This window comes from Vulpes vulpes, chromosome 1, assembly GCF_048418805.1.
Source record: "Vulpes vulpes isolate BD-2025 chromosome 1, VulVul3, whole genome shotgun sequence".
In the NCBI taxonomy this organism is placed as follows: domain Eukaryota; kingdom Metazoa; phylum Chordata; class Mammalia; order Carnivora; family Canidae; genus Vulpes; species Vulpes vulpes.
This window is the reverse complement of record NC_132780.1, coordinates 19980725-20050106: the sequence shown is the minus strand read 5'-3', so window position 1 is coordinate 20050106 and position 69382 is coordinate 19980725. Positions and strand designations below refer to the sequence as shown.

Below are 69382 nucleotides of genomic sequence, written 5' to 3'. Positions count from 1 at the left end.
TGAGAGGGTGCTGTGGAAGCTGACGTGTGCAAGCATGCCTCTGCTGGGTTTAAGTGACAAAGCAGTTGGAGGAGGGCCTCCAGATTATTACCCATGCTGGAAAGAAAAATAGATATATATGCGGAAAACTGTGGAGCACTTTGTAACAATAGCACAGATGCTGCTTTATTTCATCAAAGGTGTTCGTTAGGAAATTCCAACCTGGAGAAATTACAGAGTACTGCGTGTCAGTGTACGTACCATGGGTGTGTTAGGGGATGTGTGTGTGTGCACTTGTGTGCTTGCATATGTGTGTGCACGTGTGTGTGTGTGTGTGTGTGTGTGTTTGTGTGTGGCAGAGCAGGATGCAGTGCAGTTCAGCAGAAAAAAATAAAATGTCATTGTCCCTCAGTGATTTGGTCTCACTCAGGAGCTGCCCTCACTAAAGCAGGGAACACACACACATACACACACACACACACACACTTACACTCACACACACAGTCCCTCCCAATCATTGCAAATACTCCCATATCATATCTTTTGCCCACCTCCATGCTTGTTCCCTGGATGGTGTCCCAGGTGGAGGGAGCAGATGCTCTGCATCCTCCTGCTGATCTCTGGATCTGAGCTGACTGGGGTCTGTGGGGTTTGCTGGAGGCCCAGCTGATGTCTATGCCCAGGGGTCACAGGGTCCAGCCTTTCTCTGCTCCCTAGGGACCTGGGGACCCTTCTGGTCATCTCAATGTCCCTTTTATCCCAGGGGTTCAGTGGATGTGTGTGGACACCTGCTTCTGCCCCATGTGGCCCACAGGGGATCTCTCCTCTCACCATGAGGGGCTCACCAGGGCCTCCTGGAGTTCACCCCCCTACGCACATCTCAGGGGAATTGGAGGCAGTCCCAGGGCAAGACACATCCTCCCTCCCTGCCTGGGACCCTGACCCACCAGGAATGCTAAATGTGGCTCACCCTCCAGGCCACGGAGCATGAGGCACATCCATCCTGTGGGACAGTCCCTACCCCAATGTCCCTGAGTCTTGACCCACATGTCGTAGCTGGAGGGTCAAGAAGGAAAGACTAGCCCACAGCTTCTAGCAGAAAGGCTCTCTCCTCCTCTTCCTACCAAGCCCCCAAGATGGAAGAGCCTTGAGCTTCATTTTGCTTTTATTTTCCAGTTTCCCCTAAACTGTGTCTGCTCCCCACTGTGGTCTCACTGCCTGGACTCATGGAACTCCTTTCCACCAGAGCAGATGCCTGACATGGTCAGCCGTTCTTCCTCTGGCAGGAGTAGACTACTCAGGAGTCCTCTGTCTTCCAACACCAGGCTCTCTACCCTTACCTTGCTAAGAATCTGCCTCAGTGCCCATCTGCCAGAGTCGAGTCTCTCATGTTCTGTCACCCTCTCTGATATTTCCCATTTGTTTTCCTTCCTTTCCCCAATAATCCCTTTCACTATTTTTTATATTCCCCATATGAATGAAACCATATGATGTTTGTCCTTCTTCCATTGACTTACTTCACTCAGCATAATGCCCTCCGGTTCTATCCAAAGCAAATTGTGGGTATTCATCATTTCTAATCACTGAGTAATACTCCATTGTATATATAGACCACCACATCTTCTTTATCCATTCATCTTTTGATGAACATCAAGGTTCCTTCCACAGTTTGGCTATTGTGGACATTGCTGCTATAAACATTGGGGTGCAAGTTATCCGGCGTTTCACTGCATCTGTATCTTTGGGGTAAATCTCCAGTAGTGCAATTTCTGGGTCATAGGGTAGCTCTATTTTTAACTCTGAGGAACCTCCACACAGTTTTCCAGAGTGGCTGTACCAGTTCACATTCCCACCAACAGTGCAAGAGGGTTCCCCTTTCTCCACATCCCCTCCAACATTTGTTGTTTCCTGTCTTGTTAATTTTCACCATTTTCATTGTGGTTTTGATTTGTATTTCCCCGATGGTAATTGATGTGGAACATTTTCTCATATGCTTGTTGGCCATGTCTATGTCTTCTTTGGTGAAATTTCTGTTCATGTCTTTTGCCCATTTCATGATTGGATTGTTTGTTTCTTTGCTGTTGAGTTTCATAAGTTCTCTATAGATCTTGGATACTAGCCCTTTATCTGTTATGTCATTTGCAAATATCTTCTCCCATTCCATAGTTTGTCTTTTAGGTTTGTTGATTGTTTCTTTTGCTGTGCAGAATCTTTTCAACTTGAAGAAGTCCCAAGAGTTCATTTTTGGTTTTGTTTCCCTTGCCTTCATGGATGTATCTTGCAAGAAGTTGCTGTGGCCAAGTTCAACAAGGGTGTTGCCTGTGTTCTCCTCTAGCATTTAGGGGGACACTTGATGGGATGAACACAGGGTGTTATACTATATGTTGGCAAATCAAACTCCAATAAAAAAGTATACAGAAAAATTAAAAGGAATCTGGCTCAGGTCAGAGTTGAACAAGCCAGATTTTAAGGGGGAAACAACCATTCTGACGGTGATGGTTATTTTTAGGGGTCAACCCAACTGGGCTAAGGCATGTCCAGAGAGCTGGGAAAATATAACTCGTGAGTCAGTCTGTGAGCAGGTTTCTGAAAGATGAGCATTTGATTCAGTCCCTGAGTGAGGAGATCCACCCTCCCCATTTGGGGGGGTATCCTCCATCCCCTGAGGGTCCAGATAGAACAGAAAGGGGAAGGAGGGCATGAAAGACACAAAAATATAAAGATAAGCTCAGAATACTCGAAAATATTTCATAAACTGAAATTTTAAAAAGGATATTGTCATTAACTTTTTTTTATTTTTTCACTTTTCCTGAAATATGTAATGTTATGAGCGCTATTTACAATGGTAGAATGCTATTAGCACAGGAGTTTGTTTAAACAACCATTAGGCCAAATTCTCTTTAATTCTCAAAAACACAGTGTTAACAATGGCTTAGGAAGTTATTTTCAAAATAACACCCCTATTTTAAAAATACACTTTAACTTACTATGACACCTGATAATGTGTCATCTATTTAAATTACAAGTACCATTATTGAACAACAGATAACAACAAATTGGCATTTTAAAATTTCACTGTTATGTCAATAATACTTTTTTAAGTTAATACCTTTGACATAGGTTTTAGTTGTTTGCAATCTGTTACTTTCTTTGTTTTATTATGTTTATTATGTTTATTATTACTAGTTTGTTAAAAAATATATGTAATCTATCAATTCTTGTGCCATTTAGTTTTTGTTATATTTCATAGTATGTTAAGGATTGACTCAGTTGACTTCGTCTTTGTTTATAGTACAGTTATTTAACTAGTCATACAAAAAGAAGCTCAATTTGAAGATCAATAGCTTAATTTAAATATATAAATATATATAAATATATATAAATATATATAAATATATAAATATATATATATATAAAATATATATATATATAAATATATATATAAATATATATATATATATAAATATATATATAAATATATAAATATATAAATATATATAAATATATATAAATATATATAAATATATATAAATATATTTTTATATTTATATATATATTTTAAAATATATATAAATATATTTTTAATAAAAAATATATGTAATCTATCAATTCTTGTGCCATTTAGTTTTTGTTATATTTCATAGTATGTTAAGGATTGACTCAGTTGACTTCGTCTTTGTTTATAGTACAGTTATTTAACTAGTCATACAAAAAGAAGCTCAATTTGAAGATCAATAGCTTAATTTTGAATCACCTTGCGAGAATCAAAGCAGACTTAGGTCCCAACCAAGAATCCAAAACTTGACTGTTCAGAGAAGATATCCATTATTCTTCAGAAGTCAATTAACATGACTACAGAGTCAATTAACATGACTACAACTCTAGAAATATATCAAAGTAATATCACAAAACCTTTAAAAAGTATGAAAATAGCTATAGTCATGATACTTGAAAGACATGCAGAGAACTAATGAAAATTGATTAAATCACAGAATTGGTACAAATGAATATTACTCGGCCATTAGAAATGACAAATACCCACCATTTGCTTCAACGTGGATGGAACTGGAGGGTATTATGCTGAGTGAAGTAAGTCAATCAGAGAAGGACAAACATTATATGGTCTCATTCATTTGGGGAATATAAAAATTAGTGAAAGGGAATAAAGGGAAAGGAAAGAATATGAGTGGGAAATATCAGTGAGGGTGACAAAACATGAGAGACACCTAACTCTGGGAAATGAACAAGGGGTAGTGGAAGGGGAGGTGGGAGGGGGGTTGGGGTGACTGGGTGATGGGCACTGAGGGGGGCACTTGGCGAGATGAGCACTGGGTGTTATGCTATATGTTGGCAAATTGAACTCCAATAAAAAATTTTTTAAAAAGGGAAGCAAATCTGGCATTAGGCATATAAACTGTGAGCTAATTTAAAGGAAAATTACAGTTACTATTTTATGGTCATATAAATATAAAGGGCTACTTATACATCATTCAAATTGAGGCTTATAAACAAAAGCCAATTTTGTAAATTGCTGTAAAATGTATATTTTACCTAAAAGGTAGATATAACTCTGCATTTCCCAAGTCTTCAGAATGAATAATAATTCCAAAAAGTTCAAAATTTGAATTTCTTCAAACATGAGGGTTGGTACTATGGGCTATTTAAATACATATAAGTCCTATGAATAAAATGCCACATAAAGCTTTGTAACTGGGGGGATCCCTGGATAGCTCAGTGGTTTAGCACCTGCCTTTGGCCCGGGGTGTGATCCTGGAATCCCAGGATCAAGTCCCACATCAGGCTTTCTGCATGGAACCTGTTTCTCCCTCTGCCTGTGTCTCTGCCTCTCTATGTGTGTGTCTCTCATGAATAAATAAATAAAATCTTAAAAAAAAAAGAAAGAAAAGAAAATCTTTAAAAATTTTAAAAAAAGCTTTGTAACTGGTAATGTAACAGATGGCCTACTGTAGGTACCCATTCTGTGATTTTTTTAAAATTTAAATTCAGTTTGCCAACATATAATATAACGCCCAGTGCTCATCCTATCAAGTGCCCTTCTTAGTGCTCATCACCCAGTTGCCCCATCCCCCCACCCACTTCCCCTGTCATTAACATTTTAAATATTCAAGGTAAACAGCTAAAGAAAGCAGTATGTGTTTTCTAAGCAGGAAAATTGTACAGATAAGCATTTCTGAGGACAAAAAAATGATAAATATTTTTCTGTGTTTAGTTTCAAATGTAGGGAGAGAAGAAACTGTACATCCACATCATGTTTTTTTGTAAAGTTTCCAAAGACACATTCTATTTCTCTAAGAATATGCCTTTCTATCTAAAAGAAAATGCACTTACCAAATGTGATTTCTTGCCAGGACAATAGCTCCTATGATCACAGTCTGTAAAGGTGCGCAATGAGAGCATCTCATCCCTGAGACAAAGGTTTGGTACACTGTGAGGCCACCTCCTTGCTGGGAAGTGATTATCACTTCATCTGTAAATACAGTTGTAGTGTCTCCATGGGAGTTCGACATGATCTCAGAAAAATATTTGTGAAATGTTCAAATTACTAAAAGCTGTTAGTGGCTACTGATAGTGATGGATTGAGAGAGAGAAAGGGAAAAGAAAGAGGGATGGTCAAACAGACCCCACAGGTGGAGCAAATTATATGAAGAAGTGGCCCAAATGTACACGGTCACCAAACCTGCCACCCTACCTCTTTCTCGCAGTCTTCCCTGATGGCCTCATGGGGTATTCCATATGATCAGTTTATAGAGGAAGGGAAATCCTGGACATGTTTAATGATGGTCTTGCAGATATGCAGGCATATCTGCAGTGTGAAAGCACACACTGCAACACTGTAGCCCCTCCCTGGGACATCCCTGAAGGATGTTGTGAAGGGAAATCCTCACAGTGGGCAGTGCACATAGTTGTTCACTGTGCTTGGAAGGAGAAATGACCAGACATGAGATCATACTGGTGTTCATGGGCTGTGGCCAATGGTTTGGCTGGATGGTCAGGGACTTGGAAATAACATGATTAGGAAATTGGTGACAAGGAGTCTGGGGAAGAAGTATATGGCTAGACCTCTCTGAATGGGCAAAAAACATGAAGATGTTTGTGAATGCTCACAAAAGGATGACCTCAGCAAAGGAGAATTTTGATAATCGAGTGGATAGGAGGCCCAGTTCTGTGGATTCCAGTCACTCCTGTCACTGGGTGTATGAACAAAGTGGCCAGAGCGGCAGGAATGGAGGTAGTACATGGGTCAGGAACATAGACTTCCACTCAACAAGACTGACTTGGTTATGGTCACTGCCTAGTGTCCAATCTGCCAGCAGCCGAGACCAACACTGATAGGGCATCATTCTCCAGTGGGATCAGCCAGCCACCTGGTGGCAGGATGATTACATTGAACTTCTTCCATCATAGAAGGAGCAGCATTTTATCCTTATTTGAGCACTTACTCTGGACACAAATTTGCCTTCCATGCACATAATGCTTCTGCCAAAACTACCATGAGTGGACTTACAGAATGCTATGACTACTATCATGGTGTTCCACACAACATTCCATCTGACCAAAGAACTCAATGCACAGGCAAAGAGGTGTGGCAGTAGGCTCACGCTCAAGGAATGCACTGCTCTTCCATGTTCCTCACCATCCTGAAGCACTTGGGTTGATAGAATGGTGGAAAGGCCTTTGAAGACTAAGTTACAGCCTTAGCTAAATGTCAATACCTCATAGGACTGGGGCATTATTTTCTAGGCTGTATATGCTATGAATCAGCATCTAATATATAGTTCTGTTCCTCCAATAGCCAGGACTCAAGACTCCACCAATCGAGGGCTGGAAAAGGGGATGGCTCACCACTCACTAATATTCCTAGTGACACACTAGCAAAATGTTTTTTCCTGTCCCTGTGACCTTTTGATTTACTGACCTAGAGCTCTTATTTCAAATGCTTCTATTGGGGGACAGAACAATGATTCTATTGACTGCCTCCAGGCCACTTCAGGTTCTTCCTGCCTGGAATCCACAGGCACAGAAAGGAATTACTGATTACCAAGGAATTCGGTAAGGGGAGACTGGACACGGTATGTTGTGACAGAGGTGAGGAAGGGCATATCTGCAACAGAGGAGATCCCCTAGGACATCTCTCAGCTCTGGCATGCCCTGTGTTAGGATAAATGAAAAACCACAACAATCCATTCCAGACAGGACTACTAATGACCCAAACCCCTCAGCAGTGTAGATTTGAATCATCACACCAGGTAAAGAACCACAATCAACTAAAGTGCTTACTGAAGGCAAAGAGAATATGGAATGAGAGGTGGGAAAAAGGTAGTTATAAATACCAGCTGTGACCATGTGACCAGTTAGAGACATGAAGGCTGTAATCATCATTAGTATTTTCTCTTTATTTTGTTAACAATATGTTGCTAATCATTATCTGTCTATCATCTATCTATCTATCTATCTATCTATCTATCTATCTATCTATATCTTTGTTTTCTTCCCTCTCCTGTCTTATCATCTAAGATAATATGTGTCAGTTTATATTATTGAGTTTGTTCAAGTATTGAACAAATTAAATATTGTTAACTTTATACCATAGTAATGAGTTATGAGATACCAAGAAAAAGAGTGAACATCACCTAAGGACTTTGCCTCCTCTTGTGAGGAAAGGGTTGGTGTATTTCCAGTATTTCCAGTTATACAGGATGATTGTATGATGTCAGTTGAAATTATGACCTCATCATCATGTTTATCCAAAGATTAAATATTGTTTAAGAAGCATATGGATGGTAGGTTGACAAAGGTGGACTTATGATGGTTAATTTTATTTGTCAATTTGGCGGGGCCCACGGTCAGATGTATCATAAGACATTGCTCTATATGTTTCTGTGAGAGTGTTTGGGATGGGATTAATATTTATTTATAGAACTTTGAGTAAAGCAGATTGTTCTCCATAATGTGAGTGGGTCTCATCCAGTTAGTTGAAGGCCTGAATAGAACAAAAACTGATCTCCTCTGAGCAACAAAGAATTCTACCAGCAGATGGCCTTTGGACTTGAACTGCAGCATCAGCACCCCTGAGTCTCCAGCTTGCCAGCACAGCCTTCAAATTGTGGACTTGCCAGCCTCCATAATTGCATGAGTCAATTCTTTACAAGAAGTCTCTTGATAGATAGATGATAGATAGATAGATAGATAGATAGATAGATAGATAATAGATAGATGATAGATAGATAGATAGATAATAGATAGATATAGAGATATAGAGATAAAGATAGAGATAGAGATAGAGATTCACACATCTTGTTTGGTTCTGTTTCTGGAACAAACCCTGACTGATACAATGGGCACAGGGTTTCCTTGTGGGGTGATGAATATACCCTGGAACTAGTTAAAGGCGATGGTTGCACAAGACTGCGAATGTGCCAGATGCCATTGAATTGTACACTTTTAAATTAGTGAATGGTCAATTTTTACATTATCTGAACTTTACTACAATGGGTTGGGGGGAAGCAATGAATGATGTAATATTTGTTTGTAAAGCAGGCGGCATAGCCCTGACATTTTATGGGTGCATTTGTAATCGCACTTAGACTGTACACTTGTATCCAGAAAGGACCACATTATGACCAAACCAAGTCTAGGGTGCTTTGATGTTTGCTGTCTCTCTACCTGCCACAGAGTACAGTAGAAAAGAAATTATGTTTCCCTGGATGACAGGGTTCTGTGGTCAATCTCATCCTCATCTACATGTTGAGTTTCTCTGCCCTGCAAAACTGTCTCCTTTGGGAGTCCCCAACACCCCCGGACCTGTGTATAGACACCCTGCTTATTTCATCCCAGGACCCAACCCCCATCAGGTGGGCTCCGTGGTTGCTGTCCATGGTGCCGATCGGGACTTGGCTTTTGATCCATTTCAGTAACATGGCCAGAGTCTTTGAGGGCAAAAAGTTACCATAGTCTGATATCTGGTTTGGCAAATTTGCCTCAGCAAGCCCTCGCCTCACCTTTGGTCCTCATGCAAGAGTCAAATAGAAAATATTCCATCAGAGCTTGAGAGTAAGTTGGAAAAATACAGGGGGACATCAATGGTTGACATTAATTCAGACTCCCTTCACAATCTGTGCATCCTGAACAGAGATAGAATTTAGAAGCTCAGGATGTTGGCCCCACACAGCATGCTAGACACTGGAACAGCCCGTGGTGTCATATAATGTCAGCTCTCCCTATCTACCTCAGAATGTTTCTTACCAGACCAGGTTGAGGGCATCAGCTATTGGGTATGACCAAAAGATAACAGATGTGGGGGCACATCAAACTGGTTTCAAAACCTAGAGCTGCCTCTTGCTAACTCTGTGTCCTTGGGAATATCATTTCACTTCTTGGAGGTTCACTTTTCTTTCCTGTAACATAGCAATGATAATGGTGACTGTTTGGAAGATTGATGGCCAGAGATTATTATACTCCGCCTTTCACAAAAGGCAAAAAGTTTAGCAATGAGGGCAGGATCTGGAGCCAGGCAGCCGTGGATTTGATAGTAGTTCTGTTCCATTAACTATGTGACTTGGGGAAAATCACCCTCATGCCTCTGTATTGTCATCTATAGAATGAGGATAATACTAGAACCTACTTCATAGAGTTTTGGTAAGAAACTGAACAGTTTCTATGTGTGATGCATGCAGTAAAATGCCTCACATATAGTTAGCACTCATGCAAAAAAGAGAGCCATTCCTACCATTATTACCATCACCATCATCATCACCCTAGAGGTTATATGCCTAGACACAGCCTGATAAACTGCCTGTGTTTGGGAATGATAGCTGCTTTTATAGGTTACTGTTAGGATTGCTGAGACCTGGCACAGATGAAGCCATTGGAGCTATGAGTCGAAAGTGACTAGCCTGGGGCCACATGGGCAAAAGTTGGTAGAAGTGGGACACAAAGCCAAACCTGTCAATGCCAATGAATGGGATTTTGCCACAATCCCACCTGCCCAGATTTACCGTCAAGGAGGGAAGGAACTTAGGAATCTCCTTCTCCACCCCAGAGGAAAGACCAAGGCTCATAGTACTTTGGCCAGGAGTTTGCAACAATCGCCTTTTGGCCCTTCGCTCCTTCCTCAGTTTTGCCACTTGTACCAGAAAAGTTGCTCCTTTCTTTCACAGAACCTGCGATAGGCTCCTGAGAACTTTTCCTAGTGGGATTGGGGGTCAGAGGAGGAAGGAATTGTAGACAGTCTTAGTTGCATGAGGTATTGGGAGATAGCTCAGTGGAAGGAGGTGAAACTCATGAGGGAGATCAGAGACAGACCACAGCTGTCCTGGGAGGCTGTGGATCAGTTCACTCCCAGTGCGATGGTTCTCCTGGGGCTCCCTCTACTGGTATGGTCCTCCATCTCTCTCTCTGTCTCCGTATTTCTGGGATTTCTCCTTCTCTTGCCATCTCTCTCTTTCTCGCTGTGTGTGTGTGTGTGTGTGTGTGTGTGTGTGTGTGTGTGTGTGTCCCTGTCCTTTCTGGGCCTTTCTCCTTTCCCTCTGAATAGATGGGGGTGCTTCAAAGTCCTTTTGGGTGTTGGAAATCCTTTCTGATGGCAAAACCTGACCCTGGGTCATCCTCCCCTGCCCACATCCCTGAACTGCTGGAGAAATCCCCATAGCCTGTGCATTGGTCACTGCATCCTTATGACCTCTGACTCTCCTGGCCTCTGTTTCCTCATCTGATCAATGGATGTAATAATAGTACCTACCCCATAGGTTGATGTGGGACTACATGAGATGATATTTGAGAAGTGCTTAGAGCAGGGCCCAGCACATAGCAAAAGCTCAACAAATGTTGTCCTGCAGTCGTGGGGCTCAGATCTGAGCCTGCTTCCTCTTCTTATCCAGCACAGCTGAGCCAACACCTTGTCTGCCCACCCCAGCCTCCTTGGTGCCTGGACCCAGGCCTGTGGGGGGAGCCTCATTAGCACCTACCCACCACCTACCCCACCCCCACATAAGATGGCCTAGGCTGCAGTCATCCCTTCACCTTCTACCTGCCCTTTCAAGAAGCAGCCCCCCTACCCTGGGCTAAACCCACTTCATATGCTCTGGACCTGGACTAGCCAGTACCAGACCACTGGCCGCTACTGGCTATTTCCTCCTCAGTCAATTAGAATTAAGTAAAATTTAGGGGCACCTGGGTGGCTCAGTTGGTTAAGCATCTGCCTTCAGCTCAGGTCATGATCCTGGGGTCCTGTGGGGAGCCTGCTCTCCTTCTCCCTCTGTTCCTGCTTGTTCTCTCTCTCTCTCTCTCTCTCGTAAATAAAATCTTTTAAAAAATTAATGTTAAGTAAAATTTATTTTTTTTTTAATTTTTATTTATTTATGATAGTCACAGAGAGAGAGAGAGAGAGAGGGGCAGAGACACAGGCGGAGGGAGAAGCAGCCTCCATGCACCGGGAGCCTGACGTGGGATTCGATCCCGGGTCTTCAGGATCGCGCCCCGGGCCAAAGGCAGGCGCCAAACCGCTGCGCCACCCAGGGATCCCTGTTAAGTAAAATTTAAATCTCAGTTCTTCAGTTCTGCTAGCCACATTTTAAGGGCTCAGCAGCCACATATACAATGCAGATAATAGGACATTCTCATCATTCCAGAAAGTTCTGTTAGACAGATCCCTGTCTTCCTTGCTCTGGGGGGGGGGGGGTCTCTCCATTATAGAACATAGCTTCTCCTGTATCTCCTATCACTCCTCTGTCAAGGTCAGCCTGCCTGAATTCAAATCCCACCTGCACACCTTAATAACTGCTTAGCTAAGTTATCTAAAAATTAAAATTAATTTTGAAAAGACCCTTCTCTGTTTCCTAATTAGGAAGCCCTCAGTTTCATAATTTGTTTTTTTTAAAGATTTTATTTATTTATTCATGAGAGACACAGAGAGAGGCAGAGACAGGGGAAGCAGGCTCCATGCAAGGAGCCCGATATGGGACTCGATCCCGGGACTCCAGGATCATGCCCTGAGCTGAAGGCAGATGCCCAACCACTGAACCACCCAGGCATCCCACCATCAGGAGACATTTGGAAGCATTGTTAGTTGTCCACACTGGGGAGGGCGGTTGCTACTCGCATCCAGTGGGTAAAGGTCAGTGATGTGCTGAACATCCTACATGCACAGGATAGCCCATCCATGACAAAGAATGCTCTGGCCCCAAATGGCAATGGCACAGAGGTGGAAAATGCCAGTCTATATGTTTGCAAGGACTCAGCCCGTTTCAGAGGTGTACACCCCAAACTAATTTCAAGGGATACCGGAGATGGAGATTGGATTGGAGGAGATCATCAAAACCTTACTAGTCGGGGATCCCTGGGTGGCGCAGTGGTTTGGCGCCTGCCTTTGGCCCAGGGCGCGATCCTGGAGACCCAGGATCGAATCCCACGTCGGGCTCCCGGTGCATGGAGCCTGCTTCTCCCTCTGCCTGTGTCTCTGCTTCTCTCTCTATCTCTCTGTGACTATCATAAATAAATAAAAATTTAAAAAAAGAAAAAAACCTTACTAGTCAAGGTTTATTTCTCTCTCTCTCTTTACAAACAGGATGTACTCATGCATTGTGTAATTAAAACTTACGTTTTAAAAAACCCAACAAAATAGTACCAAATGTATCCAAACCAACCAAAGAAACAAAACTCTTTTCTCTGACCTTTCCAGATACCTTATCTTTCCTTCCTTCCTTTCACCGCCAGATTCCTCCCGGGGTCTGCATCTCCTCTCTCCCACCCCACCCCCACTACCACCACAATCTGGCTTCCGCTGCCAGCCCCCTTGTAGCTTAACCAGGACACAGCTGTCTCTGGGTTGTTGCTGAATCCAGTGAATCTTGTTATCATAGTTGGCCTGCTTTGAGACTGCAGGGAAGGATTGTGTGACTTTCCTGAGTTTCTGGAGCCCATCTCTCTCCCTCTCTTTCTTTGGTTACTGCCAGAACTTTGTCCATGTTCCTTTCCTCTCTGTCCCTCCAGTGTCACTCTTCTCAGATGCTTTGTCCCAGATCTCTGCTCTTCCTGTGTTTCAATCTAGAACTGGTTACACAATCAGTGGGGTGTATTGCAAGTGAAAATGTAGAGTCCTTAGTTGAAAATTATTAATAATTTCAAGATGGTCACAGTAAATCATTAAACCAAGTGCAGAGCCCTTCTGAGCATGAGGCCACAAAGAACTGTAGGCCGCTTGCCCACAAAGCCAGCCATGCTTCCAATTCTCCTGGGTATAATCCCCAGCCTGTCTCACTGGCCTGCTCCCCCCACCCCATGTACTTCACCTTGATGGCAGCGCCACCATCGCCCAACACCTGTCCTCTGAGAGTTGTTGGGGTAGACAGAATGTACCTCTAAAGATCTCCAGGCATGAATGCCTTAAACATATAAATATGTTGATCACATAGCAGAGGGACTTTGCAGATATGATTAAACTATCTTACAGACCTTAAAATAGATTACCCTGGTGTGATGGTGAATCGTTTTTCATAAAGATTTTATTTATTTATTCATGAGAGACACAGAGAGGCAGAGACATAGGTAGAGGGAGATGCAAAGGGAGCCTGATGCGGGACTCAATCCCAGGATCCTGGGATCACAACCTGAGCCAGAGGCAGATGCTCAACCACTGAGCCACCTAGGTGCTTCTGATGATGGATCTTATATGTCCACTTGGCCAGGCTACAGTGCCTGGTTATTCACTCAAACACTAACCGAGGTGTTGCTGTGGAAGCATTCTGTAGATGCGGTTGATACCTAAAATTAGTTGACTCTAAATAAAGGTCATTCTTGAGAGCATGGGTGGGCCTCATACCATCAGTTGGATAAAACAACGGTTCCTCTGAGAAAGAAGAAATTCTGCTTTAAGACTGTGAAATAAGTCCATTGGAAAAGGACAAACATTATATGGTCTCATTCATTTGGGGAATATAAAAATTAGTGAAAGGGAATAAAGGGAAAAGAGAGAAAATGAGTGAAAATATCAGTGAGGGTGACAAAACATGAGAGACACCTAACTCCGGGAAATGAACAAGGGGTAGTAGAAGGGGAAGTGGGCGGGGGGTTGGTGTGACTGTGTGATGGGCACTGAGGGGGGCACTTGGCAGGATGAGCACTGGGTGTTATGCTATATGTTGGCAAATTGAACTCCAATAAAAAAATTTAAAAAAAAAGAAAAGACTGCAGCATCTGGGGCACCTGGGTGGCTCAGTTGGTTGGGCACCTGCCTTTGGTTCAGGTCATGATCCCAGGACCCTAGGATAGAGGCCCCTATTGTCATTGGGCTCCGCACTCAGCAAGAAGCCTGCTTCTCTTCTCTCCCTCTGCCCCTCCATCTGCTTATGCTCACTCGCTATCTGTGTGTGTTAAAAAATAAAATAAAATATTTAATAATAAAAAGACTGCAGCATCTGCTCCTGCCTGACAATTTCCACTCTGCCCTATGGATTTGTGGCTTGCCAGCCCCTACAAGCACAAAATCCAACTCCTTGTGATAAATCATATACCTATAAGACTACCTGGTAATCAATAAAAAAATAATATTTTATAGACCTTAACTATATAAATATCTAAATTATATATCTTAATAACACATATATCTTAATATGTGTGTATGTATATACAGTGGGACATGTTCTGGTTCCCTGGAGAATCCGGATTGATACACCTGTGTTACCCAGGTGGGCCCAATATAATCACATGAACCCTTAAAAGCAGAGAACTTTCTCTGGCTAGAAGCAAAGGAGAGATAGAACAGAATGGGAAATCAGAGAGATTTGAAGCCTCAGAAGGATTCTACACACCACCACGAGAGGGGAGCTGCATGGAAAGCACAAGAAGGATTCAGGTAGCTTCTACACACCTGCCCCCAGCCAGCAGCTAGCAAGAGCCAAAGACTTTGGTCCTATGGCCACAAGGCACTGAATTCAGCCAAGACCTCGAATGAGCTTAGAAGAAGGTTGTTCCAAGGAAGGGGCACAGCTCTGCTGGCATCTTGATTTCAGCCCTGAGAGACCTAAATCCCACTCACACTCTGACCTACATAAATAAAAAATGGAATAAAAAATGTGGATGGTTGTCAACCATACAGGTTGTGGAGATCCCTCACACCAGCAATGGAAAATCAATATTGTCATCCTTAGTTCTTCTCTCTCCTGCAAATCCCATCTCGCTTGCCCAAATTCCTTCTGGTTGTACCTTCCTTTCCATCCTTGTGGCCCCTGTTCCAAACAAGGCCCCTCCACAGGGTCCCTGCACCCAGCCTCACAGCCTCCCAACCAGGGTCAGGAGGAGGGTGAGGCAAAAAAATAAAATAATAAAAAAAAAGGAAACATGAAAGATTCAGTAACCAAGATTGGCAACAGTATGATACAACAGATGAATAGATGCAACAAAAACAATAACACATCCATGGTGAACAAAATATCAAAATTTTAAATGAAGATGGCATCAATATGATTGATTTTTTCCTTTTGTCTCAGGATCCAGTTAAAGCTTATCACGACCCTGATCCTGTCTTTATTTGAAGTTTTTGATTTCTTTGTTCATTATGGATTTTTTTCCCCTACATCCATCTTTAAAATATTGTATTAAAATATTTCCTGGGGCACCTTAGTGGCTTGGTGGTTGAGCATCTTGACTTTGGCTCAGGTCATGATCTGGTACCTGGGATTGAGTCCCCCTGCATCAGGCTCCCCACAGGGAGCCTGCTTCTCCCTCTGCCTCTCTATGTGTGTCTCTTATGAATTAGTAAAATCCTTAAAAATAAATAAATATTTATCTTAAACAAAATGTGGTCTATCCATGCCATGGAATATTATTTGGCCACAAAAAAACTAAACACTGACACGTGCTACTATGTGGATGAACCCTGAGGACATCATGCTCACTGAGAGAAGCCAAACACAGAAGGTTAGGATTCTGTATATGTGAAGCCTCTGTAACAAGCAAATCCACAGAGATGGAAAGCAGATTGGTGGCCGACAGGAGCTGGGGGAGGGGAAATAGGAAGTATTTATGGGTAACGGGTTCCTTTGGTAGGGAGGGAGGTATGGGGATGAAACCATTTTGGAGCTAGATGGAGGTGGTGGTTACACAACACTGGGAATGTACAGAGCACTGCTTTTAAATAGTTCATTTTATGTCATGTGACTTTAACATCCATAAAAATTTGGAGGTTTTTTTGTTTGTTTGTTTTAAATTTATTTATGATAGAGAGAGAGAGAGAGAGAGGCAGAGACATAGGCAGAGGGAGAAGCAGGCTCCATGCACCGGGAGCCCGGCGTGGGATTCGATTCCGGTCTCCAGGATCGCGCCCTGGGCCAAAGGCAGGCGCTAAACCGCTGCGCCACCCAGGGATTCCATCCATAAAAATTCGTAATAAAAATCTGTATTTAAATATATTATTTATCTTGGTGACTGAGTTTTGTGTAAACCACCCCACCCCTGCCCCAATACCCACACCCTAAATTTTGCTCTGGATTTGAACCGCAGCCTTGCTCTGCTTGGTCCATCCCCCTGCTTGTGAATCCCAGAAAGAACTTTCTAGCACCTGGATCTGACCCTGCTTGATATCCTGCCCTATAGCCTGCCTGGTGCAGTACTGCAGTGTGTAGTGGCTTGTGAGCTGATGTCTCCAGGTAAAAAGAACTCCAATGTGAAGGCCTTACCGCCTTGGGCTCCACCTGGCCTCCCTGCGGCTCTGAGCATTCTTCTTCCTGTCCTCAGCCCCACGGCCTGCCACTCCTGGGAGATTCCCTTCAAGCTGCACTTCCTCGTGACCAGTGAAACTGACTCTGTTCTGCAGCCCTGCAGCCCCACAGCCTCAGCAGAGCCTCAGCACTGAGCCAGGTCTGCCCTGGGCCCTGGGCCTCTGTCTCCACACCTCTCCTCCCAACTGGGCACCTCCCTGGGGGCTCTCTTCCCCTCCCAGGGCCCTCCCTCACACCCACCAGGGACTGGTTTTTCCCAACACTGATCTGAGACTCTTCTTGTCAGCAAAAGGCCCAAGTGCTCAGAGTCATGCGATGGTCTTTCTAGGAGCAGCTTCGGGTTGGGGGAGAGGGGACACGGAGGTTCATCCAGGAAACTCTCCAAAGCAGGGTCATGGCTGCCCCTCGGGGACTACCTCCATCCTCTCGGGGACCAGGGACCCCGTCTGTTTCGTTCTCTCTCTTACATTCCCTCTGTGTCTGCCCCTTCCTCTCTCCTGTCCTCCCTTCTCTCTCTCTCTCTCTCTCTCTCTCTCTCTCTCTCTCTCTAGCTCTAGCTCTAGCTCTCTCTTTCGCTCTCTCCTCCAACTGCTGCAATCTGTTAGAAATTACTCTTCCAAACAGCCAGACTTCCCCAGCTTCAGGAAATTCCAAGCTGGGCAGGGGGAGGGGCCGGGCTGGGGGGCGCGCCCTGACCGTCCCCCACCCCCTCTGCGCGTCCTCTGAGCACACCCAGTCCCGGCCTCGGCCCGCCCCACACTCAGCCCGCAGGCCTCAGCTTTTCCACCGCCGCTTTCTAGTCCTTTAAATCCTAGAGGCAAACTTTCGGATACTAAGGGAGGTTGGGAGGGGCCTGTGCCCAGACGGTCTGGGCTGGCCTGGACGGCTCCAGCCATGGCCCCCGAGAGGGGCTGACGCTACGGTCCCCGGTGCAGGTAAAGAAGGGACCCGGGGCCAGGGCCAGCAAGGGGTGCGGGCTCGGACTCCCCGGTCCGAGGACTGAGAAAGGTCGGAGGCAGGACCCCTGGGACCTGCGCGAGGGGGCGTCCTGTGGAGGTGGCCCCGCGGGCCCGGACGCCTGGGTCCCGGGCCCCTGACAGGTTCCGCATGACACTTCCTTTGCCAGGTGAGAACCGCCTGGAGAAAGAAGGCAGAGGGTGCGGACCTGGGACTCGGTGGCCGGGCGGGCTCCGAAGAGGAGACGGGGGGTCCCCCCGCCGGAGCTGAGAGCGCGCCTGCCCCACTCGGGGAGGACCGAGAGGTAAGGGGGCAGCGGGGAGCCGGGCTCCCGGGTCAGCTTCGGGAGGACGCGGGACAGACGGGCCCAGGGACCGCGGGCGCTCAGCTCGGGGCGGCCGCCACGTGGCGGGAGGAAGCGCGGCGAGCCGTGGGGCGGGGGTCTCCCCCTCCCGGACGCCTCGGGAACCGGTCCGGCCGGGTGTGGAGCGGGCGCCTATTTCCGTTTTGGCGGGGCTGGGGCCCGGAGAGGACAGAGGTGAACCAGCTGTGCCCTCCCTCCTGCAGCAGGAACGGCGGGCCTGCAGGGGCGGATGGCAGCGGGAGGGGCCCTCCGGGGTCCCACCCTCACTCCTGCACTGTCTTTTGCACATTTGTCACAAACAACAGCCCCTCTGTAGGAGCCTTGGCCGGCTGACGGAGGTTTTTCCTAGCATGACCTCATTGCCTCAAGCACACAACTCTGCTTGCGGGAGGTTAGGGCCTTTTATTTAAGAGGACCCTGGGGTTCGAGGTTCTGAGAAGGGGAGTGACTTGCCCGAGGCCCTCAGAGCCAGCAAGAGGCCACTCAGAAGCGATTTCGAAGTCATTACTCTGCCTGGAATGGAGAGAAGAAAAGGCAAACACACACGGTCAAGGATGTAGGAAATCCTTGGCCTTTATGGCATATCCAAGTGTTGTTTTTTACATTCGGATGCACACCCACCCACCCTATCCAAGGGGGGCTATGAGCAATAGGCTATCATCTGTAGAGTCTCATCAGGTTTAGACTCTGCCTGGTTTCTGAATCCAGACACAACATTCATTGCTGTGTGACCCAAGGCAACTTACTCTCCCTCTCTATTCCTCAGCCACCACCTCTATAAAACTCATTGCATTGTTCCGAGGATTGAATGAGTTTGTGTATTTGAGTGAAAGCATTTAAGTCCTCTACCCACCCACCCCACCCCACCCCAGAATAAGTCCTTAGGAAGTATAACATCAGCATCATGAATGTCCTTTACAAATACCCCTAGCAATCAGGCATTCTGACTTCTACTTTTCAGTAGAGTAAACTGAGGTCTAAGGTTGAGAAAGTTAGGTCAGGGTCCCACAGAAAGGAAATGGCAGGTGTGTTTGGCCAGGCACTGGAAAATGGTGGTAGCGATGCCTTGTAGGGCAATGCGAGGATGGGCTGAGGGACAGACTAGGGCATGGGCAGGGAGGAAAGGCAGGGACTGAGAGCTGTCCCCAGAGGACTCAGTTCACGAGGCAGCAGGCAGGAGAAGTGGTTAAGTCTGGGCTCTGTGACCTTGGGCCAGTCATAAACCCTCTCTAAGTGTGTCCTCGGGGACAAGGGGGAGTGATCTCAGGTGGCCACTGAGCATTTTATTGAACTTTTGCTCTCTGCTGGGCACTCTGCCAAGACTTACTGGCAACATCTCACCAATCTCGAAAAGAGACTATGAAGTGTTACAGGAAGATCCTGTATTCCTACGTTCCATTTTTGAGAGGGGGAAAGAAACCTTAGAAAGGTTAAGTATTTGCCCAAAGCCACACACACACACAGCCAGATGGAAACCTAGGCATTTGGCTGAGTTGTGGTCTTTTCACAGGCAACTCACTGCACAGTAATGACACTCACTGTGAGCATGGGGAGAGGGTTTTTTATTTTCAACTGTGAATTGAGATTCATTAATGAGCAGAGGTAAGCATTTAAAAAATAAAATAAAAATAGATTAGAATTGAAAACATCACAGTGCCTAGCATGTTTCATAAAATTTTGGTTTCCTTTATGCAGAGGTGGGGAGGAGAGGTGATTGCATGTCATGTTGCAATTTTTTTTTTAATTTTTATTTATTTATTTATGATAGTCACAGGGAGAGAGAGAGAGGCAGAGACACAGGCAGAGGGAGAAGCAGGCTCCATGCACCGGGAGCCCGACGTGGGACTCGATCCCGGGTCTCCAAGATCGTGCCCCGGGCCAAAGGCAGGCGCCAAACCACTGCGCCACCCAGGGATCCCTCATGTTGCAATTAAAATATATTTGTTCATCTAAGCTGAGGTCAGAGAAGTTTGAGAAATACTACAGAGTCTTGTAAATCAAGACTGGTTTTCCCAGAGAAATAAATGTAAAGTGTAGTGTGTGTGTGTGTGTGTGTGTGTGTGTGTGTGTTGGGGTAGGGCAAAGGTCAATTCCTCAGAACACATTGGACTATAATTATTTTAAATCCTCTTAGGTTTAATTTTTCTCTGCATTATCAGTGATATTTCCCAGGGTGCTAGTTACTGAAAGAATAGTGTTGGTTGCTTTGACTTCTTCATAGGATTTTATCAATTCTTTATTTTGTTCTACAGTTATGTAAGGACACACTCCCCCCCCCACACACACACACACCCAGCACTAGCACTACCAATTAGCTGGCACTATTACAAATATAGTTTTCTTTAATTGAGATTTACTATGTGCCCTGCAAGGAAGGTACTGTTATTTTACCCATTTTACAGAGAGGAAACAGACATAAGGAAATCACATAATTTATCGCAATCATACAGCTGGCAAAGGGTGGGGCTTTACTTCAAAGAGAAAGAAGATTATTTATTATGATGATGATGATGATGATGATGATGATAAGAGGCACTATTAAAACAAAAGTACAAAGTTATCGGAGTCCCTCCCAGAAATTCCATAAAAACAGCCAGGTTCCAGGATACAGGCAAAGGTTGGCAGGCACTTCTATTTATGTAGAATCCAGGGCAGCCATGAGGCAATAGTGCACCTAGTTTATAGTGTGCAACCTGCCAGCTTCAATTTATGCCATTCTTGTTATTCTTAGAGAAATTTGCAAAACGTAAGACAGTATATTGTCTCTTTCTGGACCAAATACTCAAATTATAAAAGGCTGTGTGAGCATCCTGATTCCTGGATTGGAGCTTTTAGGCAGACTTACATTATCACTTATGTGTGCCTTAGGCAAAGCTTTCATGGGTATAGATTTTATTTATATTTTATAACTGTTGGTGTGAAGACAGATATAATCCACACATTTTGAAATAAATCAAAACACTTTAACATTTTCCTGGGCCTCTAGAAGTGTGTGAGTGGTGGGCCCTAGGCACTGTGCCTGCCGCACTTGGTGGACAAAGTGCCCCCTGTCTCCAGGGAAGGGTCCTGAAAATCTCTGCCCCGGAGATGCTGGAGAGAAACTGTCAAGCTTAGGAAACACTCGGGGAGAGCTGGTGAAGCCTGTTGCCTGGCCTGTAGGAAGACCGCAATCTTAGTTCTTACCGGGATAAGCGCGGCGCGTTGGTCCTGCGCAGGCCTGAATTGCAATCTGGGACCTAGGGCCCCTGGAGATGCAGTTTGCACACCTGTAAAATGGACGTAACCCCGCCACCATCGTCCCGCGTGTTTGCGAGCGCATCCTTGGAACCGCTGCCTAGGCCCAGGGTGGGTGCGCGGCGTGGGTTCCCCCTCGGGCGGAGGCCGCGCTGACCCGCTCCCCCGCCCCCTCCGCAGATGCCCGTGCTGAAGCAGCTGGGCCCCGCGCAGCCCAAGAAGCGGCCGGAGCGCGGCACCCTGTCCATCTCCGCGCCACTCGGCGACTTCCGGCACACGCTACACGTGGGGCGCGGCGGCGACGCCTTCGGGGACACTTCGTTCCTGAGCCGGCACGGCGGGGGGCCGCCCCCCGAGCCCCGGGCGCCCCCCGCGGGAGCCCCCCGCTCCGCGCCGCCGCCTGCGGTGCCGCAGCCCCCGCCGCCCGCCCTCCGCGCGCCCGCGCCCGCCGACCCGCTGCTGTCCTTCCACCTGGATCTGGGCCCGTCCATGCTGGACGCGGTGCTCGGCGTCATGGACGCGGAGCGCCCGGGGGCCGCCGCCACCAAGCCCGACTTGGACCTCAGCTCGGAGGCGCAGCACCCCAGGGCGCACTGCCGCCCCAGCGCGGATCTGGAGCTGGACGATGTCATCGGCCTGTAGGCACCCCAGTTCCCATGCTTTTACCTTCCGGCATCCTGCTTCTGTATACATAAACGCCACGTCTGTGCCCCGGATTCTGTCTCTTCGCTTTGCATGGGAAGGGAAGATTGGGGGCGGGGAGTCGGTGATGGGGTCCTGGCTCCTTTAAGGGCCAAGCATGACACCTGCAGCTCGGTTCCCGGCAGACTGGACCAGGCTCCAGGTCGGATGCCGGGCCTGGAGGGATGGGATGTGACCCCTTTATCAGAGGGGGGCGTGGTTAGACGGTGCCCCTTTATTTCAGCAGTTTTGGCAGAGGGCTTGGCCTGACTGGCTCCCGGAGGCCAAGGGCAGTGGCTCCGGGAGCCTCGACTCCCGGCCCGCATCTCCAGTGAACCCCTCGGGGCGAGCTGCTCTTTACCCTGTGAGCAGACGCGCAGGAAAGTGGCTGGGAAGAGGTAGGGTCCCTGGAGGAGAAACACCCCCCATACATGTGTCGGCCCCATGGCGACAGCGGCGTCCCAAGCCTGGGCTACCTAGTCTTAGCCTGCTGGGGTACAGTTGTAGAGGCGGAAAGCGGGGCAGCACGTACAGCACTTTAGGCGAGGGGCGGAACGAAGCCCAGTGAGGCCCCCGTAGAGGCCGCGGCCTCCACGCAAATCCTAGGTGAGGGGGCGGGGCCGCACAGGCGGAGAGCGGCCGAGGCGCAGCCAGGCGTTCCCACGGCCTGGAGGGGGCGGGATCGCACCTGTAAATCTTAGGGGCAGAGGCCCGGCTCCTCGAGGGCGGAGGGAAGCGGCCCCCCACGGACGGTGCCCAGTCTGTCAGCCCTTTGGACCCGGGCGGGCCACACGCGAGCATCGCTGGGCAGCGCAGGCGGCGTCGGGCTTCCAGAGTACACCGGCTGCGGAGAGCGCGAGGGCGGCGGGAACGGGGTGCTGCCGGTGACGTCACGGCCCGCGGTAGCCGGCTCCCAAGGCGGCGCCCCGCCCCCGGCTGAGCCCGCGCCTCCGCCAGCCTGCTGCTTCGGCGTCCGCTGCCGCCAGCCCCACCCGGGGGCTCCGGTGCCGGCGGGGCCTTGCCGTGGAGCCGAGGCCAGTGCCGGGGGCAAGAAGCCGCCGCTGTGCACGGCCGGGGCCGTCCTCCAGCACAGCCGCTGGGACCCGCGCCTCGACCCGGCCGACTTCTCGGTAGGCTACGCCGACCGCTTCTTGGCGTGCGCGAGGAGCCCTTCGGGCCTTTTGCTGGGACGAGCCGTTGGCGGCGCTCGGGTGCGCTACTTCCGCTTTCGCGGCCGCACCGCGTGGGACCCCGCCTCACGCACTGATCTGGTCTTCGGCTCGGGCTTGGCGGCGAGCACGCTCAGGGAGGCGGGGGCGCGCACGATGGTTAGGACGCTCGGGACGGCGGCGAGATCGCTCAGGACGGGGAGGGTTCAGCACAGCGAGGACGCGCACGGCGGCGGGGCGCGTTCGAAGGCGTGGCTGCCCCTCCCGCTGGCACCAGAACCGAGCTCCTAGCACCGGACTGGCCTGGGCCGGAAGCCAGGGAGCGGGATAGGGCCGAAGGCCAGGCGTCCCCCTGGACAGAGCCGGGAAGGGTGTGCAGCCGGCCGCCCCTGGCGGGGCCGAGGGGGTGGGAAGACTTGGTAGCAGCCCTGGCAGTCCCCTGAAGGGTTTCCCTGACACACAAGCAGAGTGGGGTCCTGGAGCCTAGCCCTCGGAAGGCAGAAAAGTCACAGGAGCCAGGGGCACACCACCTCGCCAGCCCCGCCCCCACGCATTTTGTGGCCCTCATGGTGACCGATCCCGGGCTGCAGGCAGGGGTGGCCAAGGCCCAGGAAAAGTCTGGAACCACACCCGCGAGTGCTGCCTTCCCAGTACCCACGAGGGCCCTGCACCTGACTCTAGCCCTTCTGAGGCTGATGGGCCCTAGGGAGATAGCTGCCACAGTCCCTGCATTAAGACTTGTGCTCTTGGCCCGGGTTCCTGGCACCCCACAGTTGAGCTTTAGATGCCTGCTTCTCTGGGGCAGCATGTGCTGTGCCCCACCCTCCCCCTTCTGGTCCCCAGAAAATATGGCCCAAGTGCTGAGACAGAGGCTGGAAGAGGAGGGGCTCAGAGTAATACAGCTCCTACCCTGGCCAAGGTGCCCCAAGATTCTCAGGTCTGCCTCCCTGAGCCTGGTTGCAGGCCAAGGCAGGAGCTGGAAGCCAGCCCCTAGTGGAAGTGTGGCTGTGCCACATGGGCCGGGCGGAAGGCACCCTGGCTGAGATAGCTCTGGGGTGATGATCCCCCCTCAGATCCGCTGGTGGCCACTCTCAACCTGTCCAAGCAGGAAGGGACAAAGTGCTCTCTCTCTCTCTCTCTCTCTTTAATTTTGGTTTCTCTCAAGCTTCCAAATGGTGCTCAGTGATCCAAGGAAAGAATGAAGGAAGGAGAAGGGAGGGGAAAGGGAAGGGAGGGGAGGCAGAGGAGGAACATCTGGAAAAAAAGCAGCCTGACAGTCCAGCTGTTTGCAAACTCATCGCACATCCTCCAGTTACATGGCAGAAGAGGGGGGAGGGCCAAAAAGAAAAAGGGGAGGAAGAAAACTAACTTAAACACACACAAAAAGAAAAGAGAAGGAAACATGACGTGAGCTGGTGATCCATGGAGGCAGGGAGGGAGGGAGGGTAACCGTTTTACCTGTGCTGAACCAAAGAAGGGTTGGGGAGCAGGAGGAGGAGGGAGGGAAGGAAAAAAAAAACCAGAAGAAACACGGGGGTGGAGGGAGGAGGGACACGGAGACAACTTAATACAACTGTAGACGAGGCGGCCCGGCCGAGGTCCCGCGATGGCCTCCGGAGTCCTCAGTGCGCAGTGTCGGCGTGGATGTGGTGCTGGCTTGGCGGCGGCATTTCTGGCGTGGGGGGCTGAGGGTGGGGCACAGTCTCTACATGGCTCCCCTAGCCCCGAATACTGAGGCCCCAGAGGGCTGGGCAATAAGAGTCTGTGGTGAGGCAGGCAGGTGGCGGGTGGCGGGCTGCTGTGCTGGTGGCCCCGCCACGGGCGGGCACGGGCGGAGTGGCCTGTCTTCTTCCGGCCCCCTGGGCATGGGATGGGCCAGGGTGCCAGGTCGGTACCGGAGTACAAGCTCGAGAGAGAGAGAGAGAAAACACTGAGACAGCATTAGTGGAGGTGCCAGGTGGACACAGAGCAGCCTACAGACCATGCCCCCAACCCTCCGCTGTCCCACCCCATCCTCCCCCAATCCCATTCCTCTGAGACAAAAAATAAAAATGTAGAAAAAATCTCTGTACAGACTCCCCGGTGGGAAAACGGGGACAGGGATGGCGCTCTTCCTGGAGCCCACTCCCCACGAATTAATTTACAACCCAAGTCCATGGCTCAAAAACAAAATCGGCAAAGGCGGCGCTGGGGGGCCACAGCCCTGCCCCCACCCCACCCCACCCCATCCGCGCTGATGCTCAGAAGGCTGACAGCTGCGCCAGGCTGAGGCGGCAGTCGATGCTGGCGTTGTCCAGGCCCGTGTATGCCAGGCCCAGGGGCTCTAGGAAGGCCCGGCAGGCGGCCTCGCCCTCGAAGGCCAGCTCGGCCTGCAGGTAGGAGACTGGCAGCGCAGGGCGGAAGCTACGGAGACAAGAGGAGAATGCGATGAGGCAGGCAGTGGGCAGGGGAGGGCCCCACAAGCAGGGAGTGGGTGCCCCCCCTTCGGGCACCCAAAGGGTTTCCTCAGCACATTACCTGCTGACCTCTCACCCAACCCCACCCAACCTCCCCACCTCCAGGGGCTTGGGGGGGCCCGGGGTGGGGTTGGTGGCCCCAGCCCCGGCTGTGCCCCCCCTTCACCCTCACTTACCTGTACGGGGGGACCAAGGAGGGTGGGAGGGAAGGGCCCAGCTGGTTCCTTTGCTGCTCAAGGGCCCACTGTGGCCCAAGCAGAAGGAGGGACCCCAGGGGATGGTGGTGGGCATGGGCTGGCAGGTCTGACAGCTACTCTGGGGGACCCACCCTGGCTGTTTCCCCTGCCTGGGTCAAAGTGCCTCGGGAATGCCAGCACGGCTTCAGCCAACATGTATTATGACGTGCTGGCTAGTCACTTGCGGTTGCTAACATGACACAGCATGTGCCAGAAGATAGCTGTTAACTTAATTCTCTCCCAGAAACCCTGTCACCCTGCCCTTATACCACAGAGGAAATAAACCAGTCCTGCCTCAAGTCTGTGCCTGGTCTTGGCCTGGATATCCACAGAGGGCATAAAAGAGTCCATTCCTACCACAGCTGAGCTGGCCTCCTGGCCATCCTGCAGGGACCTGGTTCTGGGGACTCTCAGACTCAGGGCCAGGGCTGTCCGTGTCTGCCGGTGGAGGGGAGCAGTGAGAGCATGTGGCCAGTGATGAGCCAAGGGCCCCTCCTACAAGGCGCTTTCATGGCTGTGGCCCCAACCAAGACCCAGCAGGTATAAACTAACCCGAATGGCGACCTGCCCACATGACACCCCTGGGAACAGCACAGAAGCTTGGGAGCTGCTGTCCCGCTGCAGACAGCAGACTCTGAGGGACAGCCCACAGGGCCTTTAGACATACCACCTCCCCGACACTCCTGGGTAGGTAGTCAGATCCTGCTCATCCTAGCGCCTTCATGTTTCTGCCCATGTCCTTGTCTACTTCTGTGACCCCTACCTTGGCTCAGCCTCTGCCTTAAATCTCCTGGACCCAAACTGGAGCATGGAATGCGTGGTCTCATACCTTCAGGGTGACCCTCTCTCCCCAGTCTCACACCATTCCTGTGACTCTCAAGGTAACTTATGTGGCCCCTTGGACCTACCAACCTCTGACCAAGGGTTCTCAACTTTGGCAAGACTGACACTGGGGCCAGGTGATTCGGTTGTGGGGCATCCCGGGCACTTCAAGGGGTTGAGCAGCATCCCAGGCCTCTACCCACTAGACACCAGTAGCCACCCCTAGTTGTGACAATAGAAGAGATCACCTGACATCTCCCTATGTCGCCCAGGGGCATTTCACTGCCCTGCTGGAGAAACACAGGTTCCCCACCACACACATGCACGCATGCATGCCACACATGCGCGCGCACACACACAGCACACGTGATAGCTGATGACAGAGAAGCATGCTCTTTTTATGTCCAGCCCCTGATCTGCCTAGCCCCCACATCACGCCTTTCTCCCTAAATATTTCCTGCACTCTCGAAGGAGTTCAAGTCAGAACAGGGTCTTGTCCTGTTACATCAGAAGCTACCAAGAGCAGGGCCATCTTTTCTAGTTTGTTTCTACCGAGTGGGAGCTCAGTGTCAGGAGAGCCTTGAAAGGTGAATAGAGATCTCAGAGTGAGGGGACCGAGAAAACAAACCAGGGTCCAAGGTGATGCGAGCAGGAAAAAGAGAGACTCAGGGGTAAAAAGGGAACCCTGGAGCAGCAAGACAGAATGGGGAAGGAGATGCAGACGCAGGCGTGGGAGACACGGTGAACTGTGGGGAGGGAAGCAGAAGGGCCTGGGGAGCAGGGTACGTGTAGAAACAAGGGGGGGGGGAGAGGACCAGGGTCCAGGGCACAGCAGCTGGAGGCCTGACAGCCCGAGTGTGCAGGGGCAGGAGGAGAAAAGAAAGGGACGGGGGAAGGAGGGGAAGGCAGGCCGCCACAGGGCCAGCAGAGGGGGCGAGGGAGAACCCAGCTTCACATACGTTTTGATCATCGCCTTGAGGGCAGCTTTGCGCTCCCGGTCTGCAAACTTGTCCACCAGATACCCAGACATGCAGGGCGCATGACAGTAGAGCCGGAAGAAGCGGTGGTAGTTGCCCAGAGCCCAGGCTGCCCTCAGTGCCAAAGCGTGAGCCACGCAAGGGTCTGCCTTCAGTTCCCGAGTCAGGTAGGCCAGCTCCGTGGTGATGTCTGGGGCCCAAGACAAAGGAGGATCAGCAGCGCCCAACCCTGGGGGCCTGGAGCCACCCTGTCCTGCAGGCAGCGGCTCTCACCTCCTGAGTTCTTGGTGAAGATGTAGTAGAGGACCCGGTAGGCAGTGAACTCGCCCACATTGCCTGGCAGGTTCTCGGCATACAATGACTTGAGCTGCGTCTGGCACTGGTTGAACTCCTCATGGTCACCCTGGTACCCGGGGTGTGGACATCAAGAAAGATGGTGAGGCCAGCACAGGGAGCCCGGGAAGAGCCTGAAAGGGCCTCAGCACCCCACACTCACCTTCTCCAAGGCGATGCGGGCATGTGTCTCATATACTTCCACTGTGAACTCTGTTCGCACACCTTGCACCTGGATCGGCAGAACAAACAATGAGGCCACAGCAGAACAGGACTCACCCAGGGCAGGCCTTCCCCGCAGCCCCCGCACCGTCAGGTCCTGCCGAATTGACTTCATCTGCTCGCATGCAAAAGCATAGTCTTGCTTCTCTTTCCAGTGGGACTTGACCATGCACAGAGACTTTTTCAAAACCTGGAAAGGGAACCAAATTAAGGCTCAGTGTGATTTCACAGCAGGATGAGCAAGGCTGTAACACCCATGATTCCACTAACTCTGTTCTAAGACAATAGCTACAATATCAAACTCCTTTAGTAACTCACTGCCAACTTTGAAAAGAACCCAACACATTTTGCAAGAATTACTACTCTCAACCTCAGCTGCCCACAACTGCGTGTCCAGTCCCCTGGATGGAACATTAGCCATGCCGCTGCTGCAGTCTCAGCAGAGCACAGAGGGGTCTGACTGCCTCCGTCACATGAAACGCTGGCCTAAGAAAGCCACTGCCTTCTCCGTCTCCTAATCATGGAACATAAGCTCAGAGCTGAGCAAGTCTCCTGAGGAGGACATGCAACCCAGCACAAATTCTGTCTCCAAGTCACCTTCAGAGAGCTCCCAGGCCCCAAAGTCCCTGCCCAGCTGCAAGCCCCTGCTGCCACAGCAGTCTCCTGTGCAACCTCTGCCGTGATTCCTGTGTTGGTGCCACAGCCTAGTGCCAGCATCCGCCCTGCAGGGAGGACCTGCCCTTCCCAGCACTTACTGCCACAGGACGCACAGTGGATGGGTCAGGGGCACAGGTGAGACGCAGATAGTGCTTGGTGATGTCAGGGCAAGTGCCCACAATCTGTAGTTCCTGCCAGTCAGGGTCAGCACCACTGCTTTCCAGGCTGCCCATCTGCAGCACCAGGGGCTCGAGGCGCAGGCGGCGGGAATGTCCATGCTGGAAGCGGGCCGCCCGCTTCTGCTTCTTAAGCTCACGCTCAGGGTCCTCACACTCTAGCGTGGCCATCTTTTTGCGGCTGCGCTTGGTGGGAGCAAGATCATGCCTGAAAAGAGGTCAAGGTAAATAGGCAGATGTCACAGCGTGCCTCTCCCACCACTCCCCAGGAACCCCGATCTCAGTCCCACCCCTTGAGCCACCTGCCCCAAGTCTCACCTCTTCCCACGCTGCGCCCTGCCTCGGCCCCGATCCATGTGGGCCCCCCGACCTCCTCGGCCCTTTGGGGGCGGGTTCCTGCGACCCACAGGGTGACACTCATTCCCTGAGTAAGAACTGTCTGAATCCGAGTGGGAGTCACTGCACAGAAGCAGCAAGAAGGTAAGGCCTGAAATGGCTCCTCCCCCCAAGACCCCCTCCATGCCCACCCATGCCCCTCAACCCCCCACAGCCCCTACACCCCCAGCCCGGCCCCTGAACTCTTCACACCTGCGGCGGAAGTGGCGGGTGGGGGACCGGGAGGAGGAACGGGAGCGGGAGTCCGTGCTGGAGGAAGAGCTGTTGTCCTTCATGAAGACATTGCGGTTGCCAAACTTGGCGAAGCTGCTGCCCCGGGCTCGGCCAGCACCCCCAGCCCCTGGTGTCCCTCGCTGGGACTGGGCACCCCCGCCCCTTGTCGCTGAGCCTGCCCCCCTGGGAGGATGAAGGCTGCTAGGGGCCTCCCACCGCTTCTTCTTGGGGCTCTCAGCCACAGGCTCCCGAGTCAGCCTGAGGATATAGCAGGGCAGGGCATCACCAATCCAGCGCCTCCACCAACCCCAGCATCTGCCAGCCGCCCCAAGAACACACCACCTCAGGCAGGAAAGAAACTTACCCAGGCGACTCAGCTAACACACTGCAAAAATGGGAGGCAAACCCAAGATTTTCTCTGTCTAGAGAGTGTTCTTCGCTGCTGAGTACCATGCACTCGCCAGGCTTCAGGGCCTTCACCCCACCCCAGGATTCCACCACCAGGCAGTGCCTGGGCCTCAGCTCTACCCTCCTGGCCTTCTACCCCTGGGAGCCAACTTTCTTGCTCATTCTTGGGGCTTCAGATACCTAAGTCTGCAGGTCTCCGCTTCAGCACCCAGAATCGCCCTCCTCCCCATCCCTGGCCTAGACTAACCCTGGCAGGGGCTCCCGGCTCCAGTCAATGGTATAAGCTGAGCCGTCCTGCAGCCGGGCCTGCAGCAGCTCCTTGAGTAGCTTCTCTGTCCGGTCCTTGTCCTCCTCTGACTCACAGGCAGTAAAACAGCGCTCCACATACTCCTTCATGTCCTGTGGCCAATCATCAGGCTTCCCAGAGAGGCTCCCCCTGGGTGAAGGCAGACGTGGGACTCAGCTGGGTGGCACCCCACACCCCAGCAAAGATGGTTGTCACTACCACTCACAAAGCAGACACAAGCCCAACACAATGCGAGCATCATCTTCTTCCCCTCTCATTTCATGCTCACAGCAACCCTAAAAGAGGAACCCCTCCCCATCTTGGAGGAGCAGACTGAGACTCAGGGGGATGCACAACCTGCCAGTGGACTATACACACAGCAGGAGGAGGGAGCTGGGACAGGATCAAGGGGGTGGCCATCACCTGTGGTTCTGGGCTTTCTCAGGGTTGGGCTGGGGGCCGAAGCTGCTGTGCTGGCCCTCCGAGGTGGAGCTGAAGCTCTGACTGGTGACAGCAAAGGGCCGTTTCTGAATGTTGAACTTGAGACCACCAGTCCCCGGGGCTGCTGTGAGGGCCGCAAGAGCTGGGGTTAGACCTTACCGTGGCCTCCCTCAGGTTGCCTGATCTCCAGGAATGGGAGACGCCAAGCTCTAGAGAAGGGCTCCAAACCAACTGCATCCAGAGCCAGGGAATGAGCACCACATCCAGAAGTGCCCCACGCTTGGCTCTGTAAGGTGCAGCCCCCATGCCCTCTCTCTCCCCAGATTCCACCTCCAACTTACGCTTCATCCGGTTCCACAACTGTTGGCCCTTCTTGGGCTTGGCAGGCTCAGAGTAGGCATGTGGCCCATAGGCCTGGCCTGAGGCAGGCCCTGCCTGGCTGTGCTGTGTGGCTGGGGCTGTTCCAGGCTGGGGGCCACTGTTCAGAGCATGAGCCCCATGCGGGGGGTTGGAGGGCTGAGGGGGCTGGGCTGCTGGCAGCTGCTGAGGGGGGGCCTGGTAGGACATGCTTTCTTCCATGCCAGGGACTGGGGGCTGTTGGAGGAAGCAGGTGCTGAGGGCAGGAGCAGAGCTTCCAGTGCTGGCTCTCACACTGTCCTCATGATCACAGCACCACTCAGCCCTCAACTCCGTCCTGTGACCCTCCCACATCTCACTGCCCCAAGCACTCAGTGTCTCCCTGAGGAATGGAGATTTAGTGCCCACCCTCTTCAGAGCTGAGAAGGCTCCAGCTTAGATCCTGAGATGTTCTCCCACAGTCCCCAGCCACTCAGTGGCAACAGTAGGCATCTAAACCTCACAGTTAGGCAACTAGTGAGCGTTCTATTGAGTGCCACCCTGACAACACACCCACCCAGGGGTTATTGTCTGAACACATGCTGCATGCTGGTCAAAACACACATATGGTCACCCACGTTCTAGGGGACCCTGTGAAGAAGTGGTTATCCTTCCCCCTTGACAGGACTGGCTGAGATGCAGAGAGGGCATGAGACTTGTAATGACACCAAGGGAGGGGAGCTGGGACTCTGGCCCAGGTCATTCCATCTCCCCTGCACAGCTCTGCACTACTCCACGCTGCACGTTAAGTGCAAGGCCAGACAATGTGCATGACTATTCATGTCTGTGTGCACTGGACTGAGAGAAGATTCCCAAAATAGGCTGCCACACTACAAACCGCGGCTACCATCAACCCCAACACCTACTCCCATGCCTTGCCCAAGCCCTAAACCCATCCTGGTTTCATTTTTTAAAGTTTATTTATTTATTCATGAGAAACAGAGAGAGAAGCAGAGACACGGGCAGAGAGAGAAGCAGGCTCCTGCAGGGAGCCCAATGTGGGACTTGATCCCGGGACCCCGGGACCACAACCTGAGCCAAAGTCAGACGCTCAACCACTGAGCCACCCAGGTGCCCCCATCCTGGTTTCAAAAACTATAGTGTGCCCTCCTCAATTATCAGATCGGTAGTCACCAGGCAGGAGACTACCCAGAGGCAGCCATTGTAACAAATACAGGGGTCCCCACCATTCACCCACTCAGAAAAACTACATTCCCCATCTTGAACATGCCACAAAGCTGGTGGGGGTGTTACCTGGCTCAGAGTCCCCTGGTGCTGGGGTGCTGATGGCTGCTGGGGTGCGGTGGAGCCATACGAGCTGGCCATGCCATACTGGGAGGGGGAACCATAGCTCTGGTACATGCTCTGCCAGAGGCACAGAAATGAGGATCAGCACAGGCCCAGCTCCCTCCCCTTCTCCTGCCCCCTCAGGTGCCAGACATAATCTCTGTGCTCCACACTCCTACCCCTATCTTTCTCCACTACATATATCCTCCTTATGAGAAAAACAACAAAAACCTCTATCAATCCCATTCTCCATTTAAGAAATATTTACCGAATGCCAACTTTCCTAAACGCTACAACAGAACCAAAAATAAACAGTAAAAATCCACCCTCTCATGAAGTCTGCGCTCAAAACACATGCACAGTTGCAGATAGATACACAGAGTATCTGGCAGTAAGCACTGTGAAAACAAGAAGGAGTGGGGTGCAACCCTGCTTTAACTTATCCAGTCAGAGAAAGGTCTAACCTGGGAAGCACCCCCACCACCACCACCAAGGTGAGAACACAGAGAGGTGTGAGAAAAGGGGATGAGAGCTGGCACAGAGCACAGGTGGACGTCATGGGTGACAGACTGAGCATGGGGAGAGGACGTGGCCAGAGCAGAGAAGGTGGGACCTAGAAAGGGCCTTCAACTTGATCATGGGAACAACATGCTAGTGGAGTGTCTCGGAAGCTGTCACTGCTGTCTTCAAGTCTTCCCCTGGCCCTGGAACCCACCCCCCTTCTCGCCCCCGCTGGGCTGGATGCTCACCATGGGGTAGTAATAGCTGTAAGGATAGGCGTAGTTGTATTGCTGGTACCACTGGTAGTACTGCTGCTGCTGCAGAGCTGATGCCTCTGCCTGAGACACATACTGTGGAGAGAGGCCCACATGCCATCAGCACTGGCAGCAGCACACACCCTCCGGCCCCCAAATGTGGTTAACTACTAAGGAACACAACTGGGTCCATCTCTCTCTAAGAGCCACAGCTTCTACCAACACACTTGAGGCATCTCAGGGGCCCAGGACATGCCTCCCTCTTAAGGCTAGATTCCCAGGGACAAAGACCACATGGTGCCCTGGGCTCTTCAAGGAAACAGACCTTGCTCCCCCATCCAAGGGCTCCTAGAACATCTTCGGAGCACTGTGTCCTTGTGATACCAGGGAACACCATATATTTCCCTCCCTAGCAACCCCCGCTCAGGGTCCCCAGGTCCTATGTGCCTTCTCACTTGTGCACTGGCCACTGGCCCATTGCTGCTGGCCTTGCCGGAGCTGCCAGCGGCTCCTGCTTTGCTGATGCTGGCCAGAGCCTGGCGGGCCTTCTCCCACTCCGGGTTCTCATGCATAGGAGCTTCCATGCCATTCTCTCTGCCTGTCCCGGACACCATGCTGTACTGAGAAGACCTGCAAAGAAGAGACATCAAGTCAGTCTTTTCTCACCCTGTACATGGTGGGCAAAATGCAGGCAGGCACATACCAGGGCCTGAATCCTAGACTCCTTCATGCTACCTACTAGAGTCTAAATTTTTAAATCTAAGACATATTTTAATCTATAACATGCTAACAATCCCTTTCTGTCTCACACCTCCCTGAGAAAGAAATCCGACTAAAGACAAAGACCTATGACACTTTTCCAGGTGTCTGACACACAGTAATTGTTAGATACCGAATGAAAAGATTACCAGTGTCCAGAGAAATTAACAGCACCTGGTGCCTACTAAATCTAAATGTCTTATGAGTCAATTTTCACAGCTCCCCAGCCAACAGAAAACTATCATCATACTGTTTTGGAAAAACAAGGTATTAACAGACAATAAATGAGAGAATTAAGTGTGTTGGAGGCTGCCCCTTAATCAGTCCATGGAATAAATCACCCCAATTCTGAGAAATAAGCACTGTTCCACGGACACAACGTTCAGAGAGGTGAAAACCTGCTGTCCACCCGACAACCAAACACTTCCCTTCACCGTGTGGCCAGAGGCACTCCTCCTCACTACCCCCACAAGGACTGTTCCAGCACATCCCAGTCATCTCAGGGAACACCACTGAGTCCTGCTTCTGCCTGCCCTCCCCTCCAGCCTCTGTCTCTCTAGCCACACTAACCAATCCGTGCTCCGCTGATCACCCACGTTGGCCGCCATCTGGACCTTGGGGCATAAGGGGTGGACCTCAGGAGCCAGACTGCTTTCTCACTGTCTATGAGAAAAAGGAGGAGTTAGGGAGACTCAGGAAGGAGCAGGAGACACGTCACGAAGTGGGGAAGAGGAGATGGGCTCACAAGAAGTCGGGCAGAGAAGGAGGTATGAGAAGTTAGGAGCCACTGAGAGACGAGGAACCACTGAAGAGTCCTGGGTGTGGAATAAAGGGGCTCCTGTATGGAGCCCCCGGGCTCCCTGCAGTGCTCTAGGTGGAACATGAGGGATGTGAAAACAGGGAAGGCTGAAGGGATTCCCCAAAGGGAAAGAGAAGGACCTGAGGGATTCCCCAAAGGGAAAGAGAAGGACCTGAAACCCTAAGGGGAAATGGATGGTGCAGAGAGGGGGGGGGAGCCCTCAGGAAGGAGCCCCAGGCTAGTGGGAAGCCCCAGGGAGGGGGGGAACGACGACCTCGCGAAGGGAAGGTCCAAGGGAGCCCCCGGGGCAGGAGAGAAAGTGCGGGGGGGGGGGGGGTGACAGACACCTCGAGCAAGGGCTAGGACGTGTTCCAGAGGGAAGCCTGCTCCTGAGAGAAAGCACGAGGACCAGGAGGGTGCTCTGAGGAGCAGTCCGGAAAGACGGACTCTAGCGAGCACTCAGGAGAACAACCAGCAGGCAGGAGGGAGGGCTGCCGGAAGTCGCTCCAGGAAACAAGGACAAGCGCCGCGTGCCCCTGGGGAGCCCTGCACTGTAGAAACGTCCTCTCAGGAAGCGCCCCCCACGGGCAGAGGCACCTCCTCTGCCGGGTGGCCGGGGGCCCAACAACGTCCCGCACACCCAGGACTGCAAGAGAGCTAGAGGGCCTCGGGCGGCCTCAGCCACGGAGACCGAGGAGCACGGGTGGGCCCCGAGGCAGGCCCTCGCCGGTCCTACTACGAGGGAGGAGGTGAGAGCAGCTGCCCTCACGGCCGCAGGGAAGGCCGTCCGGAGGGCAGAGACGCCAGGCGCAGGCCCGCCACCCGCTCCAGACCACCGCCCGGCCGCGCCGCGCTTGCGCACCACGGCTCGGGGGTGAGCCGAAGGGAGCACCGAAGCGCCGAGGCTGCGCGTCGCCCGGGGCAACGCCATCCTCCGGGTGGAACCGCCGGGTCACTGGGGGCTAAAGAAGAGGGCGCTCAGGCCCCAGGAATTCCGGGGAGGGGGCGGGGAGCCACGGGCCGACGGCGCAAGCGCGAGAGCGCGCAGGCGCAGAAACCGCCAGTGCCCGCCACACCCTGTCGTCGCTCGCGCGCGGCGTCCGTTGGTGCGACGGCCCACCAGGCCTCGGGACCCGCCAGGCGTAGGCCCGGAAGGAGACGCCGTCCCCGCCGGCTCGCCCGCCGCGCCCCACACTCACCTCAGCCGCTCGCCCCCTGGACTCGTCAGCAGCGGCCCAAGGCGACACCGACACCGGTGCGGAACTGCTCGTGACCCGGCTGGTTCTTGTCTTCCTTGGGCTTCGACGTTCTGACCGCGGCGTCCTGACGTCATGCGAGGCCTCTCCCCACCTCCCTCGACCTTGCACAGCCAATGGGCGCCGCGGGTTTGTGTTGAGCCCGCCCCCCCCGCTTACGCAAGGACGCGTGGGCGTTCAAGGCAAGCCGGAAGACGGGAGGGAACGGTGGCCCCGAGGGGACTTGCGCGGCGGAGGGCGGGCCTCCGCGCTCTGCCCACACACGCAGCCCTAGTTTGGGCTCAGTGAGTGGTAACCATGGTTGTTTTCAGACCACGCTAGCGTAAGGAGGGCTGTAAGACTGCTGTGCCGCGGTGCGGAAGCCCAGGGCAGAGAATGGTGAAATCGGGAAAGGGGATGAGAACAGCCTCCGGCAGGGAAGAGGAACTTCTCTAGCACGTAAATTTGCAGAGGACGCGGCTCGCGGAAACCAGGCGGCGGGCGACCGGCAGAGCCGGGGGGCACGGGGGGAGCTGGTGGCTGCGGCGAAGTAGACGTGTGCGAGGTCCCGGGGTGAGCGGATAGGTCTGTACAGGGGGGCAGGTGGCAGCCTCTGCAAGGGCTCTGGGGGCCAGGCTGGGGAATGTGGACCTGGCGGGGTCCCGGGGTGAGGGGAGAGGTCTCTACATGTGGGCAAGTGGCGGCCCCTGCAAGAGCTCTGGGGCCAGGCTGGGAAATGGGGACCTGGCAGGTAGCAGTGTACCGTGTGTTTCCGTCCAGGCTTCTGACTGATGACAGGACCTAGCTCAGGGACTGCTCAATGCAGTAGTAGTAGGCAATGGAAGTATTTCAGAAGGAGTTTCCTTCCGTTTTCATTATTAGAAATTTTTGTATTGATGACTGGGTGTCATTTTGTTTGTTAACACAGTTGATCTTTTTCTGTCCTTTCACTTTAAAAAAAAACTATTCGTTTTAGGATAATTTGGGATTTACAAGAAAGTGGCAAAGGTGATTGAGAGTCCTGTGTACCTACTGCTGGTTCTCCGTGATGCTGTTATCTTGCATTCCTGTAGGACATTAGCTAAAACCAAGAAACCAACACTGGCACGTTACTCTTAACTGAACTGTGGCTTTATCTGGATTTCTTGTTTTTTATTCACATGTCCCCGTGTGCCAGAATCCAGTCTAAAGGACCTGTTGTATTTAGCATCCTTTTACTTTTCACCATTTCATTTAAAGTGAGTTTCTTGTAGATAGCGTATGATGGGATCTTTCTTTTAATTCGAGCCAAGAATCTTTGCCTTTTAAAAGAGGGGTTAATTTTGCTTGTAAATTTTTTTAAAGATTTTATTTATTCATGAGAGACATAGAGAGGCAGAGACCTAGGCAGAGGGAGAAGCAGGCTTCTCAGGGGGAGCCCTATGTGGGACTTGATCCCAGGACCCCAGGATCACAACCTGAGCCGAAGGCAGACCCTCAACTGCTAAGCCACCCAGGTCTCCCTAAAAGAGGTGTTATAACTGCACTTTTAACATGATTTTTGGGATGATTACGTTTCAGTCTGTTGTCTTGGGATGCCTGGGTGGCTCAGCAGTTGAGCATCTGCCTTTGGCTCAGGGCGTGATCCCAGTCCCAGGATCAAGTCTCGCATCCGGCACCCTGCGAGGAGTCTGCCTCTCCCTCTATATCTCTACCTCTCTCTCTGTGTGTGTCTCTCCTGAATAAATTTTTTAAAAAAAATCTTTAAAAACAATAAATCTGTTGTTTCGTCATTGGGTTTCTACCTGTCCCATCTTTCTTTGTTTTTTCCCTTTTTTCTGCGTTCTTCTGATTTGAGAGGTTTTTTGTTTTTTTGTTTTTTTGTTTTTTTTTATATAGTCTATGTTTTAGAGCAGTTTTAGGTGGGGTCTTTGGGAGGTGTCCCACCTCAGTTCCTGGGCAGCCCTGCAGTCAGCCTTGGTTACTGTGGGCTGTGGAAGGTCAGGGCTCACCGTGATGTATTCCGTCTCAGGGATTACCCTCGTCCTTTGCCTGGTGCTGAGCCTTGGGCCCTGTTGTTTCCCGTATTTTGTCCAGCCTTGTGGTTGTTCCAAGAAGGAGAGCAAATCTAGTCCCTGTTACTCCATCTTGGTCGGAAATAAAAGTCCTCGTGTATGATTTTAAAATAAAGGTAGGTTTATCATTTGTCAAGGTCATGCAAAATGTCCTCCTCTCTTGGTTACAGCTTCTGGATGAAAGATCACTCCTGCACCTATTGGTGGGAAATCAGGTAGCCTGAATCTTAGGGTGCTTTTGGAATATCCAACACATCAGCTTCAGCTTGTAGACAAGGACTTTGAGGTCACTAGAGGGCAGTGTTTGAGATCTGCGCAGCCGGAACAGCTGCAGGCTGTCCAGGGTCAGGCTGCTCACCTAGCAGTGAAGAGGACAAACTGAGTCAGTGCATGGCCCCCAGAGCCCCTCCCTGGAAAGTGCAGTCCATTTCTCCCTCCCCACTCAGATCACTCCACACAGAAAGCGCCTCGAATATTCCTTGCAGTGCACAAGGTGGAGACAATGAGGAAGCACAAGAGCACTCCCCCGTGGGTGCCTGACATTGGGCACTCTGGGCCACCTGACCTAAATAAAATCCTCGGATGTTTACTTGAACTGTAGGATTCTTCCGTTTCAAGAGGCAATGTGGTTTGTGTTCCACTCAGTACCCAGTACCCGCAGTACCCCGCACAGCACTTGGAAGTAACCCTGTCAGTGTTTCTGGAGGATGGAGATGAGCATTCATACCAAGCAGGACAAGTAGTCTGTTTTTGCTGCCCAGCGAGTTAAGGGAGACCTGTGGTCTAAGAAAGCTTTGAATTTTGGAATCGCAGAGGAGGACCTGGGGAGCTGTCCTACCTTCTACCCCCACCCCCGCCACCACCACCACCATGGATTGATAAGGCAGCTCAGCTCCCCCAGGTCCAGTGACTGCCCACAGCCATCCGGTGGTAGGTGGCAGGCAAGGCCCTTCATCATAGCCTCCCCTGCATTTTTCTGCTGTGCTTCCACTGCCTGTCACTCCCAGCCTACCTCTCCTCTCAGGCTGTCCCTAAAATCTCAAACCTAAGAGTTGTGTTCCAGAGCTCTGCAGTGGGTGATTTATGGGACCCGCCCTCTCGCTGTGGTCTTCAGCTGAGAGTTCAGCCAATCCACCGCCCTTAATACATGGCCTGAGCTTTAGATGCCTCTGCTTTATTTCTGTAAAATGAATCCCCAGAGTAGGATGGCCTGGCCAGAGGGTCTCTGCTGTTTGGATTGGGTCACAGGTGAGCAGACTGCCTGCTCCTCCACAGCCTTGCCAGTAGAGTAGGCCTTAGCACTGTTCTCATCGTGGCATCGCGCGGTGCTGGAAGACGAGCCTTCCCACTTGTTTCAGATTGCACTTCCTAATTATCAGGGTCTGAGCACTTCGTTCACTGCTCTTGGGGTTTTCACTTCTCGAGTGTTCATCATAATCACTATTTTCAAGTTTGGTTGTCTTTTTCTTAGTTTATAGAAGCTTTGTAGATGTAGTAATAATAACACGTTTCTCTGCCATGTGTGTCAAAACTGTTTTTACCTAGACTACCACATTTGCCTCCTGGCTTAGGTTATTTTTTTAGTTCCACAGTTTGTCAAATAAATTATTTTTTCCTTGCCGACTTTAGAGTATCTTGCTGGAAACCCTGCCTCTCCAGCCAAGGTATGCCACATACAGGAGTCTCCTACTTATTCTTTGCAGTATGTCTGCCCCTTCCCTCATCTATGCTTAGACCTGCCTTGTATGTAGGATGTTTTCTTCCAGATGAAGACCAACTGTATCTGCAGAGCTTTGAAACTGCAGCCTTTCACCCTGACTGAACATGTGTCTTCTGTCATCTGTCTCTCTCTCTCTCTCTCTCTCTCTCTCTCTCACACACACACACACAGATCTGTTCCTGGGGTGTCTGTTCTGTGCTGGAAATGCCTGGCAGCCAAGAGGCTGCAGGGAAGGAGTCTCCCAGGCCCCAACCAAGGAGGCCAGAGCAGGGAGGAGACAAATAAGGACCCAGCTGCTTGTAAAATAAAGTTTTCCCTTTTATTTCAAATCAACCCATTCCCAAGTTAGTGCTGCAAATTGAGATCACGGCCCTGAGTGCCCTGGGGCATGGCAGGGGCACTCCTGTCCCTTCAAGGATAGGCCTGGTGGCCAGGGGTGAGGGGTGCAGGGCTGGCTGGCTGTCCTTCCCTGCCAACCCCAGGGCCTGGCCCACCCCCTAGCTTACTCCCAGGGCCAAGGGCAGGAGTACAGGGGGCAGAGCAGGGAGGCCGTGTCCTGTGTAGGTGTCCGTGGCCAGAGGTGTTGTTAGAGGTGAGAGCCCAGTCAGGCTGGGTTAGTGGGGTAGTCTCCGGCAGCCAGGGAAGGAACTGTAGAAAGAGGCAGACAAGAAGCGCCAGATGCAGGCAGCAGGGCCACCCCAGTGCCCAGAGCAAGGGGAGAGGTGAGCAAGGGCCAGCTGTAGGAGCTGGGTTGCTGCTCTGGAAGCTCACCGGGGTGGGGGCACAGGCTCCAGTCTGGCATAGAGGAGGGGCTCAGATAGATGACTGCCACTGCACAAAGCGCTTGGATTCCTGTGGGCAGATTGGTGAGGAGGCATGGAGGGAGTCTGGCTCTGTAGTGCAGGCCCCCAGCCCCCAGCCCCCTCCCTCAGACCAGTGCATCCAGTACCTGAGGGTTGAAAGGGTCATCATCATCTGTGTCATCATAGTCGTCACTGGGGTGCAACGGAGTGGCAGAGAAGCAGGATGGGGGATCCATCAGAGGGCTATCCATCCCCCCAACCCCTGTTGCCTCCTCCCAGGGTCACGTCCTCCCTCCCCTCCTGACCTGGGCGGGAAGAGGGCCCAGGCTCTGGGCAGGCTGCAGAGGGTGGTGGCTAGGGCCCCCGCAGACAGGAGGGAGTAGAGCAGCAGGAAGAGCAGGCCTTCCAGGGCATCCTCACACAGGCCCCGCAGGGCAGCGCCATAATCCTGGGGTGGGCAGGGGAGGGTGTCAGCAGGCAGTGTGACACCTCTCCCCAACACACAGTGTGTCCACCTGGCTGTGCCATGCTGGATAAGTCACGTCTGTGCACCTCAGTACAAGCACATGGGAGGTGCTCTGAGCAGTCATTATACCCACAGGTATAAACCCAAATCTGGGCCTCCCTCCACCCCACCCCAGCCTCCACAACGGCTCAGCCTTGGTCTGGTGCAGGGCTTCTCCACCTGGATACCACTGACATGGTGAGCCAGATATGACTGTTGTGGGGTGGCCTGTGCACTGTAGGATGTTAGGCAGCATCCCTGGGCCCTGCCCACTCGATGCCACGGGCAGCCCCACCCTGGTTGTAACAACAAAACAGGTCTTCGTGCATCACCAGATGTCCCCCGGGGGCAAAAATCTCTGGCTTACAACACTTAGAGTAACACTTAGAAGAACTGCAGACTTGGAGTTACATGCTTGGGAAGTGTGGGCTGCCCCTACGGTCATCCCTGGATCAGCACAGCCACGTACTGAATGCCCGGCCATAATTCATTCTCCAGATGAGCCAAGGGCCTGCACTGTGCCGGGTGTGGCTCCATGTTCCAGGGATACTTGAGCAACTGGGCTCCAGAAGGTCATCTGAGATGACTGTAAGTTGAGAGGGGACCAGAAGTCTCCTGGGCCCTAGAGCTGCCTGAGGGCTGCTGCAGCCCGTGCAGGGAGAGGGTGCAAGGGCCTGAGGCTAGCACCAGCCAGCGCCATTGCATATGAGGCTAGGAGCTGGGCTTTAATCCATGTGCAGGGAGTCACTGGAGGGTTTTAGTGGAGAAAGCGCTTGATCGGATTGTGTGTGAGAGGCTCGCCCAGCTGCTGGCTGTTGCAGGGGAGGACAGATGGGGGTGGGGGTGGGGGCAAGCAGGGGGATGAGGAATATGCTCTGTGGCCACTGGGTAGGAAGTGAGGTGGGTGACCAGGGTAGCAGCAGGGGTGGAGGAGGAAGCAGTGACCTGAATCCAGATGGGCTGCAGAGGAGGACAGAACTTGTTTGGTTCTGGGAGGTAAGGACAGATGGCAAAAAGGATGATCCTGGGATTCTGGCTTGAGCCCCTGGGTCGGGGACAGGGGTGTCTGGTACTGTGCCAGTGAAGCCCGAGCAAGGGGCCTGTCAGAACCATGAGGCACTGTTTTTACTATATCAGGTACCTATACAGTGTCCTTTCATGGTCCTCCTAGCGCTGCAAGGTACAGATCAGGCTTCCAAAATATGGCTGCCTTTTGCAGTGGCAGAAAGTTGAAGCCCAGAGAGGGCAAGCCACTTGCCTAGAGTCACACAGCCTGAAAGGGGCAGAACTGGGCTTGGAGCCAGGTCTGTCAGGCTCAGAGACACCCTCCTGCCACTTTATCCCCAACGTCCTCAATCCTGATTTTAATGCATGGAGATCCTAAGTCCCAGAGAGGGGAAAGTGAGGCCCGGGGTCACAGGGTACAGGCATGCCTGGTGAGACTCTGACCCTCCCTTCTCCTGCCTCTCTTCCCTCTGTCCGTGGTGAACCTTGGGAAGTGCAATCCAGCCCAGTGTCGGCCTGGGCCATACAGAAATTTGTGGGCCTCTGTTTGTCTTTGAATAAAAGAGCAGGGTTCCTTCTAGGATTCTGCAGCTCAGGCATTCAGCAGTTCTGAGTATTGACCATCCACCCACTGCCCCCTTGCTAGAGGGCCAATCTGAGAAGCTCTGGGGACAATGGGAGCCATGGAAGGAATATGATCACAGCAAGAGCCAGTTCAGGTCTGTGCTGTGGGACAAATAGATCACTCTGTTCAGTTGCCAGATCAAATGCAGGATGTCCGCTTAGATCTGAATTTCAGATGCCCAGTAACAAAAAAAGTTTAGTACAAACATGTCCCAAATTCGGCCTGGAACATACCTACGGTAAAGAGGAATTTGTTGTTTGCTGAATCTGGCAGCTCTGTTGGAGCCCTTGGGGGGGACAGATGAGAAGGGGGAGGAGGCATGTGTCCTCCTCTTGCAGGGAAGACAAGCCTGAGCGCAGTGGGGCTTGGGATGGGGGTGGGTTGACACTGGGTAACTGCCTGGCCATGGAGGCCACAGAGGGAGAGGTCCAGGGCCAGCTGGGAGACCCAGCCCTCTGCACTTTATCTTCCAAGCCTGTGAGATGGGGTGATGACAGCATGACTAACCAGGGCCCAGGTGCGTCCCGCCAGTGCCACACCTAGCAAAGCCATGTGGAGGTGAGTCACCATAACAGACTGTGGTCCTGCCCAGGAAAGCAGGTCTCCTCTTCCAGGACTCAGGGATGCTCCCCTGCCTGTAGCCACACAGCCATGGAGGTGGCAGCAGAGTCAAAGCTGGAATGAGTGTGTAGGACACCAGGCCTGCTTTCTCTGGGCTGCTCCGCCTCCATGCTGCCTCAGCAAGACCATAGCTTTAGGGCTACTGCCCCCTGCAGAGTCAGGTTTCTAAGTGAGGGAACTGAGGCACAGAGTCTGAGGTCAGGAGCTAGGACAGGAGCATGGGCAGGCCTGCTTCAGAATTCACTAAGCTGCAAGGGTTCTAGGAGGGAGACCAGGAGGGAGTGAGGGGGAGGAGGGAGAGAGGGAGGGGGAGGAGAGGTGGTGGGGGAGGAGGGTGGAAAGGGGAGGGAAGGGAGGGTACAGCGGGGTGGAAAGGTGGAGTAGGCAAGGGGGATGCAGAGATGGACGTGGGTAGGCAGAGAACAGCTGTATGGTAGAGAGAGAAATGCTTTCTGGGGCTCCCTGCAAAAATTGGGGCAGGGGGACATGGCTCACCTTGTGCAGGCCACGACAGTGCACCAGTGCCACCAACTGGTGGAAGTTTCCTTCCGTCACATTCAGCGTTTCCTCCAAGGACAGCAGTGGCTTCTGTGTGGGAGGGGAGGGTTACCCTACCCGCTGGGGGGGGGGGCTCCACCCACACACCTGCCCCCCCTCCCCCCCCCAAGTCCCTTCCCCTTGGAGTGGGGGGTGGGGAGCGCCCTCTGCCGACCTGCGCAGAAGGGAACTGGGGGACCGCTTCTCGCTCAAGGCCCTGCAGCTGGGAATGGATGTTGGCCAGAGCTCTCTGGGACAGAGTCAGCCTCTGTGGGAAGACAGAGGAGGACCGGGTAGTGGACGCCCCCTGCCTGCCCTCCTCGGCCCCAGGACACAGGACTGGGGTCCCTGGTGCCTGCAGCCTCCCCCAGGACCAGCAGTCCAGGCCCCAGTCCACCCTCCTCCATCAGGCTCCCTTGCCCTACCTGTTGAAAGGGGTTGGAGACTGCCTGGTTGCAAAGGAAGTAATAATTCAGGATGTCTGAGACAGGAGGGAAAGGGGGGAGCCTATGAGCCTGGGTCCCCCGATTCATGGGAAGGGGTAGGGCCAGGGCCAGGGGCCTCTCTCCAGCCCAGAGGCCTCTGGTAGTCCCATCGGCATGGCATTCAGGGACAGGCCACCCACACCTTCCCCACCCCTTCTGCCCTGCCACAGCCCAAACCACACTGCTCTCCACACTCCCTAGAAACCCCTGCTTCTGCCGGCCTGCCCCTGACTAGACTGTGCTCCCATTTCCCCCAAGTGGCCAAGTCCTCTCTCCTGAGTCCAGCATCTGTATCCCTCTTTCCAGCCCACCAGGAGAGGTACTGAGAGCATCTGAGACTGGGCACCCAGCCCACCCCACTGCAGGCAGGACTGTGCAGGGAGGCCTGAGCATGCAAGGCCCACACGGGGTCGATGGGGTCACCTGAGCCAAGCCCAGTCTCCTCCTGGGTCAGGTTCAGGATGTAGGTGTCAGGACTGGAGCAGAAGTCGCTGAGGCCCTGAGAGAAGTGTTCAGAAAAGGGTCTCAGACCAGAAACTGCTGTAATTCCACATTCCCACAGAACTCACTGTCTGGCTCACCACCCCCCCACCCCTGCCTCCACCATTCCTGGGGAGCCAGGAGTCCAAACCCCTCCTCTAGATCTAGGGGCTCAGTCCCCCAGCCCCTCCTCCCTCAGACCCAGGATTCCAGACCCCTATAGCTCCTCCTCCCTCAGACCCTGGAGTCCAGACCCCCAGCCCCTCCTCCCTCAGACCCAGGAGTCCAGACCCTTACCCCTCCTCCCTCGGACCCAAGTGTCCAAGCCTCTAGCTTCTAGACCTCAGGACCTGCCCCAGGGCCCAGGAGCCTGACCTCCAGCACTCACCACAGCTGTAGCTGCCTCCAGGCCCATGGAGCCCCAGCTCAGGACAAGAACCAGGAGACTCATCACTGTCATCCTATAAAGGGGGAGGGGTTTGGTTTGGAGTTTGGGGGTTCCTAATTTCCCTGCCTCACCTCTTCTCCCTTACCCCAAATCCCATCACAGCCCCACCACCCTTCCCTACCAACCTCTGGAGCCTGGAGGATCAGAAGTAGGGGCAGAGAAGCTGGGGGACAGGGGGAGGATGGAGAGTGCAGGATGTAGACCTGTGATCATTGACCTCAAATTCAATACCTGGTCCCCACCCAGGAGTGACAGGCAGGACGGTGAGAAGGGCCCTGGGCTGGCAAGCCCGCAGCCCAGAGCCCAGCCCAGCCCCCAACTTGCTCTGGGATTCTGGGAGAACTACTGCCCACTTCTGGGATCTGTTTCCTGGCTTTGAATCCACAAGAGCCCTGTAATTCCCAAGCACACCTCCCAGGTTTGAGCACAGCTTGTTTAGCCTCCTGCTCTGCCCACACTCTTCCTCCAAGGTGTGGGTGCCGCCAGAACTGGAACTGCACTGGAGGGTGGTCACAATCTCAGAGCCTCAGGGTGAGCCCCAACAGGACAGCAGGACTTCTCATCCAGGGTGGGTGTAGAGACTTGTGAGTACCAGCAGGGCCCCCAGAGGCAGGGAGGACTCAAGGGCTCCTCTAAATGGGATAGCCCAGCCTGAATGGAAAACCAGCCCTAGGAAGTGCCTGGGTGGCTCCTGGTTGAGCCCCTGCCTTTGGCTCAGGTCATGATCCCGTGATCCTGGGATGGAGTCCCACTTCGGACTCCCTGCAGGGAGCCTGCTTCTCCCTCTGCCTGTGTCTCTGCCTCTCTCTGTGTCTCTCATGAATAAATAAATTAAATCTTAAAAAAAAAAAAAGAAAGAAAGAAAGAAAGAAAACAGCACTTCCTGGCTGTGTGGCCTGGGGCAAGTGGCCCAACCTCTCTGAGCCCCAGTCTTGCCCTGTGTTAAATGGAGAAAAGGAAAATGTCTTCTCATAGAGTCAGCATGAGGGTTCCAAAGAGGGCCGGCCACATAGAATGAGCTGTTAAAAGCGTGGTCTTGAAATTCCTGTGAACCACGTAATCGCCATGCAGCCTCAGATGTGGTTGTCTTCTGCCTCTGGTCCCCGCAAGTCAGGTGCCTGAGGGGCTCCTCTTTCCCGGATTAAGTCAGTAATCAACCCATCCTCAGTGCAACCGCTATATATTTTTTCCCTAGGATTTTGGAGCCCTTTCCGGGCCTCAAGACTTAGGTTTCCAGGTCTGCCCTGCTCTTCCTGGGCTGTGCTAGGTCTGGTGTCTGTACAGGCAGGCTCAGCCCAGGACCCTCATGGAAGTTTGTGGGACAAGAGAATGAAAGTATGAACCTGGGCAGGACAGCGGTCCCTCTTTTAAGGGCGTTATGGGATATAAGGGCGTTCCCCCTTGTCCTGTGAAACGAGCCTGCTACAGGGGCGCCCAGACTTACACAATCACCAGCCACTTGCTCTGCTTCGCCAGGCCCAGGAGGGTGAAGAGGCAGACCAGCAGTTCCAGGAGCAGCAGGAGGACATAGGCCAGCCATCTGGAGAAGGGACGAGGGTGAGGCTCAGCAGACAATCCAGCCCTCAGTACCCACGGCCCCAGACCAGTACCTGGCAGAGGGGCACAGCACCCCACATTCACGCCCTGTTCTGCCTGGCCATGTGACCTCCCCGTTGCCATGTCCCCAGGCCACAGCCAGCTGGTTGTGGAACATGCATGCTGGGAGGTGGGCCACTGCAGCTGGTATAGAGCTCAGGTCTCAGGGTGGGGAGGCACCCAGAACCCTACCCTGGCTGGACCACGCACAAACCCTGTATCCAGGCACAGCGATTGGTCTCCTGGAGCCCTGATGGCCACCTCACCCTGCAGAGGGCAGCAAGTCATCCCCAGGCACAGGCTGAGTGTCCTACTACATGATCTGGGGTCCAAGCACCAGCCTCTCCACTGCCTACCTGTGTGCAACCTGGTTCCTGTCTCAGGAACTTAGCCTCCTGTGCCTTAATTTCCCTGCCTGTATATGGGGGGGGGGGGGGGGGACACAAGAGCATTTGCTCCAAGAGGGTGTTGGAAAGCTCATGAGCAAGAACTCAGAAGGATGCTGAGCACACAGGCACATGTGAGCTTGAACCTTACTCAGGGAACTTTAAATGTTATTCAGTGAAGCATTAATGATGGATTCATGCTGACTGGAGTGCTGGCATGTCGTGAATGCTCCATAAACAGTGTCCCTGTCACTGGCCCCACACAGCTGGGCCCAGGCTGGGGTGCCAGACCGGCCAGAGGACCCTCCCTTCCCAGGCAGAGCTGGGCCCAGTGGCTCCCCAAGACCTCTAGGCCTTTGCTCCCAGCATCCCCACTGCCTATCCCAGCTTCACATCTCACTTCCCACGCTACAGCCCTAAGCATCTCTGCTCACCTGCTCTCCGCCCCCAGGAACTTGGCCAGGAAGCTCTCCCTCACCTTCACTGAGGGAGGACTCCCAAGTGCCAGGCACTCATATTGGTACATTCAGAGACATTTGCTGGTGGTGGTATGGGTCTGCCTCACCCCAGTGTAGCCTGCATAGCTGCCCAGGACCCCTAAAGGGGGTTGAGGCCTAGCATGTGGCTTAGCCACAGTGCAAAACCTGGACTGCCTGGGACCCAGGCCTCTCTGATGCACCACATGGGCATCCTCATCACAGACTGCTCCAGCCCTGGTGTGCCTCCACCCTGGAGCATAGAAGCCAGGACCTAGTCTCTTGACCCTGCCCTCATGCCCAGGCAGGGCCCTCAGAGCATGTTGGATAAACAAGAGACATAATTCCTAGTAGCTGAAGCAATGAGGACTTCATCATATTGGCTGCTGGGAAGGGTGGCTGCCCAAATGTCTGCATAACTTGTTTTGTCCCTCCTTCAAATATCACCTCGGTGATGGCCATCCCAGACACTCCCTACACACACACACACACACACACACACACTCCACGTTCAAACTGCCAGCCTCTGTCCCCAACCCAGCACCATCCCCTTCTCTTTCATTTTTCGCCAAAGGTCTTACCACCCACCAAGTACATGCATTTTGTCTCTTATTGGCCACTTTACTGGAAGATGGGCAAGAATTGCTGTCTGTACTGCTCACTGCTCTGTATTACAACCAATTACATTTTACACACACCTGTATAGTGCGTGCTGGTCACTGTTGTAAGCACTTAACAGATATGGATTCATCTGACCTGCAACAATCCAATGAGGGGAGTGCAACCCATCATTCCCATTTTACAGATCGGGACACTGAGGCACTTGTCCTGTGGTTCCAGAGTGGCCATCTGGCTTTAGAGTTCATGTCGCTAACCACTTGGGCACTCCTCTCTCTCACCACAAGGTGCTAAAGAAATATTTGTTGAGTGGATACACACGTCAGATGGATGACAGGAGGAAGAGGCAGTCTGGGTTCAGGGAGTGGGTGAATGTGAGGGGAGCATGGGGTCCACCTCTGGAGCTGCAGGGGCTGTCCTCGGTGTTGTAGGATGCCTCTCTGGTCCCTAGGTGCCAGTAGCACCCCCTCCTCCCAGTGGTGACAACCAAACATGTCTCCTGACATTGTCTGATGTCCTGGAGGCACAATCAGCTAGGATGAGAATAATGCTGGCCCTACAGGGCAAGGAAGAGCCATCACCCACCTGTACTCCTCCACAAAGGACACATCTTCGGCCACTTGCAGGAGGCTCAGGGGCACTCCCCGCCAGAAGGCCAGCCCCTGGAGCTGCTGGGCCACAGCCTCTGCCTGTCGCCGAGCCCCCCGGGCGGCGGCCACCAGCTCCGTGCGCTGTGCAAGCACCTCCTCCAGAGTGGTCAGCTCTGTCCTCACTGCCTCACCCAGCCTCTCCACTGTCTCCAACACCTGTGTGCAGGGGTGAATCTGGGGTCAGAGAAGGGCGTTCTTGGGGGAGGACAGGGTTGGGTACAGGGTTGTGGAGGTAAAGTAGGAGTGACAGGTGTCTGAGATCTGGGGGCTAGGACATCTGTGGAATGAAGAAAGGAGGGAGGGGTACAGTTCTGTGGCCTCCTATCAGGAGCTCTGGATGGACAGTGCATGGGCTCCTGAACTGGGATTGGCTCAAACAATGGCTAATTGTTTGAGGCTGAAGTTGGCATCTGCCTGCTTGAGTCTGGGGTCCTAAGTCTGGGGTCTGCACTGGACATGAAATTTGGGGTCTGGGGCCAGCCTGTGTCTCAGCTCTGGATCTGGAACCCTGGGCCAAGGGATGGGAGTTAGGCCTCTTGTCAGAGTCCTGGGTCTCAGCACTGAGGTCCCCCTGAGCTTTTGTGTACACCACAGATCAGGACTGAGGGCCTGGATCTGACCTGAGAGCAGGGGCTGAGGTCCCCAGTGTTGGGTCCAGGGCTGAGACTAAGTGTGAATTAGGGTCCAGATTTAAGCCCCATGATGCAAATCTGGGGAACCCAAGGTTCTGAAAGTTCCATATGCAGTCAGGTTTGGGTGTCAGGTGTACAGTCTGAGGTCTACAAGTTGCAGTCTCAAGTTCTGAGTCTGGGGTCTTAAGTGTAAGGTGTGGGGTCTTGGCTCTGAGTCTGGATCCCATTTCTCTGAGAAGTGGACCTTTGTCCGGGTAGGGGAACCAGTCTGGGTGTGGGTCTGGGGTCCAGCGGGTGCCTGGCCCCTCACCAGGTGGTCTATGGCGCTGAGCGTGTGGTTGGCATGCAGCAGTGCGGAGCTGAGCTGGGACACCCCATCACTGGTCTCGCTGTTGCCATAGAAACCGATGCCAATGCCGGCGCTGAGAGGGGGAGGGACGGGAAATCACAACCTGTCTTGGGACCCCGGGGGGCGCGTCCCTCCACCCTCTCATACACCCACCCCCACCCTATTGGGGTCTCCCACCCCCACCCCATTGGTCCAGCCCGTCGTGGGAAAGGATCGTCTCCAGCCTGGCCCCCCACTGGTTGCCAAGGTAACGGGAAGCCCCCCTCCCCCGCCCCAGGGACGTCATTGTGATGCTAATGGTGGGTGGAGGGGCGGGGCGGGGAGGGGTGCGGATTTAACCCGCACCTCACTGGAGCGGAACCCCTGTCACCCCGGGGCCCCCAGGAGAAGCCCTCCGACCAGGACTGCAGGCCCCACACCCATCCCTCCATCCTTTCCTCAAGCATTCTGAGTTCTGTGCATCTGCCCCTTCGGGGTGCCGCCGTCCCCCGCTTCCTGGGGTTTCCTAGGAGTGCTGGCCCCCCTTGTCATCTCTTGCGGGACCCTGAGCCTGTAGCTCTCCGCTTACCCCACCCCCGGGACCCAAGCGTCTGGCCAGCTGAGAGCAAGACAAGGGAATGTGGGCCGATGGGCCAGAAGCCTGCGCCCCCGCCCCTCCGCAGCCGGCACACAGAGCTCCATTGTAGGGTCTGAATGTGGGCCCCCCTCCCCGACCTCCCCAGCGTGTCCTCCGCGGAGGGGCCAGGCCGGAGCGGGCGGAGGGAGCCGGACGCCCTCACAGTTCCCAGCCTCGGCCCTGGGATCCCACGCCCGCCCTGGCGCCCCCGCCCATTGTTCACCCTGGGATAAAGCTGCTCTTGTTCCCAGGCCGCTGGGGGCCGGCCGTGTCTCTCCCCCACGGGGCCTTTGTCCACCCCCGCATCCACCCCCAGTCAGGAGAGCCAGGAGAGGAAGCGCTTTGGATATAGGTCGCCCAGCGTCCTCCCCCCAGACACCCCCAAACACGCTGTGCGGCTCCCTGCGGGGAGAGAGTGGGGTAGAGCCCAGCCCGCAACCATCGGGGCGGGTCTCTCTGGGATCCGTGGACTGGGCCGCCTGTCCTGGGCTGGGGGGGTGGCCTGCAGGGGAGGGCTGTGCCTATCTAGGGCTGGTGTTCCGACAGTGGTGTAAGGGTGTGTCCTCAAGTACTCTTCTCTCTTCCCCAAGCTTGTGGGGGGTCACAGAAGTACCCTCCCACCCCGGGCTCTGAGAGGGGCTTGCAGGTCTGAATCTCCACTCTGCCACTTGCGCAGAAGGGCCTTGAGGAGATGCTTTCTCCATCTCCCTGAGACTTGCCCAGGGCTACGTGGGAAGGAGTTAGGCCAGCTCGGGTCTGGGCTCCCAGAGGCGCTCCTGGACTGTAAATATAGATATTATTTTGCTGTCTCTCTCCCTGACTAGAACCTCAGCTCCATGAGGGCAAGACTCTTGTCTGGCCAGTTGGATATCTCCTGTAGAGTAGATCTACACAGTAATAGTTGTGGAATAGATGAATGAATGAATGAATGAGTTAATGAATGACATCACCAGCCACTATTCACAGAGCATAACTATGAGCCCTATACAGTCTCTCATTTAATCCTACCGTAACTAGGAGGTGGGTGTTACCATAATGTCCATTGTAGAGATGTAGAAACTGAGTCCTGGAGAGATTACATCACTCCCCTCATTGCACGAGGTATTCAATGACAAAGCCATCAAACCCTAGCTCTTAACCCCTACCCCCTCCTGCAGGCCTGGCTGTCCTTGGGAAGTCACTCCTCCTCTTGAAACTCAGTTTGTCCATCCATGAAATGGGAGCAGTTCTTCCCGCTGCAAGGCTGAGGTGGGACACCCTCAGGAAGACCAGCCGAGGTTGTGGGGAACCCTGCCCCACTCCCCACCCACCCTGGGGCCCCATTACCAGCCGACGAGTAGGGCAGCAATGCAGCTCCATGTGACACAGCCTCCCCCTGGTGGGGGGCTCTTGGCCCCGGAGGGCTCTGGGGTCCGGCAGCAGCAAAAGCGGATGAGGTAGACGGCAATGAAAATGAGGCTCAGGCCCAAGCCCAGGCCTGCCAGGGCCACCACCAGCAATAGGGCCTGGGAAGGGGGAGACATGAAGCCTCAGAGGGGCTCTGCTCCCCCCACCCCTGCCTGGCTGGAGGTCCTGGATCTGGGACTTTAGTGGAGGTGAAAGTAGCCCTGGCTAGAATGGGGGCCAAGCCCACCCTGTGGTTCTCAGGTTTGTGGGGAAGTATGGGGTCCCCGCCCCTCCCAGGCTGGCAGCTTGGGCTCAGTGGTTTGGGGCTGGGTCACTGGAGGGGACTTCCAACTGAGAGGCCTAAATCCTGGGTTCCAGTTCTGCTCCTGGCATGACCTTTGGCAGGGGCCTTCCCCTCTGTGAGACTGTCTCCTCTTCATCCCCAACCAGGCAATTAGAACAGAGCATCACCTAGGACCCGCTGAGACCCAGATCAGGAACTGGCTGGGATCAGGGGGTGGACAGGGGCGCCTATTCCCAGAGATGTGTGCATAGTCAGGGGTGGGAGGCTTCCTCTTCCCTCCTCCTTGCTGGTCACCCCCACTCACTGCTCGCTCTCCCCCCTACTGGTGAGCTCTGCACACCCACCGCAGTGTGAGTCTGTCACCCAGGGACTCACGGGGAGGGGGACGTGACAGCTTCCATGACAGTGTGTGTGTGCAACACTCAGAGATGGAGACTTGGAGATAGAGACAGAGGCACAGAGAGAGCGGAGGTGGGGTGGGGCCAGGGGGTGGAAAAGTAGAGATGCCGAGAAAGGAGACACAGAGATAAATGGTGTCCAAGTGGAAGGCTGGGAGGAGGGAGGCAGGAAGAGAACAGGTATGTGTCATTGGAAAGCCTTGCAGGACATCGGGGCTCTCTGCAAGACAGAACTTCACAGGGAGTGCTGTGTAGTCCAGTCCCCTTCCCAGGTCCTCAGAATGGGGAAGGGGTTTACCTTGAGCCACACAGCAGGTAGGGACACCATCAGGAACAGAATCAGACATGCAGACTCACCAACACTGTTTCCTGTAAACCACAGTGTCTCTGCCTTCATCGTAGTGTGGAGTGTGTGTGTGTGTGTGTGTGTGAATGACACAAGTGTGTGAGGCATTTGCATTTCTAGCTGTGAAACTGGATGTTTTATCTATGACTGAGTTTGTCTGCCAGGAGATACTACACCTGAGTGTGTGTGTGTGTGTGTGTGTGTGTGTGAGAGAGAGAGAGAGAGAGAAAGAATGTGTGTCTCTATGGGAGCACCTATATCTGCAGGTGTGAGACTGATCTGTTGGCACTTGTGTGTTTCTGGGCATGATTGAGTCTGAGTGGTCTCTGGTTGGGTGTGTGTGTATGTGAAAGTGTGTGAGTGTGTTTGTGTGAATGTGAACATGTGTATGTTATGTATGAGTGAATGTATGTGTACATATGTGTGAGTTTGCGTCTGGGTGTGTGGGTGTGTATACAAGTGAGCTTGGGATGTGTGAATGTTAGAGTGAGGGCAGGAACTGTGTGAGTGTGTGTATGTATATGCGACTAAGTGTATACAAGTGAGTGTAGAGTGTGTGTGTGAGTGTTTGCATATGTTTAAGGGCAAGATGTGTGAATGTGAGTGTGTGAGTGTATATAGAAGTGAGCTTGGGGTGTGTAAATGTGTGAGTGTTGGACTGAGGGCAGGAAATGTGTGTGTGTGAGTGTGTGTATGTATATGTGACTGTAAGTGTATACAAGTGAATGTGAGGTGTATAAGTGAGTGTATGAGCGAGGACAGGAATGTGAGTGTGTAAACCTGTGACTGTGAGTGTGAATACAAGTAAATGTGTGTGTGTGAGTGTGAGTGTGCCTTCCAGCCTGGTGTCACCCAGTGCCTGACTTTTTTCAGCTGTGTCCATAGCAGTGATCTTCCTGAGGGGCAATGTCCCCTCCTGGGTCGTGTGACTTGGTACATGTCCCAGTGCTGTCACCCTGTCGATGAGGGGGGCGGAGTGAGCCTCTCCGAGTGCCTCCGGCAGTGGCTGAGGCCAGCAACCGGTGTGTGGTTGTGTGGGCAGGTCTCCTCGGCTGTGAGCGGGCGTCAGTGAACAGCACTGGAGGTCGTGATTGTGTAAACGAGAGGCTGTGGGCGAGGGGGTGGCCGTCCCTGTTTGGTGGGGAGAGGGCGGCATGGAGTAGGCAGGGAGAAGCTGCTCCCAGCTGGCACAGCCATGACCCAAATAGCTCAGAATACAGCACACATCCCCCTCTCTGCTTTTCTGGGACCCCCCCACTCCTTCTAAGCTTTCCAATCCCCAGCCCTTTATCCCAAGAGCTCCCCAGCACAGACCTGAGGGGCCTAGACCGTATAGGCAGGCCCCAGGACCCATCCAAAGGCTCTGCCAGGACTCCCAGCACCCCCCCCACGCACACACTCCCCCACCCTTAGCGGGCTCAGCCAAGCCTTGCTCCTCATTAATCTCAAAGTCAAGGACTTGAATTAAACTGGGTCAGGGGACAGTTCTTTTGCCCCTGTTGGAGCTGACCCAGGCTGGACCCCTTCCCCAGGGACTCCCCCGCTTCCGTGAGGTTCTCACCCCAGCCCCACCCTGCCGACCCATTTCTGTTATCCTCTGGTCCCCAAATGGAACCTCATTTTCACCCCCACCCCCACCCCGAACGCGCTGACCACCCCTTCTGTCCCAGGACTTCCTCTTCTAGCACCTCCACCTCGTTTTCCCAGCCCCGACCCTAAATCCCTCTCGCCCCTTCCCCATTTCACGTCTCAATCCTGTCCTGAACCCCGGCACCCCAGCCTTCCTCTCCAGCTCCTATCTCTGCTCCTATCTCTGCTGAGTCCCACTTAACTGGGCTGCCCAGAACCCATCTGGGGAGGGGTCATCTTTTAGGACACGGAGAGTGGACCTATCGCCCTGATGACCCTGGAGGCTACCTTCCCAGGTAGCTCTCAGAGACCCTGGAATCCAAGGCGCCCCCAGTCCCTTCCCTCCTCTGGGACTAAGGGGTTCAGGCCCCTGCCCCCCCCCTTATTTAAAAGGAGCCAGGGCTCTGGTCTCCCTGCACCTGTCCCAGGGGAACCTCTAGGTATGGGAGCCCCATGCTCCTCCTCTTCCAGATACCCCAAAGTCCGGGCCGGCCCACGGCCCCAGAGAACACCCAGCCCCCTTCTCCCTCGGGACCCAGAAGCTCTGCCTTCGCCCCCGCCCCCGCCCCCAGGACCCCACACCCGCTCCCACCTGCTGGTATTCTTGCTCTTGGGGCGCGAAACCGCTGGGTACCGGGCGGAGCTGGAAGTCGGCGCGGGGCAGCTGGTGGAGCAGATGCACCCAAGCCGAGGGTCGGTAGCCCGGGGGCGCACCCATAGCCCCCGGGGAGGGCTCAGCGGGGCCGACGCCGGGGCTGCGGGAGCCTCGGCAGTGGAGCGGGGCGCGGGCGGAGCGGGGTCTGGCGGGGCTCAGGGGAGCGGAACAGGGGGAGGGAGAGGTGGGGGGCGGAGATTGGGGGAGGAGGGGGGAGGCGCGGGCCAGACGGGGACGGTGCTGCCCCTGGTGGCTTCCGGGGGGACTGCGGCGCCGCCAGCGGGCCCCAGCGCTCCGCCCCTTAGTGACGGCTTCCACCTGCGGCCGGCGCAGGTACCACGCTGTCCAGCGATATCCTGGTCCAAATGAGGCCGCTCATACTGGCTATAGTCCTACGGCCACATAAGGACCCCTTTGTCTCTAGGAAGAACCTTTATGTCTATGCAAAGGTCATTAAGTATTTGCACAGCATTTTACACATGACAGGCATTTGCGTCAATAAACCCCCTCCCTCACTCTGTGTGTAAAAGTACTCTCGCCTGTAAAGGATGTCATTTGGGTAAAGTCCCCACCTTTTAAAATCGGTGTAAGAACACAGCTTCTATACACAAACCTTCCTATGAGTACAGACCACTCCAGAATGTACGCTTGCTTGCCAGTGTAAAGGACCCCTCACATCTGCATAAGGACTTCTCCTACTCCGAGAAGAACCCCGCTCATCTATCTATCTAGGGACCCCTTCCATCTGTATAACAATGCCTGGCATGTGTTGAAGAACCTCCCCAAACTCTTTAAGGATTACTTCAGTGTACATAAACTCTCCATGCCCCTTGCCATTCACTTACAGTTTACAGAGTATTTTTCCAGCCACTATCTGTAATGAGTCTCATAGAACCCACTGATGCCATGCTGACATATGGGGAAGTAGAGACACTTGGAGGGCACTCAGCTACCTTGACATCACCACCCAGGCAGTCACTGTTGGAGATAAAACTAAGGTTCTCAGAAATCTGCCCCAGGGAGCCTCCCCACCCTTGCAGAGCTAGGCTAGTCTTTGCCACCTGGAGTCCCCACAGCCGACTTCCCCTGCAAGGACTGAGATGGGCAGGAAGAAAAAGGGGAGGTTAGTATTTCACCATTCTCCTCCTGATATTGTGCCCCAGGTTGGTGACAAAGGGGTAGTTGCTCATCCCATTACTAGGAGAGAAACCATGATAGTCATGGTGATGATGCCATGGTGATAGTCATGATGATGGTGGTAATGATGGTGGTGATCGATGATGATGGTGATGAAGGTGATAATGGCAATAATGGTGATGATAAAGGTAATGGAGATGGTGGTGGTGGTGATGATGATGGTGGTGATGATGATGATAGTGATAATGGTGATGATGATGGTGGTAATGATAGTGATGGTGATGATAGTAGTGCTGATGGAAATGATGATGATGGTGGGGATACTGACACATAGTGACAGGGAAGAATGAGGATAGCTGCCCTCACCTCTCTCTCTCTCTCATCATCTCTACCTTGGTCTTCTCCGGCACACCTCCAATTCCAACTCCAGTGGTTGGAGTCATGTCCTCCACTGTCGTCAACTAGATAGGCTGCATGGAGCCTGGAGATGACAAAGTTCTTGAGATGAGAAGCCATGAGTTGTGCTACGTGACTCCAGGCAAGTGAATCCCCATCTTGGAGTCTCTGCTTCCCTATCTGTCAAATGAAGGGAAAGAAGTGAGGTTAGCCTGTCTGAAAAGCCCTTGTTAGATAATTTTCTACATCGTGTCTGAGCCAATGTTTGCAGAACCAGCAGGACTTGCTAAGGGGGAGAAGAATTCCAAATTCCATAATGTGTGTAGTTGGGCTCATGTATCTGTGGGTGGGCTGAGGTGGTCATTGTGACTCAGTGACTCAAGAGCACTCAGTGGCTCCCATTGCCCATGGGATCAGGTCAAACAAACCCTCTTAGTCTTGCTTTCATGTCTTCCACCATCTGGCCTTATGTCCACCCTCCCCAATATAGATATTTGAGGGTAGTAGATTTCCAACCCATGGAACCTCAACCACACTGAGAAATACATTTTACAGTGTGATCTGGCACACACATGTCAGAAGTGAAAAGTCTCACGAGCAAAACTGACCTCCACTCAGCACGATGCTCTCAGATCTCTCCCATGCTAGTTCTATTTCAGAAATAAAAATCTGGTCACAACCTAAATTTTTCATGACTGGCTAATGGGTCTTGACCTGCAATCTGAAAAACACTAATCTTGAATTCCAGAGAACAATCTGGGTTGGTGTTAGAAAAGGAGTAACTCCTACTGAAAAGATGTAGGTTACATTGGCTTCTGGGTTGGGGGATGGCAATGGTGCAGTGTTTTATTCCTGCACCCCTTCTCACAAAGTGTGTGCATGCATGAACAGACATGCACAAACAGGCACACACCACTCCCTGTCACTCCCCTTCAGAAAAAGGTTTGTTGACTGAATCTCCCACTTTCTCCCTCTGTCTCCTCTTGTATCTCTCTGTCTCTCTCATATGATTTGGGTCCCAGAAGGTCCGCATTCTTTAAGGCTTTACTTCCAGCCTTTACTGATTGAGCCCAAGGCATCCATCCCAGTCAATGGGAGAGCTGAGATGATGTCTGACAGAAATTTGTTCTCTTTGACCTCCTCCTGCCCTTGCTCCCTGAGTCTGTTTCTCATGACAAATGTTTTTTCCAGGGTAGTCCCTAAGCATTTATAGGGTTCTTGGCTGAATACCACTGCAATGCCATCTCAAGCTCTATAGGTGTTAATTCAGGGTGGGGTCCCTGAGAAACCCCCATTGGAGAAGGGCTCAGAGAATGTGGTTGTTCCTGTCTGGTTTCAGGCAATGATTGCCATATGGAAAGAGGGACCCAGCAATGCCAGATGTTTCAAATTTCCAGGAGAAGACAGAAATTTAGATATTTTTAAAAGCAGAATGTTAAATGTTAAATGTTAAAACTAATTCAAATACCAAAAAAAAAAATACTGTGTGGGCCAAATAAAACCTGTCTGTGGGTTGGAGCTGGCTGATTTATAAGCTCTGGTCTAGCCAGATGCTCAGCAGCACCAGCAAACAGAGGAAGGGACCCACAAAGAGGCTGCGGAGGAGCAGCCCAGAGATGCAGGAGGGAAGCCAGAGACAGGCAGCAATGCCACCTCCTCCAGGAAGGCCTCCTGACCTACCTCTCTCGATGGAAGGCCAAATCAGCTCCTGGCTAGAGGGTTCAGCATGTACTCCACAAGACTCAAACTTTGGGATACTTGCCAGCTTAACAAGGTGGTTGAGTATATGTTGTATGAGTCCAATCTGATGGTGTTCTAGAACAGACGAAACCAACCTATGATACCAACAGAAATCAGAGCAAGGGTTACCTCTGGGAAGGTGGGGACAGGGCTGACTGGGAAGGGGCTGGAGGGAAGGCATTATTCTGTATCTTGATAAGGGTTTGGGTTTCACGATTTGATATATGTATATATATATATTTTTTTTTAAATTTTTATTTATTTATGATAGTCACAGAGAGATAGAGAAGCAGAGACACAGGCAGAGGGAGAAGCAGGCTCCATGCACCGGGAGCCCGACGTGGGATTCGATCCCGGGTCTCCAGGATCGCGCCCTGGGCCAAAGGCAGGCGCCAAACCGCTGCACCACCCAGGGATCCCGATATATGTATATATTACACAATGATTATCACAGTAAGGTTAGTTAGCACATCCATGACCTCACATAGTTGCATTTTGTATGCGTATGTGGTGAGAACTTTCAGAATCTCTCCTAACAACTTTCATGGTACTGTTAATTCAAAATCTCTCTTAACAATATGGTATTGTTAATTATAGCCAAATGCTGTACATTAGATCCCCAGCACAAATACATTTTACACCTGCAAGTTTGTGCCCTTCAACCACTTTCACCCCTTCCCCATCCCCTGCCCCCACCCTGGGCTACCACCAATTTATTCTCTGTATCTGTGGATTCAGGGTTTTGATTCTACACATGATTAAGATCAGACAGTATTTGTCTTTCTCTGACTTAGCTCATCTAGCATCATGTCCTCAAGATTAATGCATATTGTCACAAATGGCAGGATTTCTTTCATCTTTATGGTTGAATAATATTCCATTTTACATACATATGTAAATGTGTGCATATATGTAAATATATTTGCGATTTATGTATGCATATATGTTGAAAGATTTACATATATGTCATATATGCATATATATTTTTTAAGATTTTATTTATTTATTCATGAGAAACACACAGAGAGAGGCAGAGACACAGGTAGAGGGAGAAGCAGGCTCCAGGCAGGGAACCCAACATGGGACTCAATCCCAGGACTCCAGGATCATGCCCTGAGCCAAAGGCAGACGCTCAACCACTGAGCCACTCAGACCATATATCTTTGAGTTAGTGGTTTTGTTTTCTTCTGATAAATGCCTGAGGTGGAAATGCTGGATTATAAGTATTTCTGTTTAATTTTTTGAGGAGCCTTCATAATGTTTTCCACAGTGGCTGCACCAGTTTGCATTCCCATGAACAGTGCTGGAGGGTTCCTTTTTCTCCACATCCCCACCAATACTCATTGTCTCTTGGGTTTTTTATACTAGCCAATTCTGGCCGGTGTGAGGTGCTATCTCACTGTGGTTTTGATTTGCATTTCCCTGATGGTGAGTGATGTTGCACCCTTTTCATGTACCTGTTGGCCATCTGCATGTCTTCTTCGGGAAAAATGTCTATTCAGCATCTTTGCCCATCTTATAATTGGACTCTTTGGGGTTTTTATCCCACTGGAATATTTTTTCAACTTCTTTATGTTTGAAATTTTTCGTAACAAAATATTGAGAAGAAAAGAGTGGGGCTGTAACAAGAGTAACAGGATAGATAAAGCAGTATTGGAAATAAATATATATAATCCAAACTGATTTAAATAAATGACTGGATGGTGTAATAAATGTGATAAATGGAAAAGAATAGACAAATCTCCTATGCAAAAAAATCCCAAATAATTTATGTTGATATTTTGCCCCCAGGAGATGGAGCAAGAACTCCCTACTCTTTGAGGTTGGGCTGAGCATGTTCCCTTCCTTCTAAAGGGAACAGCATGAAAATTGGGGAAAGAGACTAACTTTGTAGTTGAGAAACCTCACCAACACTGCCTCCCAGGGATTAGGACCAGCATTAACCATGATCAGCCTTGTTGGTTATGCCCTCCATATGGTATGCTGAAAATAGTACTTACCTCTGTGGTTTTCTTCTCCGTGACCTTAGTCCAATGATGAGAAAAATATCTGTCAATCTCCAACTGAGGCACATTCTACAAAATACCCTGACTAGTGCTTCTCAAAACTGTCAAGTTCATCAAGAACTAGAAAAGTTTGAGAAACTATCAGAGCCAAGAGGAGCATAAGGTGACTTGGTGACAAATACAGTGTGTCCACCTGGGTAGGGTACTGGCTCAGTAGCACACCTGGTAGGAACTAAGGAGATCCTAATACAATGTGGATGTTGGTTAACAATAATGCCTCCACATTGGTTCATCAGCATGACAAACATACCATAGCCATAGTGATAGAAGATGATCAAGCAGGTGTAGGGGAGGCTGGGTGAAGGGTATATGGGAACTCTCTGTACCAGCCTTGAGATTTTTCTGTAAACTTAAAACTAATCTAAAATAAAATTTTTACTTAAAAAAATCCAAATTAAAAAAAAAAAGGTAGGATAGTAAAAAAAAAAAAGTCTGGGCTCACTGGTGTGAACAGGAAACAGCTTTATTCTTTCTCACCCTGCCTTCGCATACCATCTGTTTGAGTCCCCTGTCCCTCCCCCATGGCTATATCTGGATCAGATCTTCCAGATTTTCTTGCCATTTTGGGGTTTTCCAACTGTCCCATTTTTGGGGGGGTCAATAGTCCAGCCTAACTCAGTACCAAAACATCCATCTGGCATTCAAAATCATTCCCTGTCACCTGGGGGATCCCTAAGCTGAGATCCCACAGACCAAGGGTGTGGAGGGGGCACAGCGTCACTTCGTCCACTCTCCTCTTTGGATCCTTGCAATGCCACCTCCCTTTCTCTGGGTCTATTAAGAATTTCTGCTTCCCTTCCTCAGAGTCAGATTATGGTGCTTATGTTCTTCAACCAGAGACCACCAAAACACACCTGGAGTGAAACACGATGGGTTTACTCCTCACTGTGGTGGCAGGTGGCACACACCCAATGGCAGGCTGCCCTGGCTGCCCTGGGTCCCCCCTAAATTCTTGTGTTGCAGTCCTAACCTCCAACTACCTCGGAGGTGACTGTAATTGGAGACAGGGTCTTTGAAGAGGTAATTCCGTTAATGAGGTCATATGGTGCGTCCTAATCCAATGTTACTGACGCCCTTCTAAGAAGAGGAGATTAAGACACAGACAAGCAAAGAGGGAAGGGAAGACCGTGTGAAGACACAGGGAGGAGGTGGCTCTGATCCTGACGGCAGTTCTGATGTGTTTTCCTCCCACACCACCAACCAGTTCTTGCATACCAGCTGGGCATCTTCCAAGTCAAGTCAATTCTGACACTATCTATCTGGAGGCAGAGCCAGGTCCCACAGGTTAGGGGTTCAGTCCTACAAGGCTGCCCCCCATCCCCCGCACCCAACACAGAGCTCAGATTCCAATCCCAAGGCCAAGTTGTCACCCAGTCTCCTGACTCAGCAGCTATAGATTCCATTTCCTGTGCCTCCCTCCTGGTTCCATGGATTTGCTAGAGTGGTTCACAGAACTCAGAGAGACATTATATCAGTTTATTATAGAAGGACGTGACTCCACAGAGACCTCATTACATAGAGCCGTTGGGGATTGAACTGTCTCCAGCCCCCTACCCTCCACACTTAGGAGCCGTCCACAGGTCACTTCTTTATTTTTTTTATTATTATTTTTAAAAATTTCACTGGAGGATTGTTCACCTGGGGCCAGCAAATCTACTACATTTCGATTTGCATTGGGATGTGTTGCAATTTATTTTTTTAAATTTTATTTAAATTCAATTTGCCAACGTAGTATAACACCCCGTGCTCATCCCATCAAGTGCCCTCCTAGTGCCAGTTACCCCATCCCCTCACCCACCTCCCCTTCTGCAACCCTTTGTTTGTTTCCCAGAGTTAGGAATCTCTCATGGTTTGTCTCCCTAATTTTTCCCCCACTCCATTTCCCTCCTTTCCCTTATAGTCCCTATCACTGTTTCTTATATTCCACATATGAGTGAAAGCATATGATAATTGTCCTTCTCCGATTGACTTCACTCAGCATAATACCCTCCAGTTCTATCTATATCGAAGCAAATGGTAGGTATTCGTCCTTTCTGATGGCTGAGTAATCTTCCATTTCATATGTATATAGATAGATAGATAGATAGATAGATAGATAGATATAGATATAGATATACACACCACATCTTCTTTATCCATTCATCTGTCAAAGGACATCGAGGCTCCTTCCACAGTTTGGCTATTGTGGACATTGCTGCTATGAACATTGGGGTGCAGATGTCCTTGCATTTCACTACATCAGTATCTTTTTTTTTTAAAGATTTTATTTATTTATTCATGAGAAACACAGAGAGAAAGAGGCAGAGACAGAGGCAGAGAGAGAAGCAGGCTCCATGCAGGGAGCCTGATGTGGGACTTGATCCCGGGACTGTGGATCATGCCCTGGGCGGAAGGCAGACGTTCAATCACTGAGCTACCCAGGCATCCTACTACATCAGTATCTTTGGGGTAAATATCCAGTAGTGCAATTGCTGGGTCATAGGGTAGCTCTATTTTTAACTTCTTGAGGAACCTCCACACTGTTTTCCACCAGCTTGCACTCCCGCCAACAGTGAGACACACCTTCATGTCTCTCATCACTTGGGGAAATAGCAAGGGCTTTAGATGAAGACCAAATATACATTTCTTATTATAAATTGCAATATGACAACAGCAATCTATAAGCCAAGGAGAGGTGCTTCAGAAGACACCAGCCATACTAACACCCTGATCTTGGATTTCCAGCCTCCAGCACTATTAGAAAATAAATTTCTATTGTTCAAGCCCCTGGTCGGTGGTGCTCTGTTGCTGCAGCCTGGAGACTAGCACAGGGGGTGCTGGTAATGAGCTCTCACGGAATTCCAATGTACCTGGGTCACTTGGGTCACTTTGAACAGGGTCAAAGAAGAGTGATTTGCTCTGGATTTGGGTATTGTCAGAAAGTGGGGGGTTTCAATGAGATTGTTTGCATCTCCAGGCCATCCTGGCGGGGCTGAGAGCTGCACATCCATGCTACAAGTCCAGAGCTCTTTTGTCCCTGTCTCAGTGGGAAGCAGCCTGCCGGCCAGGTCCCCACTCTCATGTCCTCTGGTCCCACCCAGGCCCAGAGACTGCTTCCGGCGCCGGAACACCTGCAGAGCTGATGGGCATCAGCATCAGGCTGGACCCAGAACTCCCCCCTGTGTGGTGTGCCCTCTTCCTGGCCACCTGCAGCAGGGTCCAGTCTGGCCTGAGAATCCGGGCATCTGACCTTCACACAGGTTGTGCCAAACCTGGGAAGTGGGCTTACCTGCTCTTCGCCACTATCCTGCCTGACTCTCCTTCCCATGCTCGGCAGGACACATGGGGTCTAGGGGTGGAGGCTCCATTCCACCAGCTCCCGCCTTGTTAGAGGAGGCTTCTGCTAATGTGCTGTGGAGCCAGCCAGGGCGGTCCAGCCAGCTGCTCACCTGAACCCCCATGCTTCGGGGACACCATGCTCTGGCTCAATCCTCTGCAGACATCAAGAGGCTTTACACTATGAGTTTTGTTATTATTCAGGTACAGCATGGCCAACAGACCAGGAGGCAGGCAGCTGGTACTAGGAGGATGGTTGGTTATAGTCACAGACTCCAACAGGACAGACACCTAGCTGGCAGGTGATGGACGTCTCATCGCATCCTTCCAGAACAGAGAGAGAGAGAGAGATTCGGCTGGCATGCTCTAATCTCTTCGTATAAGGATGGGGACCCCACCTCATAGCCTTGGCTAATAATCACTTCTGCAAGGCCTCCCTTCCTAAAGGTGTCATATTCAGGGTTAGGGCTTCCACATATGAATTTGGGGCAGGGGGACAAACGTTCAATCCATCGCACCCTACGAGAAGGGAATGCAGGCCCTACTCTGCAAAGTATACTTCAGAGAATACCATCCTCTTATGAGTCTCACCTCAAAATGTAGAACTGGGTCAATGTGGCACTGCTGGCTTCTAGGGACAGGCTCTGTGGGGACGTCTGAAGCCTCTCCCTCACCGGGAAGACATTGTTGAGAACCTCAACCATAGAGCAGAGACAGTGGGAAAATTTCCCCTCTCTTAAAACCAGCTTAATTGAGGTATAGCTGACATAGAAAAAATGGTACACATGTCTCGTATTTGGTTTGCTGACTCTGGATGCGTGCAAACACCATGACGCCTTCACTACAATCCAGGTGACCTTTGCTGCCAACGCTTCCCAGTTTCCTGCTGTCTCTTTAACACACTTTTAAATACTCTCCTGTGGGAAGGCTTTTGCATCCTTCCAGAAAAACAACCACCGAGCTCTCCAGAACTTTACCTATACATCAGTTTTGTTTTTGTTCTTTTTTATTTTTGCTTTTTGCTGTTTTACATTTTTTTAAAATAAAAAATGTTTTAAATGGAGTCAAATCCACATGACATACAATTTAGCATTTTAACCATTTTTTAAAGATGTTAAAATTTATTCAGTTGAGAGAGAGAGAGAGAGTGACAGAGAGAATGAGAACACAAGCAGGGGGAAAAGGGGAAAGGGAGAAGCAGACTCCTCGCTGAGCAGGGAGCAGGGACCGATATCCCAGGACCCCGAGATCATGACCTGAGCCAAAGGCAGACACTTAACCCGCTAAGTCAGCCAGGCTCCCCCAATCCTAACCATTTTTAAGTGTGCAGCTCAGTGGCATTATATACATGCACAATGTCACACAACCAATTTCCAGAACTTTTTCATCTCACAACACTGAAACTATTCCCACGAATTGTCCCCACTCCCCCTCCTCCAGCCCCTGGTGTTCTACTTCCTGTCTCCATAAATTTGACTCCCGGGTGCCTCACGTAAGTGGAATTGTACACTAACTGTCTTTTGTGACTGGCTTGTTTCACTACACGTCATGTCCTCAAGTGACTCTGTGTTGCAGACTATGTCACCATTTCCTTTGCAAAGGCTGAATAATATTCGGTTGTGTGCATGCATGGCATTTGGCTTACCCACTCACCTGCTGGCGGCCTTGGGGTGCTTCCACCTCCAGCTGCTGTGTGTGAACAGTGCTGCTGCGAGCAGGGTACCCAGCTTCTGCTGGAGATTCTGCTTTCCCTTCTCCAACTGAGGGTGCGTCCAGGACGGAAATCACCACTGCGTGTTTGCTTTGTGTTTGCATGTTCCACTTTTTATTTTGAAGTAACTTTCAGATTTAGAGGAGAGTTGCAAAGACAGTCCGGAGTTCCCGGGCACCCCTCGTGCTGTGTTCCCTGAGGTTTAATGTCTGATGTGAGGAGGGTTCACGGTCACGGTCAAAACTAAGGGACCCACACAGGCACAGGAGCATCAGATGAACTACAAATTGTATCCTGGTACTCCAGCTCCCACCGGATGTCTTGTCTCCAATCCAGGATCCCATGTGACATTTAATGTCCCCTGCGCCGTGACAGTCCTTGCTCCTTGTTTCTCCTTGTTTCTCACAACCTCAACAGCTTTGAGGAACAGGGATTCTGTCCAAACTCCCTTAACTCGGTTTTGTCTGATGTTTTGGTGTGTGTGTGTGTCTGTGTGTGTGTGTGTGTGTGTTTCCATAATTGGACCGAGACTGTGGATTTGGGGGGGAAGAAACCCCCCAAAGTGATGTGCCCTTCTCGTTACACAGGCTGTTTTTCCCTGATGCTGTGTTATTGTCTGGTGGTGATGGGGACCCCTGTGCACAGCACTACCTATGTATAAATTGTGGAAGGAGCTATGGGGAAAAAAAGGTGGAGAGCCATGAGGAATAAAACCAGAGCCTCATTTTATTTGGTCTGATGAGGAAATATTTTAGAGGAAGTGATTCAAGATTGTACCTGAAGATGATAAGAAGCTGTGGAGAGTTTCAGGCAGAAGTCATGGCAGATGCAAAGGCCCTGAGGCAGAGATAAGTTTACAGCTGGAGGAATAGGGAAAAACTATGTGTGGGGGGTGATGTGGACGGAGTGAGCAAGAGGGGCAGGGTGCTAGAGGCTGGCACTGGTGGAGATGCAGCCAGGGCCGCCTCCTGCGGGGCCTGCAGTCTAGAGGAGCTTAGAGCTTCTCTTCAAGCCTTTGGGGGATTCGGAGTAATGCTGGGCGTGGCAGTGAGTCTGTGAATGCAGTTTGACAGGACAAGGTGCGCAGGCCCGGACACTGTGGATGCATTCAGCTCTAGTAGGTGTGCTAGAATAAAACCATTTTCACTATAGCCTGACAGGCACATAGAGACAGGGACTGGCCACCAGCTCAAGAAAAGGCAGCATAACCTGCAGATCCTATAATCCCTTCTGAGCGAGGCCAGACAGGTATGCCTCACCTGTGCTGGCAGAAAAAGGAACATTCAAGGACCTTCCCCCTCTCTCTCTTCTTTTTAATTTCTTTTGCTTTCTCTGCTTTGCACTTGTTGTCTTTGGTGGGGTGAGGGCTCCGACATGGTCCTGCCAGACCGGAAACTTTGCTCGGGAGATTGGGCAGAGAAATGAAACAGAGCTGGTTTGGTGGAGGAAGGGAAGCCCCGCCCCCACAGCATGGCCTTCCTCTGCCCCCACAGGGTAGGTTTTAAAGGGGGTGCCAGACACACAGCCGGGTTCAGATCTCACATCTGCTGCTTGCAGGCCTTGGACCCTGTGACTAGGAATACCCAGTGCCCAAAATGGAGATGACCATTCTCACCTCATCAGGTGCCACAAATTAATAAATCAATGCTTGTCCAGAGGCATCCGTGGCATGTGGCATGCAGTCAGTGCTCAATAAGTGATAGTTCTTATTTTATTTTAATGAGCTGACATTCACAAAACATAAAGGAACCATTTTAAGCATCCTGTTTTGAGGTTCACCCTCCTTCCTGTTTATGACTAACCATCTGTTGTGTGGATAGACCACATTTTCTTTATTATTCTTATTTTCATGATGACTACCACTATTACCACTATCATCCCTGCTACTGTTGTTACAACTCTTGGGGATGTTTGCCAAAGAGGACGGAGAAGCAAAGTGGACGAGTCTGGAGGGCACTGACATGATTTCGAATCCCAAAACCCTTCCTGTGTAATAGGTCTGTGACTCCATGGAGAACACACTCCTGATCCGGCCTTGATTTTTTTTTCTTTTAGCAGCAAAATGAGGCTAATGATCCCCACTTTGGGATAAAGAAGATGTGGTATATTTACACAATGGAAAATTACTCAGCCATCAGAAAGAATGGAATGTTGCCATTTGCAACAATGTGGATGGAGCTAGAGTGCATTATGCAAAGTGAAATAAGTTAATCAGAGAAAGATAAATACTGTATGATGTCACTCCTATGTAGGATTAGGAAACAAAATAGATGAATGTATGGGAAGGGGGGAAGAGAGAGAGGGAAAGGAACCATAAGAGACTCTTAATGATACCTGGAGGACGGAAGTGGGTGGGGGATGGGCTGGATGGGAGATGGGCATTAAGGAGGGCGCTTGATATGATGAGCACCTGCATGTAAGTGATAAATCGCTGAATTCTACTACAGAAACCAGTATTGCACTCTATGTTAACTAACAAGAATTTAAATAAAAATTTGAAAAACAAAACAAAACAAAAAACAATCCCTACTTCTAGAAGGCTGGTTTTTTAAAAGTTTTTATTTAAATTCCAATTAGTTAACATAGTGTTATATTAGTTTCAGGCATCCAATATGGTATTTCATCACTTCCATACATCACCCGGTGCTCATCACAAGTACCCTCCCACATCCCATGACCTGTTTCCCCCATCCCCCCACACTACCCCTTTCTGGTCACCATCCTTTTGTCCTGTATAGTTAAGAGTCTGGTTTTGGTTTGCATAAGGCTCTTTTTAATTTTAACTTTTAATTTTTAAATTGTGGTAAAATGCACACAACATAAAAATTTAGCATTTTAACCATTTTAAGTGTTCAGTTCAGTGGCATCAGATGCATTCACATCATAGTACTGTCACCACCTCCATCCATTCACAGAACTTTTTCACCTTCTAAAACAAAACTAAAACTGTCTCCATTAAACACCACTTCTCCAGCGTCTCTCACCCAGCCCCTGGCAACCCCCAGGCTATATTCTATATCTTTTTTTAAATTATTGAATTTTTAAAAAAATTTCATTCATTCATTCATTCATGAGAGACACAGAGAATGAGGCAGAGACAAAGGCAGAGGGGGAAGCAGACTTCCCGCAGGGAGCACGATGCGGGACTCCATCCCAAAACTCTGGGATCATGCTCTGAGCCCAAGGCAGACGCCCAACCGCTGAGCCACCCAGGCGTCCCTATATTCTATATCTTGATAGAGTTTGGGTATCTAATTGTCAAAACACAGCTACTGGTATATTCAAGACCTGTGCATTCCATTTCATTGTATGCAAACTTTAACACAAAATAAAAAGAAAGGAACTCCAAGCAAAGCTTGAACTCTAGGTAGTGAGGCTCTTGCTGAAGCATCCAGGGTGAAGCATACCAATGTCTGCAACTTACTCTGAAATGCACGCAAAACACCCAAGATGGATTGGTGGACAGCTAGGTGATAAAATAGGTAGAGGAATCTGTTAGTGCTGAATCTCTGTGTTGCACATGTGGGTATCTGCTGTAAAAATGCTTTCAACTCTTCTGTATGTTTGAAAGTGTCTTTTTAAAAAGACTTTATTTATTTCTTCATGAGAGACACAGAGAGAGAGGCAGAGATACAGGCAGAGGGAGAAGCAAGTTTTTCTGTGGGGAGCCCAATGTGGGACTCGATCCCAGGACCCCGGAACCTGGAGGTCATGTCCTGAGC

General features: G+C 51.6%; 3 protein-coding genes across 12 annotated transcripts; 1 reads left to right on the top strand and 2 right to left on the bottom strand.

The window, feature by feature from the left end:
- Nucleotides 1-17841: 17841 nt before the first annotated feature.
- Nucleotides 17842-21983, top strand: CDC42EP5 (CDC42 effector protein 5). The gene is made up of 2 exons (XM_025985344.2): nt 17842-17973; nt 21448-21983. Exon 2 carries the CDS (start codon nt 21448-21450, stop codon nt 21907-21909), a length of 462 nt encoding a protein of 153 aa, XP_025841129.2. The 5' UTR covers nt 17842-17973; the 3' UTR covers nt 21910-21983.
- A 2261-nt stretch (nt 21984-24244) lies between these two features.
- On the bottom strand, nt 24245-36103 carry LENG8 (leukocyte receptor cluster member 8). 7 transcript variants are annotated; one of them, XM_072758988.1, is made up of 17 exons: nt 35599-35741; nt 35084-35282; nt 34508-34600; nt 33634-33808; nt 33173-33274; nt 32391-32501; nt 31082-31334; nt 30723-30864; nt 30261-30449; nt 29585-29863; nt 29315-29455; nt 28919-29204; nt 28252-28353; nt 28105-28173; nt 27882-28011; nt 27591-27798; nt 24245-25520 (listed from the first exon to the last, which is right to left on the bottom strand). In XM_072758988.1, the coding sequence occupies exons 3-17, from the start codon at nt 34543-34545 to the stop codon at nt 25358-25360; spliced, it is 2388 nt and encodes a 795-aa protein (XP_072615089.1). In that variant the 5' UTR covers nt 34546-34600; nt 35084-35282; nt 35599-35741; the 3' UTR covers nt 24245-25357. The 7 variants fall into 7 exon arrangements, with proteins under 7 accessions (XP_072615089.1, XP_025841103.2, XP_072615080.1 ...); XM_025985318.2 differs by lacking the exons at nt 35084-35282; nt 35599-35741 and adding an exon at nt 35936-36103; XM_072758979.1 differs by lacking the exons at nt 35084-35282; nt 35599-35741 and adding an exon at nt 35936-36061 and having other exon boundaries at nt 34508-34596.
- Nucleotides 36104-40042: 3939 nt separating this feature from the next.
- Nucleotides 40043-55570, bottom strand: TTYH1 (tweety family member 1). Of its 4 annotated transcripts, XM_025985325.2 has the most exons (14): nt 55233-55570; nt 51904-52082; nt 49923-50034; nt 48916-49136; nt 46699-46794; nt 45195-45267; nt 44750-44825; nt 44267-44322; nt 44017-44109; nt 43800-43892; nt 40854-40996; nt 40695-40740; nt 40517-40597; nt 40043-40393 (listed from the first exon to the last, which is right to left on the bottom strand). In XM_025985325.2, exons 1-13 carry the CDS (start codon nt 55356-55358, stop codon nt 40559-40561), a joined length of 1353 nt encoding a protein of 450 aa, XP_025841110.1. In that variant the 5' UTR covers nt 55359-55570; the 3' UTR covers nt 40043-40393; nt 40517-40558. The 4 variants fall into 4 exon arrangements, with proteins under 4 accessions (XP_025841110.1, XP_025841109.1, XP_025841111.1 ...); XM_025985324.2 differs by lacking the exon at nt 40695-40740 and having other exon boundaries at nt 55233-55558; XM_025985326.2 differs by lacking the exon at nt 40695-40740 and having other exon boundaries at nt 51908-52082; nt 55233-55527.
- Between the last annotated feature and the right edge of the window lie 13812 nt (nt 55571-69382).

What these genes read in the sequence shown, in the direction of transcription:
- LENG8 (XM_072758963.1), bottom strand. Translation starts at nt 34,545, where the DNA reads ATGGCGGCCAACGTGGGTGATCAGCGGAGCACGGATTG. An exon ending in GAGAAAGCCCAGAACCACAG is followed by an intron (nt 30,450 to 30,722) that starts GTGATGGCCACC and finishes GCCTTCACCCAG; the next exon opens with GGGGAGCCTCTCTGGGAAGC. An exon ending in CTTCACCAAGAACTCAGGAG is followed by an intron (nt 27,799 to 27,881) that starts GTGAGAGCCGCT and finishes CTTGGGCCCCAG; the next exon opens with ACATCACCACGGAGCTGGCC.
- TTYH1 (XM_025985324.2), bottom strand. Translation starts at nt 55,358, where the DNA reads ATGGGTGCGCCCCCGGGCTACCGACCCTCGGCTTGGGTGCATCTGCTC. An exon ending in TGGAGGCAGCTACAGCTGTG is followed by an intron (nt 44,826 to 45,194) that starts GTGAGTGCTGGA and finishes CACTTCTCTCAG; the next exon opens with GGCCTCAGCGACTTCTGCTC. An exon ending in CCCAGTTCCCTTCTGCGCAG is followed by an intron (nt 43,893 to 44,016) that starts GTCGGCAGAGGG and finishes CCTCCCACACAG; the next exon opens with AAGCCACTGCTGTCCTTGGA.
- CDC42EP5 (XM_025985344.2), top strand. Translation starts at nt 21,448, where the DNA reads ATGCCCGTGCTGAAGCAGCTGGGCCCCGCGCAGCCCAAGAAGCGGCCG.